The sequence below is a fragment of the Vicia villosa genome, linkage group LG1 (assembly GCF_029867415.1).
Source record: "Vicia villosa cultivar HV-30 ecotype Madison, WI linkage group LG1, Vvil1.0, whole genome shotgun sequence".
Lineage (NCBI taxonomy): Eukaryota > Viridiplantae > Streptophyta > Magnoliopsida > Fabales > Fabaceae > Vicia > Vicia villosa.
Window position 1 is genome coordinate 59,398,309 of NC_081180.1, and position 60,948 is coordinate 59,459,256.

Genomic DNA, 60,948 nt, shown 5'->3' on the forward strand with positions numbered 1-60,948 from the left:
GCTATGTGGAAATCATTTCGCCGCAGGATAACTAAAGGTCTGATTGAATTAGATGCGCAAATCCAAAGATCCGTTTGCGACATAATAAAGTGTCTGATTCGTCCAGAGTCTTCCGGTAGTGCCTAGGTTTTCATGTTTCTGAGTATTGTTTATGCTTGTTGTTTGTCATCTGATGTTTGTTAACTATGTTTGTTTGTTATTGATGTTATTTTCTTTATCTACTCGAAACATGTACTAGCCAAAAAGATTATGCAATAAAAAAGATGTTCATACATAAGATGTTCGTACAAAATATACAAATATACATAAGATGTTCGCACAATGCTGGGTATTCTACTCACAACTATCAGAACGTGAAATAGGGAATGCACATCATCCAGAGTCACTGTCATATCCCCGAATGGAAGATGGAAGGATGATGTCTCCGGGTGCCATCTCTCGACAAATGCTGATAATAGAGGAGCGTCCAGCATCATCAGGGAGCATCCAGCAAAGTCCCACAAATGGAAGTCCCGAACTATCCTCGCCACCTGCTCAGGCATCGGTCTCTCGGGGAAGTTCTTCAACTTCGACCCGTGAGAAATGAGCTTCAGCACTGGACGCTCCTGTAACAAAAAAAATACAATTCAAAAAATACGATTAAAAAATACAATTAAAACACAATAGTACAAATCAAAGTTACATACCTCGCCCAGCCATATCCTATAAGCGACATGGTCAGCATATCCTGTCAAAACGAACCTGTCAGAAGGTCCTCTTGGAAAACCTCCATCAGTGTGTACTGATGACTCCATAAATGCACCTGTGGTGGTGTCCGTATCATACACCACCTGCTCCTTAGCAACCCCATCCTCAACCACAGCCACCTGCTCCTCAACTCTAAGCACCTCCTCATCAGCAACAGGTACCTGCTCCTCAGCAACAGTCGGCTCCCGCACAACAACCACCTTCTCAACCTCAACAACCTCATCCTAATGCACCTGCTCGTTCACATCAATGGATGCTTTACCACCCCGACGGAGAGATGCACGAAACCCCATACCCGCCTGCTCAGTCTTCCGTTTCCAGTTAGAACCGGTCGGAGGAACGCGTCCAGCACGTAAGACTGAGGTATCAGCCTCATCAGCAGTCGCCCGAGCACAAGCATCGGCTCTATCAATGGCCCGACCCTCAACAGTACCATCTCTACCTCTAGTCCTCACTGGAAAAAAAAATAAGAAAATTAGCATTTAAAGAAAAATACTGGAATTTTCAAATTTTCCGGTATGGGAAAAATATCGGAATTTTCAAAATATCCGGTATTTTTAGAATTTTATAAATATACCGAAAATTTTGAAATTTGAGGTACAAAATACTGGAATTTTTAATTCCAGTACAAAATACCGAAAACTTCAGAAATTTTCGGTACAAAAACCCGAAATTTCATAAATCTACCGGAAACTTACTTGTTTTCGCCAAATTTCCAGTACGCTCCTCAAATTTCCGGTATCGCCCTAAAATTTGAAAAATCCAATTTCTCACACAAATTTTAAAAAATATGGTAATGAACTTTTGTTAGACATTTAGGTCATTTCACTCATTTTGGGGGTGACAAGTAAAATTCTCCTCCTCTATATGTAACACATGAATGATAATATCTACTGCGTGAATTATCATTTATCTAGATCCCTATATTTTTCATTAAAAAAAATAAGGGTTTGTGTTAACCATTCACATATGGGAATAATGTTCAATCCATTCACATATGGGAATAATGTTCAATCCAATAAATGATTTTTCACATTTTAAATAACATCTGTTTTGCTCAATCACAATTGTAAATGTTATAAAGTATAATATAGAGTATGAAAGTATAGACAAACATCTGTTTTGCTCAATCACAATTGTAAATGTTATAAAGTATCATATAGAGTATGAAAGTATAGACAAAATGGACTGCCACAAGTAATCATCATATTCATAACAATACTTTTTATTTTAATTTCGGTTAAATCTCTTCTTTTTTTTTTTGATAAAATTATTATTCTCTTCACTCATTTAAAATGCAAATTATTAAGCGTAGAATGCTAATCAATACGATAGTAAGAAGAAAACTCTTAATAAGATTATTATGGATTAATTTTGTATTATAACAAATTTTATTTTTCTTGAATCACTCTTCGAATTATTATCCATGGCACAACTGTTTCACATTAGTTGGCAACCTTCTAATAATAAGAACAGAAGATATTAGACCGAATAGGCACACCAGACTTTCACAATACAGATTAGATTATTCGACCCAAAACTTCCAACGAGTGCTTCATGAAAGGCCTGTGTTACACATATCATCCATAATTATGCATACACCCTCTATCATTTTAAATACTATAAGATCAGAAACGTATTTTTCAATCAAACCAAAATCTTATAGCGAAAACCTAATGTAATATTTCCGAAGACAGTGTCAGTGTTGATGCTTAACCAGCATCTCCGAAGACATTGTCAGTGTTAATGTTTAACCTTCATCTCCTTGGCCATGGACGGTAGCCACCTCTCTCCCCTAATCCTTTTCAATTTCTCAACTCTTTCCTCCTCTCTCTTGGCTGCAGCTTTCGCTGCTGCATCTTTAGCTTCTAGTCTAGCTAATGCCTTCTTGTGTGCATCATTTGCTGCAGCAATTAAATCCTTCCCATCTACAACAATAGACTGAATTCTTCTTCTAAACTGTTTAGGTAGCAAATTGTCATCAACAAAATAGCAAAAAATATGAAATAAAAATGCAGAGACACCTATGGATTAAATATTGGACCTTTTTTGATTTCTCATCAATATCTTCTCCCGGAACTATTCTAGGTCGTTTCCTTGGCGGTTGAGGTTCATCTGCAGCCATGTGGATGATAGCGTAAGCCACGTATGCAAATGAGATTCAGTAATATAACAAGATAAATCACAAAGTTGATAATGTCTCAATCCCTCACACAATATGTTAATTAACTTTAAAGTAAAAAATTATTTTGAATTTCCATTGAACATATAATGTAACATGATTGAATGTGAAAAATAAAAAACAGTCTAGCAATTCGGGAACATATAACGCAACATGAGTGAATGTGAAAAATAAAAATCAGTCTAGCAATTTGGGTTGGACGCCGTATTATGGCAACATGTTGCATCAAATTTAAGGTGTTTGCATTTAGTTCCTCAAACCATTAACATCTGAAAACATATTACGACAAGTAAACCAGTTGTTTACGGCTTAACACCGACGGTTTTTTTTATAAACATGAGCTAATATGACAGCAAACCTCTTTTCATTCCACTAGAAACAGATTTTGAAGAGAATTATCATGTATGGTTGCTCAAAACGGAAACCAATTGTCTCTAATAAAATGTTACTTTTACAGTTTTACATTTATGTCAAAAAAATTTAGGCTTAACTAAATTTTACTTCAAACTTGTAAGAAAAAAAAGTTTCTCGCCATAGATTGTTTGACTTAGAATTCATTTTCAATCACAATCAAAATCATTCCAAATCAATTTTACAAGAACTAGTCCATGTAATAACCTGGACCAACCCATTATCCAGGACAAGTTGGCCAACCAGCAGTATTGTGCTGTACCAGAAAAAAGAGAAATAAGTTATAGCATAAGTCCCCAGAGCATGCTTCTCTGTAGTGACTTATATACAATGATAACCTCTCAGAGTGGTTAACAAAGTAGTCAATAGATCAATCAAATGCAGTACCACATTGCTATATAGCAATGCAAAATAAGTACCAACTTCTGAATTCTGATGAAAACCAACAGTCAACAATCAAACAAAAGATTCCATAGTGCAATAAGAGATGCATGGCATGCTGAACTGGGCTCCACTTCTTAACAACAGGCAAAGGGTGTGTAAGAATAACCACTATTCTAAAAGAAGTAGAAGAAGAAAAGCACTGTTGCTTTTGTTTACAGCGCCATCAGTGGCTTTTGTCCAACACAGCTTTTTTCTTATTGCAGAAAATAATTTATATGCATGTCCAGAAAAATGGTGACTGGTTACCTACTGTCAGCAACACTACAAAAAGCTAACTTAATAAAGAAAAAATAAGAACCAGCATAGTCCAAATCCAAACTATTCAAAATCTAAGTGTATGTTTGCCGTTTGGAAGAGCCAAAAGCAATTCCAGACATAAATCACTTTACATTAAACTCATTTTCAATCAGAATCAATTCACTCAAAATCATTTTTTTTCACCGCACAACCAAACATACGCTAAACAACCTAACCTCTTTATAGCTATATCATTGAATTGAAGCTGTTGTTAAAAAGTCAATTATACACAAAACTCAGTTACCTGCTTGATCAAGAATAATTCCTGGTTTAGAATGTTTAAACAGACGAATGCCGCAATCATTGATAGTAGGATCCTCATCTTGGTCAAGGACAGGAGCTTTCACTATCTCTATAGTATTTTCCAACATTTCATCCAAAAGCTTTTGTGCCTGTCAAGAAACATCCATACCATAAATCATCAAAGCAAAACACCACAAAAAAAAGGACATGATGCTGAATTCTAATGATAAACAACAATTTGAAACAGATAAAAAAAAATCACAAACCTAATCACAAATTCAGTATAATTTTTTTTCCAGAAATGTGGAACTTAATTAGTATAAAATTGAGGAATTTAGAAGGGACCTTTAGTTGGTAATGCTTTAACTTTGGGGTTTTAGGGTTGTGGTCACTATGCTTCTTGGGTTCATTGTTATTGGTGGCGGAAGCCCCATTCATGATGGAAGTGATATAGGAGGAAGTTCCGGCGACGGAATCGATGGCGGCTCTCCATGCGGCGTCACCGTCTTCTTCGCCACTGCTGCTGCAGTAGCCATTGCTGGGTTCCGCCTCTGCCATTGTTTCAAAACAGCATTGCTTCGTTGAGCAAAGATAGATCGAGAAAATTGGGCTTTCTTTGAGCCACTGTTCAATTTAGGCCCAGTTTGTAAAACAACTAGTACGTATTTACTTTCATATTTTTGTTGAGAATTTCTTAATGCACCATATGGTTGAAAAATACCCTATAAAAATTCAAAAATGTCCTTTAGATTCTAGAAATGCATCTCCTGATGTGCTTTATATGCATTCAATTTAGTCGTTTATGAGGCACGCCCCAAATTTAAGAGTAAATTTGTTTCGGAAATATATTTTCCAATCCTGTTAAAATAGAGTTTTGAAGTAATCATTTTATTGTTCAAAAAACGAGTAGCTTGCTTGAAGTGATCATTGCATCATGAGCTCTTCTGATAAAAGCGTCGTTAACATCATGCATCAATATCTTCTGACAAAACTCTATTTCAGCAGGTTTCAGAAATGTATTTTCAGAGAAATTTCGAAAATGCATTTTCGAAATAAATTTAGTTATAAATTTATGGTGTCTAAAAAATGAATGAATTATGTAAGTTTTTGGTGTATTCAGAAATACATATATAAAATTTGGGGCTATTTTTGGAATTTCACGAGGTAAGCTAGAAAACTATAGGGTGTATTAAGAAATAATGTTTGTTAAACTTTTTTTTTACATAAATGAATATGGGTGCAATTGATTCGGTTTGGATTAGGTTTTGGTAAAAAATATTCGAACCGATGATATCTTTATCGGTTTAGTTTGGTTCAATTTTTAATATTTTTAAAAAATGGAACCAAACCAAACTAACTAGTTTGGTTTGGTTTGATTGATCAGCTTTTGGTCAAAAATATTTGAACCAATGATATCATTATCAGGGGGAGAATAGTGAGGAATATGAAGTTTCATGGTTTACTACATTAAGGGGGTGGAAATATGTTATATGGTTTTGTTACTTGTCCTTTAAGCTTTGTTTTTGTTTTATATCATCGAATCTCCTATTCAATTGTGCATTTTTGGATCAAGTTATAGATCTGTATATTTTATCATGCTTAATTCAAATTGTTTATTTTTTAGTATGTATATTTTACTTTAGGTCGCATAGTCGAGTTTTAGGATCAAGGAGCATATCTGATATTAGTTCAAGTCATGACATCGGTGGAATCTCAAAATAACTTTAAAAATTTACAAAAATTGAGATTGTAAGTGTGTGATTTGAATCATATGAAACATAGAAAAATCAGGGACCCTGTGAGTCAAATAACATGTTGTACAAGACTCAAATAACAAGTTGTTCATGATTAGAATCATGAAATGATGATTTTCCACTGTCTTGCCTGAGTCAAATCATAAGTTGTTCTTGACTCAAATCAAATTCTTCATGAATCAAATCACAGGTTTTTCCTTAACTCAAATCATGGGTTGAATCATGGAAATAGGTTCTCATATGTTATAGATCTTGATCCAAACTACTCTTCTATTTGACTCAAATCATTCATGTACTCACGACTTGAATCAAGCAAGATTTTTTCACTCTTTTTTTTCTAAATCTCCATCACCTATAAATCATTCACAATGTTAGAAAACACATACTTTCAATTAGGATTTGTAAACTCACAATTCACGAGTTCTTAAATATTTTCAAAAAGAGTTTTGAATCCTTCTCAAACACTTGCAAACGATTTCTTTCATCTTCTACCTCATTCTTTCTCTGTTGTTGCATGGATCTGAACCTCATCTTTAAAGGTTTGTGATTATTGAGGAGATTTGTTTTTTAATTTATCGTTTCTCTGAAGATTTATGTAAGATTTCAGAGGTTCATAAGGGTGTCTGGTGTTGTGACTGATTCTGACAATTCCAGTGGAAAAAAAAGGAGGTTCTTCTCTTCATGTTGACCTAGTAGTATTGTGTGGAAGCCTATAAACAGTATAGGAGTTCTTCTCAATCTTTGTACGGACCAGCACTCAAGATACTGGTGGAATTGAATAAAGATTTTCGCAGAACAGAAACGTAAGAGCGGGTTATGGGACTAGAAGATTCAAGAAGCAAATTATAGTAAATATTTCGCATAGAGTTCAGCTCATGGATTGTGTACAAGTAAGAGATCCATAAATAAGAATTTTATTTTTCAATGTTTATATAAGATATTACAATTGTACGAACTCTTGTAATTTTATCACAAATATTATTGGAAGACCAACGAATTTTCAACGGGCCACAATTGGATAGGAGATTAGACACAAAATGAGGACAAAAGTGCTCAACCACTATAAATATTGATGTACACCCTTCTCTCTCTCCATCTCTCTCTCTCTCTGTGTCTCTCCCCCACTCTCTCTCTATCTCTCTCTCTCTCTCTCTCTCTCTCTCTCTCTCTCTCTCTCTCTCTCTTGTTGAAATAAGTTTTGTTTTTCAACTAATCCTTGGACTTTTGGTGATAAGAAGTACGTTTGTATGAAGAAATTCTTTGCCTCTAACAGTTGTTAATTGTGCATAACTAAGAAAACAACTCTGACTTTTAAGTAGTAAAAGTTGAATTGCACCAGAAGTCTGAAGACTGACAAAGTCTGAAGATTAGCGTTATCACATCAAGAAAAACCTCACGTAATAGATAATCACTTTGAACTCTGAACAAGCTTCATCCAACTTCATCAAAAGCCTTTGATTCAAAAGGAAAACATCTAGAAGAAAATCTTAAAGAAGCTGCAAATCAAATATGGAATTCGAGCTATCAAGTCAATGCATCTACAAGAATCTATCAATAATGCATATGAGATAGAATCTATCCTTCTATGACTCATATATCTCAAGCACTAAGGAACTCACTTTGATAAAGCTTCAACATATTAGCACTAAGTATGAAGAATATATTTGACCTCTGATCAAGCTTCACTAAACTCTTTTAGAAGCCTCTGACTCATGATATTAGTTGTAATAGGAAGAAGTGTGTAAATATTATTAAAGTACATCATCATGTGACTACAGTACAATATCCTATCATCTCACTGCAAATAAGATAAAGGATTAGAAAGGCAAATGTCAAAGATTATAAAAAGATTGATGTGATTAGTAACAAGAAAGATCATTTAACCAAAAGCAGTCTAAGAATGAGAAAAAGAAGATAAGGAGAAATTTAAAAAATGATGATCAATTGAGATCCTTAAATCTTCATCAAGTATTTTCAAGCGAAGAATGTAAAATAGAAATCACTTGAGAATCGAACGAAAAGCACAACTCAGAAGAATATTTATGCAGAAGCCATCACAATGGAAAAAGCTCTTCAAAGCATATAATCTTTATTTCCTTCCTTTGTGTATTTTCAGTATGTAAATTTTTGTATCTGCTTATCTAAGAAGCTCACTTAAACAAAAATTTGTTCCAGCCAAGTTTGTTTGTTTTCCTTAAGAGACCAGTTGGGTCAAATTTCTTAAGATGTCAATGATGATTTATCGTTGAGGATGTTTTCCTCAAGAGACCACTTGGATCAAATATCTTTAGATGTCATTGATGATTTTTCATTAAGGATATTTTTCTCTAGAGACTAGTTGGGTCAGATTTCCTGAGATATCAATGACAGTTTGTCATTGAGGTTGTAATCAAAAATTTATTTGATAAGTGGATTAAGTCCTTTGTTGATAAAAGAAAAAATCGTCCTAGGATGAATGGATTGGACTAATCTCGTTAACGGTGAACCAGGATAAAATACTTGTGTCTTTTATTATTGTTATTTATTTGTGCATGAGTTGCGTTTGACCGTGGGATATTCAAAAAGATTTAAAACATGGAAATCCAATTTAAACTCAATTTCTTGTGTTTCTTTGAATCTTCAATTGGTATTAGAGCCCGATTATGTTATTGAATTTTTTCAAACACTTAACCATGTCAAAGAAAAGGATCCATTTCTTAAAACACGTTGGAAGTTACTCCTTCACCTACTTTCAACAATAAAAAGACAATGTACTTCTGCCACCTACTTTGTTAGAAGTATTTAGGAGCTACAGCAAATCTGACTAAATGTCTTTTTTTATCATATGTCAAAATGAGTCAAAGAAACCTTAAGGAAGTCACATGCAGCTAGTTAGCCTCTAAAGATTCAAGTCAAATACATTCCCTTGGCGCTTGGAAAAAGGTTGTTCAACCTTAATGTATCTGAGAGTCTCTTCTTCAGAAGGCTTTTGGAATCATTTCCTCCTAGACTCTGGGTTGACAATTATCTATTAGCAGCAAGCTTGGTGTATGGATTTATCATATATCTAGTAGTGACAACATTCAAATTATCCTGTTTTGTTGTATGTATTCTCAGACTCTAAAGCTAGATATTCTGAAGATAGAGACTCTGAAGTCAAGGACTATGGACGCTCTCATCCAGAAGCATCTAACACTCCAGCACATTTGAGGAAGCATAGGAAACATACTCCATATCCTAAAGAAGTAATTTTGGGAGAGAAATTTGAGCCCGTCGGAACTAGATCTTCATTCAGACAAGATAAATAAATTCTTATGAGTCTGGTGTCAGTCATAGAGCCATCTTCTATCAACGAAGCTCTTCTTGACTCTTAGTGGATTCTAGCTATACATGATTGATTGAATTAATTCTCCAGATATGATGTATAGGATCTGGTACCTAAACCAAATGGAATACAATGTGATTGGAACTAAATGGGTTTTCATAAACAAATTGGACGAGCAATGAGATGTGGTAAGAAAAAAATCCAGAGTGGTTGCACAAGGCTATAGTCAGCAAGAAGGAATTGATTATACTTAAACCTTTGCACAAGTGACCAGGTTAGGATCTATTTGTCTTCTTATTTCATTTTTTGTTAACCATAATATCATTTTATAGCAGATGGATTTCAAAAGTGAATTCTTGAATGGTTCCATAATAGAAGAAGTGTACATTCATCAACCTCCTGGTTTTGAAAACCATAAAAACCATGATTTTGTTTGTAAACTCAAGAAATCATTATATGGTCTGAAATAATCTCCTAGAGCATGGTATCAAAGACTAAGCAACTTTCTTCTGAAAAAATGATTTTACTATAGGGATGATTGACACAAATCAATTATGCAAAACATTCAAACATGATATCCCTGTTGTTCAAATATATGTGGATGATATTATTTTTGGTTCTGATAATAATTAATTCCATGTGGGAGGAATTTTCTAAGTCTATGCAGCCAGAGTTTGAGATGAGTCTAATGGGTGAACTTAAGTTCTTTTTCGGAATCCAGATCAACCAGAGCTCAGAAGGAACCTATATTTATCAAACCAAATACACAAAGGAGTAGAGCAGTCAAAATGGGCTAGCCCATATGGGCCGGCCCGCCAGACATGAAAAGTTATAGGGCTTGGGCCTTAAAATTAGAGCCCATATGTTTCAGGGCCTTTTTAGCTCAGCCCTAAAAAGACCGCTACCCATTAGGGCTTGCCTATATGGCCGTGAGTAGCCCATTAAGCCCGTATAATTATAAATTTTAAAAAAATTATTAATATTTATATTATCTTACTCCAAAATAGCATATTGATTTTTCTCACCTCACTAAATTTTATCTCTATTCTATCCAATCTTTCTCTTTTAAATATTATGCATTAATATAATCAATATTTTTTCATCGTATTATAATAGTTTTTCTCTTATAATAAATATTCAAGTATTATTTTATACAATTTAGACATATATTGTATATAGAAACACATTGTAGTATTTATAAGAGATAATATAGTATTTAAAAATGTATTATGTTTAAAATAACATAATTTTTTAATTTTATTTATAATAAATACTATGGAGCTTTTATTTTAATTTTTTAAAATAAAAAAATACATTTAGGGCCGAGTAGCCCAAAGCCCATCTATGGTCGGGCTCGGGTAGTAAATCTCGAGCCCATATTACACAGGGCCTTTTTGGCCCAGCCCTAAAAAGCCCAGGGTCCACCCGTTTAGGGTGGGGTAGCCCATTTTGACAGCTCTTAACACCCTTATAATCCACAAAGAATATTCACAATATAATACAAAATAAAATCTATTTAAAACATACACACAAGGGTGTCACCTTTATATAAACTCCACTGTAACAAGTCCTGCTCCGTAACAACGGTTCTCAAAGGTTTATAATTCAATTACTTCTTAAACACAACAATAATATCATCAATTTACTCGCAGCGGGATTCATAGTTTAAAAATATCATTGAAACTTCATAAACTATCGTTCATGACTTCATTCTTCATGTTTCATAAACCAGCGTCATAATACTTTAAAAGTACTTCATCATGTTAAAACAAGTCAAAATGAACATAATAGTTGCGAAGAAACACACAATCCCAACCTTGATATTGCGTATCAGAGTAAGACTCCTTTTATTCTTAACAAGAGGATAAAAAGGACTCCACGAAGCTATCCTCAAACCTCAGCGAACTACTCATGATTACCTGCGTGTTACCCACGTGGAGGCAACATTCAAACATAAAAGGTGAGTAAATCATAATCATTATAAAAGACATAAGGAATAGATATAGCAGTCATAACAAGGAAATAACAATAATATAACATAATTCTTCAAGAGTCAATCAAATGCATCACTTAATTGATGTATTATGCAATGCCACAAATAATGAAATGCAACTTCATAAGACTCATGCATGTGGTACCAAAACATCATTGATGACTTAGTCATCATTGTTCTTCAAAGATCCCCACCAATAGGATCGACTCTCGCTTGGAATTGTAGCACATCACAAATTGTACTTAATCCACACTATGGGATTAAGGCCATCACTAGATTGTCCCATAATCGTCATTAGATCATTATCCTACAAAATACCACTAGACTATTCGTCCTGACAAATGCCATGAATGCATAATGTGCTACAACACACAAAGATATGACCACGACTAGTCAAAATGCATCATCATTCATCATGTTCATCTTACCTCATCACAACAAAGCATAGTTAACTCAATTCACGATAGAAACCATGTTTTTTAGCATATAATCACCGAGTATCATCATATCATCATAATATACACCCTAGAAATATGAGTCTTATGGTTCATTTTATTTTACTAAGTTATAGATTATTACTCTAGCTTCGCAAAGCTTCAAACGACACGTCAATCGGAGTCCTAAAACTCAACTGATGGCCTTAGAAAAACTTGTCAAAAGTTGGATGTCATTCGGGACTATTCAGGTCAACTCTCCAGTCGATGCATACTGAATTTTTGGTATGCATGCGTCGACGTAGGCCCTATTCAGGTCGACCCATCGTTGTGTTTGTCTTCCTCGGGTGTGCTCAGGTCGACTCTTTAGTCGACTCATACTGAGTCTTTAGCATGCATGCGTCGATGCAAGCCCTGTTCTGGTCGACGCATCGTTTTGTGCATAATTTTTCTGCAGTTTTGTGTGTTCTTCCTTGCTGTGATTTTCTGCACTTGGGCAACCCCTATTCTACTAAAAAAACAACACAATAACATCTCAAAATCATCATTAATTTCATCATGTTTATCTCATTATCAAGACTACCCCAAAACCCCAATAATCCTATAAATATCTAAACCTTAAATCAATTATAATAACAATGATAAAAGTCCTCTTACCTTAATTCGTGGTTGGATTCAATTTCTCCTTGCATTCTACTGAAATCTCTCGGGTTTGTCTTCTTGTTCCTCCGTGCCTTGGCCTCCTCCTCTCTCTCTCTCTCTCTCTCTCTCTCTCTCTCTCTCTCTCTCTCTCTCTCTCTCTCTCTCTCTCATATTTTTAAATTTTGTAGAATATTGCATGATTAGGATGTTCTTTATTGCTTTCTATAAATTGCATGCCAGTAGTATTTCCATTGGTAATGATTTTTATAAAGGTGTATATTTTGTTAGAATTGGTAAATCTATTTCGTCTTGTTATTGATTAAATTGAAAGTTGTGGTTGTATAATCCACTAAATGTTGATATTGTAAAATCACACTTCTCGTGTAATAATTTGTCAATTATTCAATATATTATTAGTTTGTAAATTTGGTTGAATCTAATTATCAATCTAGATTGTGATGTGAGTTGTTTAAGTCTCTAATATCAATTCCAATCTATAAACATAACTGCTCTATTAGCCAAAATCGTTTATCGCTATGCAAAATAAATTTTCTTTTTGAAACTCTGAAAAAGCATTTTCAAATTATTTTTCAAACCGAAATTTTTTGTGAAAGGTATATTCACACATGTAGAACGTTTATTACCCATATTCACACCCAACAAAATATTATTTTGGGTGAAGACAAAATTGTAAACTTATCAAGAGTAGATTTTTCTCTTGAGTAAATAATATTTTTAGAAAGTAGTTATTTTGATTGGAAGCTAAACCATTTAAAAAGCAGTTTGTATTTTGGGATTAGTCTTAGTTTTTGTTTGGTTCGTGAGCTCGGCATCGAAGAAAAACCTCCCTTTTGATTAGTCTTCTCTTATCTCTTTATTTTCCAATTATTTACTTTAAATATCCATTGTATTTTCAACTATTTTTATAAAATGTTAAACTCTGATGTATCAAATGATTTTTTTTTAAATCATTATTTTTCAAATCTCCACAATTCTCCAATCCCTTTTGTGTATAAAGTTATATATCCAATAAAATCAAAATACACACAAATATTAACTAAAACTTCATATCTCTCATCCTTGAGAAACTCGATATTCACCCAGAAAAATCAAACATAAAAGATATTCAAATCAAAGACTACAAATACCTCACCGTAATCTTGTTTAAGAAAGATAAAATCTCAAACCACCCCTTGATACTCTTAGACACGTAGCGCAATTCCATTTATGCTCCCTGGTTTCGGAGATAAATATCAGGAAACACCTTTTTTGCTAAAATTTGTTTTTTCCGGAGCTACGTCTACGGAAGTATTTTAAATTGGTAAACGTTGGGAAAGAAATCATAATAATTTTGTTCAGGGAATCTTCCGTAGCTACATCTACAAAACGTCTTAGAGCCATAGTATTCCGTAGATATAGCTCCGCAAATTTCTGCTATATTTTGAACCAACATGATCACTCCCCCATTGTTGTTTTCTTCTTCAACATTCACCTTCACTAACCTAAAAAACCTACTTCATCAATATCATTTTCACTCCAAAGATTCAAATTTTTGGTGCAACAAATCAAATGGAGAAATAGAAGAGTGAATTTCAAATAAAAATCCATCTTTGTCCATTACATTGCTCACATTAACCATGAATTTTTTTGTAAAAAAAAGGTAACGTTGCTTCCGTAGGTACAGATTCGAAACGTGTTGAAGATGAACACGTTTCGTAGGTACATCTCCAAAAAATGTTTGTGATGTTTCTTTAGAGAAGTTTTGTAATTTCGTGTGATTTTTGTTTATTTACAAATAGGTATGGTGCACCTTGATAATATCTCAAAAGAATTAGTTTCTACATATGATGTTTCTCTGAATGCTCAAGGGGTTGTCGTAAAGACGATAGATGTTGGCGGTGACTTCAATAACAAGCAAGAGTTTGATGATCATGATAGCATGCTCACATGGATTCATAGGAATACAACTAGAATTGGTTTTGGTGAGGTCATAAGAAGATCACATAATCGTTCGGAAAGAAGAAACGCTTCTGTTACAATGTTATGCGAAAGAAGCGGGAAATATCATACTCCTCTAAAGAAGTTTAAAAGAGACGACACAGGTAGTAAAAACTTTGAGCGTCCTTTTAAAATTCGTGGTTATATGTTGGCTACAAAGAAGTGAAAATTTAGTGTTATTTGTGGTTTGCATAACTGTGATTTATATTCAAAGTTACAAGGTCGTCCTAGTGTATGTCGGCTCAAACCGGAAGACAAGGCATGTATTAGTGACATGACCTTGAATCTTGTCTAATCGAAAAATATACTAGCCACATTGAAACAAAAGGAACCCGATAATGTATCAAATATAAGGCAACTGTACAACATCTGGTACCACACTAACAAGGCGATTAGGGGAGATAGAAGTGAGATGCAACAACTGTTGAAATTGTTGGATGATAACAATTTCGTGTCCCGGTACAAAACTTGCGACAATGGAGTTACGATCTGAGATATTTTTTAGAAGTGATACAAGAGATATTTTCGAAGGCCGATTACAACATGAAACTCCACATCAAAGAACAATTGAGGAAGATTGGATATCCCGAAACAACTGACATGAAACCGCCTTCTCAACCAGTAAAGACAAAGGGTGCTCTGAAGAAAATGAAGCCTACACCGAATGAAAACTCGACTACATAGTTTCCTTCTTATTGTGAACATGTTGATAAACTTTTTCCCGACTCATCGACTCCTAAATCTCAAAAAGGTTCAATGAAAGGAGCTCACAATAGCAAACCGCCTTCGTCAACGATTCCACCGAAAATTCCATTCATCGACAAGATGCCGGTTTATATGCACAAATATATCGAGCAGATCGACAATGTTGAGGCGAACAGTAATTGCGGTTACCGGGCCGTTTCTACTTTGCTCGGTAAGGGAGTGGATAGTTATGTGCTTGTTTGTCATTAACTTATACAAGAGTTGAAGACGCATAAAGACTCTTATACACAATTGTATGGCGAGAAAGATAAATTTGAAGCGGTTTACGAATCTCTTGTTCCTTGGTTGAGCGGTCACGCACCGGTATCAAAATGGACGAGATTAACAGAAACGGGGCATCTTATTGCATGTGCATATGATAGGGTGTGCATTGATTTGACGCGCTATGGATTTTCATAAACCTTTTTCCCGCTCTGCACCGCACCACCTAGAAATCTAAATGATCGCATCATGTGTATTGGATGGCTTGCAAAATCAAGTCATTTTGTACAAGTTTACTTGAAACCGGGATTATCCATACCACCTACGTCACCAAAATGGGCGATTCATCATACCGCAAATTTCGAGTCCTGGCCGGATCTTTTTGTTGATAGGATGCATGAATTCGAAAGATTGAACAACATTGAAAATGAATCAAATGCGAAAAATTCCAAGATGGAACCACCAATAGATTTAGCCGGCGACACTTGTTTTGATTTATTTTGAATTTTGGAAGTGTAATATGTAACACCCTTCTAAACCCCGCGGAAATTAACATTAAAATCAGAGTAAAACATGAAGAAGGGTATTACAACGCCAACAAAATAAACAAATATTCATGTCATGCCATAAAGGAACGATAAACCAAAAATTATTCAGGTAGCATGTTAACACAGCGGAATATTCTTAACAACTGAATAATCAAACATCTGGAGTCGGAGACTCATGATCCAACCATAAACCATAAACAAAACAGAAGTTTATCAGCCAATTCTAAAATAACGTTCCCGGTGTTACACGACCAGAGCATGACACAGACCCAACTGACTCTAACGAACTACTTGACGAGCTAATCCTCACCAAGTACACAAGCTACTCCTCAATCTGAAAAATAACAACAGTAAGGGTGAGTTTCATTCGCTTTAACAAATGTTATAGGGATATAAACAATACAACTTCATCCATACATTATTCACCCAAATCAATTATATTCAGATAATATAGTAACATTCGTCAATTACAGTCATTCATACCAAAATACACACAAATTATAACATTGGACAACTTCCATTCATGTTACAATTATACACAACAACCTAATGCAATGCAACTAAATGCATGTGGTACCAAACATGGGATAACCCATCTCACCGATCCACCACCATAAAGATTCGGCTACTTCTCTCACCAATTCCACACAATGGGAATTATCTACCGCTGTCCCACCACCATAAGGGATACAACCCACAATATGATTATGAAATGCATGCATCACATACCGCATGCTAATCATCAATACCAAACAAATGAACAATCATAATCATCAACCGGTGCAATAACAATATAAACCACCACAACCATTAAATCAAGTGTTTTAAATTAAATTCGAGTCACAACTCAAAACACTATTTTATTGCGTAAATCGCTTAATTAGCTTCACTGTGCTCGAAACGGCACATCAAACGGACTAACAGTTAAAAAGTTATACATCGTTAAACTTTTAAAAAGTCCCAAACAGCAACAGCACGCGGCGCCAACTTGGTTCGCGGCGCCAACTGAGAGTTCCAAAAATCCTTGGCTCTCTGCCAAGCTATTCGCGGCGCAAACACCTGTACGCGATGCGAAACGAGAAAAAGTTACGCCTTCGCGGCGCCAACACAGGTACGCGGCGCGACCTGTGCGTATCACAACATCCTGGCATTCTGCCCACCTGTTCGCGGCGCCAACCCTGTGCACGCGGCGCGAACCGGCGATTTCAGAAACCCCAACCTGCAGAAAACAGCATTCTATACATCCCAATGCCCTCAAAATCATACCAGTACAAATTTCAGAAAATAAACCACACATACGACATAATTTGCACATTTACACATACTTCTAATCATGCTTAACATCATTATTCAACACCAATCATCATTCACAACATAAATTGAACCCAAGTTCTATAAACCCCAAAACCCCAAACCCGACATACAATCCAATTCGGAATCCTAACATACAAACTCTATTGAATCATTCATACAACCCATAATAGAGGTTAATGAGAAGAATCCCCCCTTACCTCGATGTCGAATTCTTGGATGCCCTTGCTCCTCACACTTGCTCTTCTCCTAATTTCACGTTCAATCTTCTCTTCTCTTTTTTTGGTTCTCTTTTCACAATATTTCCCTCTTTTCTATTTTATGAAAAATATAACCTTGTTTTAGTAAAAGGCTTTGCAACTGACACACACCCCCCCCCCCCAATTACTACTTGCGACACTGGCCCATTAGCCTCATCAATCCATATTTCTCAAATAATTCAATTAATTCCATTATTTAATAAAAAAAATTAATTAAATTAAATAAAGAATTTTATGGGGTGTTACATAATATACTCACTATTTAACATTGCAATATAATCAGTTTTTAACATTGCAATATGCTCACTTTTCTTATTATTATTATCAATTTTTTTCAATTGCAATATACCCATTTTCCTTATTATTGTGTTCTTCTGCAAAAAATGTAACATCGAAAGTTTTGGAGATGTATCTACGAAAGCTTCTTAAGATGCAGTCCCTGGGTATTTTCCGTAGATATACATAAGAAACAAAAATATATAGGTTCTCTCCGTGGATATAACTACAGAATATTATGTGACAGAAAATGGGTGGTCCATGTTCACCTAGGTTTTCTATAAATTTGGGGTTTATTATGTTTTCTTTCGCAAGTGTATCCTATTCCGACAGCAAAACACTCGGGCGGACGTTCAAACTCAACGATTACACTTTGCTCGATGATATCATTGACGAAATCCACTATCGTCTACCTTACAGAGACAAATGAAAGGTTGTGAAGCTCGAGTATCGTTCATCTTTAGTTGACAACGAAGGGAACATCGTTTACAGTAACTTTGAGCTCAAGAACCGAGAGGATGTTTTGGCGATGTGGCGAACGTATTTCGAGTTTGAAGAGAAAATCCCGCTCGAATTGGTAGCGACGGTACGAAGAACGGTCGAGTAAATCTTAGAGACGTGCAAACATCCACCGGGCTATTGAAATGTAATATTTAATTTTCTGTTGAAATCATCAATGTAATGCCGATTTTAATTTACCAATGTTGTTTTTGTCATTGCAATGTTGATTTTCTGGTTTTGTATTTCTGGGTTTCTTCCGTAAATATACCTACGGACAGATTCTGTATATGCATTTACGGAAAATTTTGACGTTGATTAATAAAAAATGCATCCGGAGATACATCAACATAAACAAGGGGTATTTTTGAAAATGCTGGTGCTTAATAATCCCAAAGAGTGAGATAGTCTATGTTTGGTTGCCCGGTAGAAAGCAACATAATCAATTATGGGTCTGTAAAATCAATTATGGAGTGTTTGGCATTCTCACATAGTCTGCCGCCTGCCGCCACCGTGCTTTTTTTTTCTTTTCAGAATTGATTTTTTATGAAGCTACAATTCCTAGCTTCTTGAAATCAATTCTAGGAATCAATTCTCCATTTCCATCAATTTTCTTTTTTGCCCTTAAATTGAACAATATCCTTAACTCTGACCATCTTTTTTTTAACCCTTTTTGTCATTTACACATCCAAAACTAGGGGTGGAAAAACGGGCCGTGGACCGCCGGGCCGGCCTACGCACCCTTAAAAAAATGGCGGGTTGGGTTGGGATTTTAGGCCGCCGCTTGCCAAAACCCGCCGCCCGCCAAAGCCCGCCACTCCTCCAAAACTTACTCTTTTTTTAGTTAATTCTAGTAATTGTAATTTTTGATGGTTTATTTTATACATTTATTTGTAAATATATGTAATATTTTTTTAAGTAAATTTGTTAAAAAGTTGCTTTTATAAAAAATTGTTTTAAAAAATAAATGAAAAATTTAATTAAAAGGTAAAAAAAGCCTATTGATCTATTAAAATAAATAAATAAAAATAGGCGGGTAAGCCCGCCGCCCGCCAACCCGCCATCTTGGTGGGACGGGCATGATGTTTATGTCCATTTTACTTGGCGGGCATGCCCGCCCCGCTTGTTTTTTGGCGGGCATGAGGCAGGGCGGGCGGCGGGGCGGGCTGGCGGGCCATTATGCCACCCCTATCCAAAACCAATTTTGATAAAAATATTCCAATAACATTTTTCATACAAATCACTTTTGTTTTTAAATATATCCAAACATAAATCACTTTATATTAAACTCAATTTTAACTAAAATCAATTGTACAAAATTAATTCTTTTAAAATTAATTTTTTTCACCGCAGAACCAAACATTCCGTACAAGAAAAAACAACCGGAAACTATACTATATTAACTTACAAACACACCTCTAATATTTAGGGTGGGATAAAAAATTTATTTAAGAAAAACTTCCTTACCGGAAGAAACAACTATAAACTATAGTATATTAACTTACAATTTACAAACTCACCTATCATGAACCTACACACCATTATTCTCAAATTAGGTGTTCATTTGAGTGACACACATTGTTAGAAATAATTGTTAGTTGTGTTGATTACTTTAATAAAATGGTTTTATTTATTAAAATATCTTTATTAATGAAATAGTTAAATAAATTAAGATATTTTAATAAAAATAATATATTATATTTATATACTATAAATAAACAAATATTTCAAACAAAAATAATAATAAAACACAACAACACATAATTTGAGAAGGATGGAGTATTATTTTTCCACTATTTTGTAGTACTACCAAATAGAGTCCTTTGGCAAGAATCATTTGGTCTAAAGACTTTCTCTCCTCTGATCCTCTCTTATGAAAGAACATATTGCAATCATGTATATTCTGTTGCAAACTCGTCAGAATTTGTTTATGGAATAATCGATGGACTAGCATAGCATGGCTTCACCTGCCAATAAGATTATAAAATTTACAACTTTATTAGTTTAATAGCAGAGATTACAATTTACTAGAATGTTATGTTCCTCTCTTTCTGAAGCATTACCAATCCAATGAACTTATGCCATTGAGGGAATTTTTCTGTTCATAGTTGTCTGGCGTGAATACTAGAATATTCCGGCACACCAACACTTCAACTAGCCTCTACCTCTAGCTTTATTATTATGTTTTTTCAGTGTTGCAACCTAGTACTCACGATTACTACTGTTTCCACCAAAAAGACTTACAACAATCTCTATTTTAAATTTTGAATTAAGAGTTAAAAAATGTTGAAGATTCAGAGTTAAATCCTGAAAATAATATAAATATATACTAATAATTTATCATTTAAAATAACTGAGATTAGGTTGATTTTTCTAAGATGCCACGTCACATTGAGAATGAAGGGAATGTATAAATATGTCATCGATGAGGTAAATGTGCTTGTATATGATGCTATCGTCCAAATGAAAACAATCAAGGGTACGTACTATTGTAAGGATGTATTGCAAGTGAGCCATTGACACTTCAACTATATATCCTTTTAAATAAAGAGTAATAAGGCTTTTCATATTCAACAGAATGGGATATGGGGCTCACCTCAGGAAGGAAAAAGAAGAAAGCTGTGAATGCCAATGTCATATCTGATTGAAAGAAATCCAGCTTTTTAAATTTACTGATTGGAAGAAATCTAGAAAAAGAGACTCAACTTTTATATTTGCACTTAAACCCATCAACTATTATTATTTACATATATGTAATTAAGAAATATGTTTGGCATGTTTGATTGATTTGTTCTTTTATATAAATTAAATCAATCTTAATTTCTATTAATTTGGATATTGATTTTATGATCGGGTGCGCATGATACGTTAGAGACATGATAAGATATAAAACATGATAAAGATAAGATATGAAATAGACAGGAAAAACTTATCTTATCATGCGTTTGGTTCACACAAAATCATTTATCACATCTAATGGTCAAAATTTAATCCTCTTATTTCTAATTTACAAAATTCTCCTACTTGATATATATATATATATATATATATATATATATATATATATATATATATATATATATATATATATATATATATATATATATATATATATATATATATATATATATATATATATATATATATATATATTTAATAATAAATTATTTTATGTATTCAAAAGTTGTTATCAACAAATAGAATATTTTGTGTCAAGTATACTAAGTTTTTTAATGTTATGTTGTAAGTTATAGTTTTTCAATCACTCAATATTACAAATATTATTTCCAAAAAATTATTTATAAAATTTTCACTTTAGAATATCATATCACTTATATAAAATTATAAGGTTAAAAATATAAACTATTAATAAAACATCTCCCCTCCCCTCGTGAATCATACATATTTTAACCAAAATCTCTCTCATCCCCTCTCCTCACCTCGTTTGAACCAAACATACATATAATTGAAAAAAATCTTTCCCCTCCTCTTCCCTTCCTTCCATTAAAATTTCTCTTCTCTCTTTCCCCTCATTTGAACCAAACATACCCTTAAAAGTAGCTTTAAGAAAATAAATTAAAGTATCATTTTGATCTAACCAAATTTAATTGTTTTTCATCAATTTCGACACTACGCCAAATTTGTCTTTTAGCAGTGCATCTACAAAACTGCTTTTATGAAAAGCGCTGATATAGGTTGTGCTAAAAACAAAACTAAAAAACAAGGGAAAAAAGCGCTGGTAAAGGGGGGGTACAAGAGCGCTTTTTGAAAGCGCTACTAAAGGGGGGGTTACGAGAGCGCTTTGTTAAAAGCGCTGGTAAAGGGGGGGCACGAGAGCGCTTTTTGAAAGCACTGCTAAAGGGGGGGTTACGAGAGCGCTTTGTTAAAAGCGCTGGTAAAGGGGGGGTTACGAGAGCGCTTTTCTACAAAGCGCTGTCTAAGGCCCTTAAATTAAAATAAAAAATAGAAATGAACCAGATTCAGTATTCTATTTTCACGAAACCAGAACTTCTTCTCCAAACGAAACGAACTCAGAGCCCTACGCCAAACCGCTCGCCGTCGTCGTCTCCGTTCGCTGCTCCGGTGGCCCTCCTTCGTCGCCGTCTCCGTCTCCATCTCTCTCCATTATCTCTATCTGAAGGTTAAGGTTATGGTTATTATAAATTACCAGTAAATTGAAAGCTGCAAAAGTGAGAAGAAGAAAAATCACAGGTATGTTTCTGAATTTGGTTTCTCCTTCTTCTGAGATTCTTTTGTTGAGTATCCGTATTTGCTCCGTGTGAATCCGCCGTGTGTGCTTGTTGAAGCAGTTTCTGTGCGTGAGTGATGGTGAGGATGAGTGTGAGTTGTGAGTGTATGTGTTGGTAGCTTTGATTGCTCGATTGATGCTTACCGGTAACGTTTCGGTAGTTTTTTTTGAATTTGCTTAGGTTTTTGGAGTGTTCATGCTGAAATTTTAGTGTTCATGCTCGAATTATGGTACTTAAATTATCTCTATCCTCAAATTATTATGAGAAAACTAAAAAATAGAAAGAAAATTATTGAATAAAATGACATAAATTATCGAGTTTCAATTGTTTTAGAAAAAAATTGGGTTTATTTTCAAGAACATTCTTTTCAAACAGTAACTTTTAACTATAATTTTATAGGTAAAAATAAACTATTAGATAAGGTATTTTTTCAATAAAGTAGATAGATTTTATTTTGCTAAAGAGCCAAAGTTAAAACAGATATATGACATCCTAGATTTGAATTTGAAACCTCAATGTATTATTTCTTTCTATTTTTTAGTTTTCTCATAAATTAACTGAGAGAGGATTCTAATTGAATTTTGAGAAGTTAATCATTTTCAATTAAGCTGAAACATTATAGTTATTTTTACTAGTGTCGATTGAGTGGTGAAGTTGAGATATCATGTCGAAATATGACAATCGGATCGGATTTTAATAAACCGAGAGCATTTTGAATGGATTTTCTGGAATATATCATTTTACTTGAATTATAATTGTTTTGCCAGTGTTGATAGAGTGGTGAAGTTAATTTACTTTGATATTCTATCATGCTGAGTTATATTTTAATGAACTGAGAAAAACTATAGGATTTTTGCAAGTGTCAACAACATAGTGGGATGAAGTCAAAAAGAGTTTATCATACCATGCCGGATTAATATGATTAATTAAATAGTAGTTATTTATGTTGTTTTTGTGAACTTGAATTGTATTTGTGTTGTTTTCTTTATTGTAGGAGCCCTGCTTGTTGTCGCATATACGGGTTTACAACAAGTATGTGCTCGAGTGGGAAATTGCAGTGGGTTTACGGTACAAGGTTAGTGGCTGATAGTTTGTTAAATTAATTACCACTGCCAATTGATACAATTCTTCTCATGTGTAGTTTATAGCTTAATAAAATTTAATTACTTACTAATTCACTTCTTTCCTTTGAATTAGTAGCGTTTCCCGGCCTAGTTCGACGTACAACGCTCATTCTCTGCGTTTTCTTGAATTCAGTAAAATCCGAGGTAAATTTCTTTCTCAAATTACTTGTATCTGCAACACAAAGTTCCACAAACATATACACTAACTAAGTTCAACACAACACAACACAGCTAGTAATTTTTGACATATTTCTTTGTTTGTGCAAGACTTAAATTTATTACCTCAGCAACTTGAGTCTCTTTCATGTTAATGGTTATATACATATTGAAAAAACTTGTCAATTTTCAAAGCCTCAAGATATGCATCATCTTGTTCTTCTCTCAGCCTAAAATCTGCTCGAATCTTTTCGTCTCGCTTAAATAATATAATACAAGTTGTTTATAATTAGTTATTTATGTGTTTTATTTGAGTTAAAAAACCACATTTTCATATATTAACATTCTAGGTCTAGCACTTTTTTTCTTTTCTTTTAAGCGCTGCTATAGGGGATGCTACGAGAGCGCTTTTGGCGTACCAAAAAGCGTTGTCGTTACCTACGACAGTGCTGGCTTTGGCAACGCTTTTAAGCGCTCTAAAAGCCCAAAAAAAGCGCTCTAAAAGCTGCTGTTTGGCATAGTGCAATTTGTTTATTCTAGATTATTTGAGAAAAAAATTATTAAACCAAACCACACCAATGGTTATTGTTTATTGTCTTGAACTTATTTATATTTCTAGATACAATTTTCCACTAAAGAATACTCAAAGCATTCAATAAAGAGTAGTATTGTTTACATATAAATAGATTATAAATGTACAATAAACTGCACCGATAACTCCTTCTAAATGACAAAACATATTCTCTTTAAAAAATATTCATCGACCTATGAGACAAAACACTTAAATGCATGAATTTTGGAACTCTTTGTGAAAGATTCATTGTTTATGGTGATATGAAGCCAAAAGTGTCAAACACAAATAGTATAAAAATAATTGGTTATCTGAAACATTTTCTCTCGTGTGATCACTTTGATTGAAGCGAATTTGAGTGTTACTTGTTCCACTATAAGGCATTTGGCCCTCAATCTAAAAATGGCGAAACTCTAGTCCATATCACACATGCATGATTTCCTTCTACCTACTCGACACTAGAGCATCTGCTGACCTAAGTGTTGATATTCTTTCTTGGGGGTTGGTCTAGAATTTCACGCGTGCCTCTTTCAACACAAGTACATATACCCGCCTTAATATATAGAAATGACATCTCTAACAAGGTCATGGTGGTATTTGAAGCCTAAAATCTCCTTACAATGAACTTTGTGCTCCCCTAAAGGTATCCACATGCGCCTTACGACAAACAAGGAAAACCACATCAATAGAAAATAATGGACTCATAAGGTGATACCCAAGGATAATGCGGTAATATACTAATGAAATATGTTGGTCTAGCCCATCAATAAGAATTACTAAAAGAAAATATTGAGCATGCGCAACTTACAAGCACCCAAACATTATTTTCTATCTTGTGGTTATCTCAAACTAACTTCCATTTCCTAACACATTTTACTAAAAAAGGCACTCGACAAAACTGTTTGACTTTAGAGGGACGATGTCCTAGCTATTAAAACTGCTAAGGTCAAACATAGGAGTCATACCACATAGACCATCCAAAGTTTTGTTAAAATCAGAGTCTATACTATATATTCCACTTTCTCTTAATATATGATCTTGTAATGTCTGAGAGTTGACCTTGGAAGCCATAAAAGTATATCTATCGAGTACAAACCCAACCCCAAATTTAATAGGTAAAGAAGTCACTCTCCTTGGAAGGTCCCCAAATAAAGAACCTCCACCAACTACAATAAGACACAGGGTCGGCCCAACACATTTGGAGGCCTGAGGCAAATTAACTAAAATCATTTTAATAGTTAATATTAGATTAGTAAAATTATTAGTTTTTTTATTTAAATATTATTTTTCTTTATATTAGTAATAAAAAAGAAGATAAGTTATTATATTTTATACAAACGTAGTGAAAATATTAAAAATCCACAATTTATTAATGTTTTTATAAATTAAACTTTTTTATAAAATTATTATAATTGTGTAAATATATTAACAAATATTAAAAAAATATATTATTTTTTAATCATTTGTTATACTCATTAAAAACTTATAGATAAAGGAATGTAGTGCTCATTTGTTTCCCTTTATTTTCAAATCTCTTATTATTTATTTTGTTTTAGACTTTCCTTTTATTTTTGATATTACACTATTGATTAAAGTAATGATATAAACATTGTAATTAGTAACTAGCCATATTGGAAAACAACCACGTGACTACAAATTGCAATACACTCCTATATAATATTACTGATATAAATATAAAGTAGTAACTAGCCAAAGTAATAATATAGTATATACAGATGCAAATTAAAGTAGCATTTTATTTTAAAAAAATGAGGCCCTAGGCGGTGGCCTTGTTTGCCTATCCCTAGGGTCGGGCCTGATAAGACATTTGACCCTCCTTGGAAGTCACCCTCTTAATATAAATGCAATTCTTTATCAAAATAAGTAGTTTCTTTTTTCAAGTGAATCGGTTGGCACATCCTCAAGCCAAAAAAAGTTTAGCGATACCCATGGAGGATCGAAGTAAAAGAATCACACTTTGTGGATACCCTAGATTTGGAGGAAGGTGCATGAACTCAAAATACCTAACAACTTTCTGCATGGAAAACCACTCGATAAAATCTTTATTAAGACTAATAACCCTTCTAAGCAATTTCACACAATACCGACCTCCCAATGTTTGAAGGGAACAACCCCCAACTATGATTACTTCCTTCATATAAAAGTAAAAATATTTCATACTTAGGAGTGTTGAATTCAATACTTAATCATGGATTCGTCTCTCATATGATATCAAGGGTTAGCCACCTCCTGAGAATCCCCTATGACAATCTCATCATCAAGATACCAATCATGAAGAAGGAAAAGCTTTCAATTGTGTTTGATCTTATGAATAAGAAGGTGTAAGACAAGAGCAAAAAGGAGATGCTCCAACGGGTCTCCTTATTACACTCCCCAAGGTATAACTTGTCACCTAACCATAAAGAAACTCAAACCATATAGAAATAGATGGCCCGACACCAATTGATACCCCGACCCAAATTGAAAGTCATTAAAATATTTTGAAACACTTTATAAACTTAATTCTCTTTCCCCTGATCATTTTTTATCTCCACTCCTTTTTTTTATTTCATCTATTTATCTCACTCTTCCCACCATTTTTCTTTCTCTCTTTCCTTGTAACCGCTTACTGTCTCGCTCTTTCCCATGCAATATGGAGAGATTCATGATGGAAAAATGACTTCAAGCACAAGGGGGGGTGAATTGTGTTATTTAAAATTTGTGATTACTTTTATATTTTTCTCTATTAAGATCGTGTTAATAACTTCTTTAAGAGTAAATGGCACTTGAAATGAAGTAAATGGTAAATAGAAGAAAAATAATATAGAGCAAGGGTTAGAGATATTGCACCAGAAAGTTATCCGAGTTTGGCTGAACGTTGGTGTAGTCTTGTCCATAAGAGGTCTTCTTGATATTTTGACTTGAAAATTCTAGTAACAGAGGATCGATGTCGTATCGGATGTTATGACATCCACTACTGAAAAGATTATTAAATTAAGCAGTAAGTAAACAATAACAGTAAGGAACACAAGGAATTGTTTACCCAGTTCGGTGTACAACAACACCAACTCTGTGGGCTACCAAGCCAGGGAGGAAATCAACTATAAGCAATATTAATTCAGAGCTAAACTACCAGTTTACACCCCTCACTTAAAACTACCCAATGCAATTTCAATCTAATACTAGACCTGAGTTCCTACTCACTCCCCCTCAATCACAGCAGTGATAACAACCAAACAAACACAAATAAATTCAACTTGAAGACACACTTCAAACAAATCTTGATCTTGCTTAAAAGCTTCAATCAAGAGACACATCACTCGTGCTTAAAAGCTTAGAGTGACACAATAAGTTACAACTCAAAACACCATACTCCAATACAATTATCACAGTGACAATTAGTTGGCTCACAGTAGAACACTAAGAACAATAAACCCTAATGCACAGAATGCAGCATACTAAATTCTTCACGTAAACATCTCTGCCTCTTTAAGTAGGATTACCAATCTTCTTATAGGCAGAAAATGGGCCTTGGGCCTAACAAACACAAATTAGGGTTAACCAAGTTAACCTAATTTCCACATAATCAGGGTGTTAACACATATGTTGTAGACGAGACCTTCTACTGTTATCCACTCAGCACTAAATAGATAGTTTCCTAAAATATAGCCTGAGATAAATAAGGAAACATAACAGAAAATATAACAGCCACTGCTGTCTAATACTGATGACACAACATCCAACATGACATCCAACTAGATCATGTATTAGCTTAAACATTTAAATTCTGCAGAACACTACAAAAAGCATGTCATGACACCAGTCAAGACATCGGAACACACATGGATGTTTTACCATAAAATGAAGCCAATCATTAACATCTACATGACTATAAACTTTTGAGCTTTTACATGTTATGCCCACAAACCTTAATACAATCTGATCTTGAAATTTTTACAAGCTTATCCCCAACCAATGATAGATATTACCCCCATTCTAAGCTAATGAACCTTTTAAAGATTTATGACTTATCTCAATAACAAAAACAAAGCTTTTTACGACATAGCTCAAGAAACCAACCACGTAGATTTTATGAATTGTTTATCTCATGAACAGAACTCGGTCTCTCAAGAGTATCACACTCTTTAGAATTAAATAACAAACATAACCACTTATAATCTTTTCCTCGCAAAAAAATTTTCACTCAAAAGCACTAAGGCAACATTAGGTGAAGAGAAATATTTATAGAAAGAGGAAGAGAAATAGATAGATAAATTCCAAAGAAAATGTAAATCATTGGAAAGTGGCGTGAAATTAAGAGGAGACTAGCCTCCTTTATATAAGAGTTGTAAGACCATAAAAATAAATAATTCATGGGTCAAATAAATAAGCCAATCAATTGGCATAATGCTCCAATCGATTGTCCAAGTCATCTTTAAACGATTACCATGCCCTAATAGGAAATATTGGATATAGAGCTGTTGCAGGCCAATAAGGTGTTGTCCTAATTGGTTTTTTTGTCAATTATCCCTTCTCCAATCGATTGTCTTAATGCCCCAATCGATTGGTTGGCTCGAAAAAGTTGTTCCTATCGATTGGCACAAGTTATCAATTGATTAGTTAAAAATATCTTTGAACAACTTCTTAATCACTTGGCTTGGCTTAGAATTTTTTTTAAAGATAAATACTTTTTTAAGAAATATTTTGTAAGGTATGTGTGTGTGTGTGTGTGTGTGTGTGTGTGTGTGTGTGAGAGAGAGAGAGAGAGAGAGAGAGAGAGAGAGTCGCTTTATTATTTAAGAGTTATTCGTTACTTTTGCAAAACCCAGGCCACTCAGACAGACTAACAAGACCTGATGAACTTTCAATTTTTTTATCTGAGGCTTCAAGATTTTTTGTTGGATTGCTTTTGATCATACAATAACTTTAATATTGAGTCTCTTGTTGATGAGGCGTGAGATGTTTCTCTGATTAGGTCACCATTATCAAGGTTAAAAGCTACTGCCACCGACTTTAATTATTATTGTCGTCTTGAAAACTTCATATGGGTCTTTAGAGAAACTTTCAGCTTTATACTTGTAAGTACATAGATCTACATTCTCCCCCTTTTTGATGATTAAAACGCATCTCTCGGGGAGTTGGTAAAAGAAAAAACATATTTATGTTTGAAGTGATTAAACTCCCCCTCAATTAAGCAGAAAGTATATTTTACTTCCCCCTGAGTGTATACTTCACCCCCTTGGTCAAAATAAAAAAGGTGTATAAAAGCCATGCAATGCCAAAAGTAAAAGATGGAAACATAAGCACATAGATCAACATTAGCACATAGGCATTTTAGTTCATGCATGATTTGTTTATGAAAAATAAGTTTTCTTTAGGAAGAGGTTTAGTAAAAATATCTGCAAGTTATTTAGATGAAGTTACAAATTCAAGTACGTAATCCCCTTTTTTAACATGATCCTTAGTAAAATGGTATCTAACTTCAATATGTTTAGCTCGAGAGTGAAGTATCATGTTTTTTTAGGTTTATGGCACTCATATTTTTGCATCTAATTAGGATAGCTCCAAGATTGACGTCATAGTCACTGAATTGTTTCATCCAAATAATTTGAGTGCAACAACTACTCATAACAACATATTCTGCCTCAAATGTGGATAGCATTACACTTGCTTGTTTCTTTCTATGCCATGAGACAAGCAAGTTCCCAATCTAACACCCAGCAAAATCGAAGTCAGAGTACCGAACTAAGTCATAATCCTCCCCTTAGGGTACCATAAACCTATTTGTTGTGTTCCAAATAGATATTTCATGGTGCATTTGGGCCTAATGAGATATGATTCTTTTAGGGATGCTTAACAGCATGCACACATGTCGATAACAAACATTATATCATGATGTGATGCAATTAAATAGAGAAGAGAACCTATCATACCCCGATACCTACTTTCTTCTACTGGTTTTCCATCGTCGTCCTTGTCACGATTGCATGAGGTTGACATTGGGGTTGCTATTATCTTGGACTTCTCCATGTCGAGTCTCTTTAATAGTTCTTTATAATATTTAGCTTGATTTATAAAGGTTCCTTAATTAGTTTGATGAATTTGAAGTCTTAGGAAATATTTGAGCTCCCCCATAATTAATATTTCAAATTCATTCTGCACCATTTTAGAAAATTCTCTGCACAAGGATTTTTTAGTAGCATCAAAGATGATATTTGAGCTCCCTCATCATTGACATTTCGAATTCATTCTACATCATTTTATAAAATTCAAGCTAGGTTTTCTTGATAAAAAGAGTTCTATCAGTTTATCCTATATGGAACCTGTTTTCAAGCAATAATTAACTTAAGCGGTCATACCAAGTTCTATGGGCTTGTTTCAGTCTATATATTGCCTTATTAAGCTTGAAAACATGATCTAGAAAGGTTGAGTTGATAAAAGATGGAGGATGATCAACAAATACCTCCTATTGGATGTAACCATTTAGAAAAATGCTTTTTACACCCATTTGAAATAATTTGAAATTTATGATGTAAGAGAAATCTAATAACATCCTTATGGCTTCTAATCTAGCTACAAGAGCATATATTTCATCAAAATATAGTCCTTTATGTTTAACGTATCCTTTCGCAATGAGTCTATATTTATTTCTTAAGGAATTTCCATCTTCATCCAACTTGTTGCAAAAGACCTATCGGGTACCAATTACTAGATTAGCTGAGGCTTTGGGAACAAGTTCCCAAATGTTATTTTGCTCAAATTGATTTCACTCCTCTTGCATGGCAAGAGACAACTTTAGTCTAATATAGCTTCGTTGATTCCGATTGGTTCAATTTATGAAACAAAAGCCACATAATTACATACCTTGATATGGCAGTGTTGAGATGCAACTCCCTTAGAAATATCTCCATTAACATTCTGAATGGGATGGTCCTTAATAGTCTTCCATTGATTCTCTTAATTTGACTTATTGAATATTTCTATTAGGACTTTGGACTTCATTTTGTCTTTGATTTTTTACTTTCACTTGATTTTCATCTTCCAATGGTGTTCTTTAAGGTATACCTACAAAATTAGCGACCTCTATTTCTAGTTTCTACCAACTAGGCTTTAGTTCACCAAAAGTAATATGTATGAGTTCTTCCATAGTCATGGTATTTTTGAAAACAAGTTTTAAAAGGATTTTCATCAAGATTCTTTATAGACCTTGCATGTAGAGGAATTAAACAAGCTCTATTACCATTGTTACACAACTTACTTAATATTAAGTAACTTTTGCAATAAAACTTTAATTAATAAAAACAACTAAAGGGTAAGATTAGGAATCTTACCAAAAATCAAAGAGTCGATGATTTTTTCTTGTTGTTATTATGCAAAGAGATTTAATCCCTCTTGTTGGTATTCATCGGTACATTTTGGTTTATCTCCAAAGCAATTCGCCCCGTTAGGCCTTGTGCTGGAGGGTTTGAGTGAATTCCAGTTTCTCTTTCTAAAGCACCCCCCCCCCTTTTGGGCCTCATGCTTGAGGGGTTGTGTGCATTTCAATCTCTCTCTCTCTCTAAAGCACTTTGCCCCTTTGGACCATATACTTGAGGAGCTATGTGCATTCCAGTCTCTCCCCTGAAACACTTCTCTCCCTTTATACATCATACTTAAAGAGATGTGTACATTCTAGTCTTTTTTAGAGTCAGGTGCAAACTCAAATATGGATTAATTGGGTCGGATATGAAACCCGAGCATATATTGTTCCCAACACAAATGGGCCAAAGCAAACATGCCCATATATGAGGTTCCCAAAGCAAATATGCCGATACTTACTTTCTTCTACTGGTTTTCCATCTTCGTCCTTGTCAAGATTGCATGAGGTTGACATTGGGGTTGTTATTATCTTGGGCTTCTTCGTGTCGAGTCTCTTTAATAGTTCTTTATAATATTTAGCTTGATTTATGAAGGTTCCTTCACTACTTTGATTGATTTGAAGTCTTAGGAAATATTTGACCTCCCCCATGATTAATATTTCAAATTCATTCCACACCATTTTAGAAAATTCCCTGCACGAGGATTTGTTAGTATCATCAGAGATGATATTTGAGGTCCCTCATCATTGACATTTCGAATTCATTCCACATCATTTTAGAAAATTCAAGCTAGGTTTTCTTGACGAAAAGAGTTTTATCAGTTTATCCTATATGGAACCTGTTTTCAAGCAATAATTTACTTAAGCGGTCATACCAAGTTCTAGGGACTTGTTTCAGTCTATATAGTGCCTTATTAAGCTTGAAAACATGATCTAGAAAGGTTGGGTTGATAAAAGCTGGAGAATGATCAACAAATATCTCCTCTTGGACGTAACCATTTAGAAAAATGTTTTTTACACCCATTTGAAATAATTTGAAATTTATGATGCTAGAGAAAGCTAATAACATCCTTATGGCTTCTAATCTAGCTACAAGAGCATATTTTTCATCAAAATATATTCCTTTATGTTTATTGTATCCTTTTGCAACGAGTCTATATTTATTTCTTAAGGAATTTTCATCTTCATCTAACTTGTTGCAAAAGACCCATCGGGTACCAATTACTATATTAGCCAAAGCTTTAGGAACAAGTTTCCAAATGTTATTTCATTCAAATTAATTTAACTCCTCTTGCATAGCAATAGACCAATGTTCGTCTAATATAACTTCGTCTAAAACACTTCTCTCCCTTTAAACATCATACTTGAGGAGCAGTGTGCATTCTAGTCTTTTTTAGAGTCAGGTGCAAACCCGAACATGGAATAATTGGGTCGGATATGAAACCCGAGCGTAAATTGTTCCCAACACAAATGGGCCAAAGCAAACATGCCCATATATGGTAGACACATCCAATTGATAACATATTCACTTCAGTAAGTGGGTGTAGCTTTAAGAGGATATTAGTTATCATAAATGGCCTATCTCTCAGGTAAAAAAAAATTAGAGATTTAATGCTCATTCATTGTTATTTGCTAAATAGAGAGACAAATACTATAATGAAAAATGAATTAACCATAAGAAACTACAAATCTAAAAGACCTTATTAAAAGTGGCAATCCTACACATTTAAAACATATTTTTTATACCATTCACATCCAGATAAAACACTCATTAAATTTCAAGTTTGTGTATTCTAAGTGTACAAATTTAAAAAATACTAAAATGTACATAATTTTTTATGTAAAAAAAAAAAAGAAAAAAATAGTTGGGTAGAAATTTGGCAGAGTTTGGAAAGCGATTAGGAGGCAGAGAACGTGAGTGGGTTATGTTGGTTGTGCTACTGCTGCTGCTATGAAATGATGATAGTGGGTTTGTTTGATGATGATGACTCACGCCGGCAGCTTTTTTACTCTCTCAATTGCCACGCCTGCTCCCACTCACTCATCTTACTAATTCACTATTTCTTTTTAGTAGTATTATTTCTCTCTTAAAAAAAGCTAATCCACTAACATCTCTTCTTTTTTATTTCTCATCTTTTTGTCAGACAATTCTATTCTAAACACCACCTAGCTAGGACATGCTTCCTATTTATTTGACCAGAATAAGTAATTACTCTTCTCTTTCAAGTTTTTACAATAAGCCCTCTCCCAATAAAATAATACTATAACCTAGAAAAGAAAACTCCACTGCCATATTATTCCCCCATATCATCGATTACACAAAAAGGAATGGGAATTAAATTATTCAATGAGCATGTCAAATATGCAATGAATATGAATATTATTTTAAACTTTGAGTGAAAGGGTTAAATATTGATCTTCAAAACATATTATAAATACTATCAATTAAAACTTTTTTTTTTCTAATTGATGGATACGTACATCTACAAAATTGTAAAATGTCACAATGTGACATATCTTGTAAAAATGGTATAAGAATGTCACATCACATTTTATAATGTCAAATGTGACATTTTATGTTAAAATGTTATGTCATATCCTTTAAATATAATAGAAATTAACAGAAATTTTTATTAAAAACAACATTTCATAATTTTTATAATGTATTATCAATTTTAAAAATATAAAAAATTATTTTAATGGATACTTACAATTTAGTAAGTAGTTTGTTTATTTATTCTTAAAATTTTACTAAAAATTCAAAAGGAGAAAGAATAAAGAATTTTAATTTCCCCTAAAATATCTAATCTAGAGAATAAGAAATTTATTTATTTATTTTAAATAAAAATTAAAATTAAAAACTCACGTACCAATATCTTATATGATCTCTTTTTCATATAAAAATATGTTGTCCTCTTTAATCTAATGTTTCTTATTTTGTATTTTATTATAAGTTGTTTTTCAATATAAATTAATCATTAATATTATGTATTAAATATATTTAAAATATTTATTATTTTATTTTCATTAATTTTTATATTTATCTTACTGAGACAATTTTATAAAATTTTAATTTTTGTTTCTCATACAATTATAATTATTTATTTTTTGAATACTATTAATCAAAATCATGAGTATCTGAATCCTTTCTTACACCTACATATTATTTTCTTAATATTTATTAAAAATAAACCTATTCTTATAAGGTAAAAAGAATGTATCCAAATTGAATAGCTTGAAATCATACGTATAGTGCTCCCAACTCCCACAGTTAAAAACACATCACTAGGGCCATCCATTGCTTGTGCTGAGAAACAACAACTATATTGGTTTTGGTGTATCTATCTATTTGGTTAAATGGATACATTGTTTAGGCTAGTCAATTTTCAACAACAACAACAACATCATCAATATCAACCCGATCCTACTTCCCTCAACTCCACCACCACCTTAACAACATCTAGCAGCTCTAGATCCTCAAGACAAACCACAACAACAACCACAAACTATCATTATTACCAACATCAAGAAGAAGACGAAGAATGCTTCAACAACTTCTATTACATGGATCATAACAATACCAATGATGAAGACTTATCTTCCTCTTCTTCTAAACAACACTACTACAATTATCCTTATGATCAACAACAAACTCACCCTCATCATCATCATGTATCCACTACTACAATCACTACTTCTTCTCCAAACACAAACTTTAATACTATTAACACCCCCACCACCACTGATATTAACTGCTCATTCTCACCCACTCAAGAATATTTCAACTTCGACTTCTCCTCCGGTAACTCATGGTCGCAAAACATTCTCCTTGAAACCGCACGTGCCATTTCCGACAACGACACAAACCGAATCCAACAACTCATGTGGATGCTCAACGAGCTTAGTTCACCTTACGGCGATACAGATCAAAAACTCTCAGCATATTTCCTCCAAGCTTTGTTCAGCCGCATGAACGATGCAGGTGACAGAACCTACAAAACCTTAACATTCGCGTCTGAGAAAACATGTTCCTTCGACTCAACGAGGAAGATGTTGTTGAAGTTCCAAGAAGTTAGTCCATGGACTACGTTTGGACACGTGGCGTCCAATGGTGCTATCTTGGAAGCATTAGAAGGTAACCCTAAACTTCACATAATTGATATCAGCAACACGTATTGCACTCAATGGCCAACGCTTCTCGAAGCGTTGGCCACTCGCTCCGACGATACACCGCACCTCCGTTTAACCACGGTAGTCACAGCCGTCAGTGGTGGCTCCGTTCAGAAAGTCATGAAGGAAATCGGAGCAAGGATGGAGAAATTCGCGAGGCTCATGGGAGTTCCGTTTAAGTTCAAAATCATTTTCAGTGATCTAAGGGAGTTGAATTTAAGAGAGTTGGATATTAAAGAGGATGAAGCTTTGGCTATAAATTGTGTTAACTCTTTGCATTCAATTTCCGGCGCCGGGAACCACCGTGATAGTTTGATTAATTTTCTTCGTGGACTAGAGCCTAGGGTTATGACGGTGGTGGAAGAGGAAGCTGATTTAGAACATTGTTTTGGCTCAGATTTCGTGGAAGGTTTTGGAGAGAGTTTGAGATGGTTTAGGGTTTTTTTCGAAGCACTTGAAGAGAGTTTTTCGAGAACCAGTTGTGAGAGGTTGATGCTTGAAAGAGAAGCAGGGAGAGGAATTGTTGATTTGGTTGCTTGTGATGCTTTTGAGTCAGTGGAGAGACGCGAAACGGCGGCGCGGTGGAGGAGGCGTTTGCAACGTGGAGGGTTTACTACGGCGGCATTCAGCGAAGAGGTTTGTGATGATGTGAGAGCGTTGTTGAGGAGGTATAGAGAAGGGTGGTCCTTGACACCGTGCTCCGCTGCTGATGACGGAATATTTTTGTCGTGGAAGGATAAGCCGGTGGTGTGGGCCAGTGTATGGAGGCCTTGACTGACGTACGGTGGCTGTGACGTCGTGGGTGACTCGCACGTGTTTTATGTTTTTTTGGCACGTGCGTTTGGGATTAATTAGTTGAGAGATAATTTTCTGTGTTATATTATATATACTATGGGTTCCTTTTTCTTTTTTCGAAATATATAAGTTTGGTAATTAATTTAGGGAAGCATAATAGGAATGATTAAAAGGATTTGCTTGTATTAAAAAGGAATTTAACGACGTAAAATTTTTTTTGTGACATTTCATGATTTATTTTTATTTGCAAAGGAATAGGGTTTGTATGGTCTTTGATATTTAATTTGTACTATGAAATACTAAATATATAAAGTAATTTTTCGTCTAAATTTATTCTTGTCGTGAATAATAGTTTTGAGTTAAATTTTTATATATTATATTTAGATCTCAAGAAATCAAAATCATTAAATTTTAAAAAATGTATGATTAAAATTGTCCCATTAAATCAGCTTATTAGGGTCTGTTTGGTAAAAATAGCGGTTGACTGGGTTGATGACTGATAGTTTATAGCTTATGACTGATGGTTGAGACTGATAATTGATAAACTAATTAAATTCTTTGGTAAAATTAGCGGTTCAAATAACATATAAATATAAAATGACATAAAAGATATTTGATACATAATTATTTAATTTAAAATTAAAATAAATTATAAAAGATAAAATGATTATGCAAAAAAATAAGGATAAAAAAGGAAGAAAAAATGATAAGCTATAAGCCATAAGCTAAAACGCTATTTGAAATAGCGTCTGTAAAATAAACTATAAGCTAGTAAAATTAACTATAAACTAGTGGTTAAAAGACCGTTATCAAACAGGTCTAAATTGTCATATAAGCTTATAAGCTATAAGACATAAGACATAAACTCAAAATTATGTCTTAACAAACATAGCCTTAGATAGTTGAGCAAATAGTGGAGATTAAAATTGTAAAGGAGACATGAGACAAATTCAATAAGGCATATAGTGGAAACGAAAACTTCAACAAATATTGCAAATGAGCGAAAGTGAATCAGTTGTAGAATTCTTTTTAAGACCGGTGTTAATAACAATCCAAATGAAGGTGTGCATTACTTCGAAAACTCCCTTTTACTTTGGTTAAAAAGGGGGTTTATCCCGATTTAATAGGCGAGGTAACAGAGGACGTCATGAAAACTTGTCACTTTTTTCCTCGGTTATAGATCCATCGACGAAAAATTTGTATTAGGCATGAGTTCGATCCCATACAATAGCAATATCGTATTTTATAGAAAACATAAGTTTTCCTTTTAGTGATAAAATCTACCATATAAGAACGTAAGATGTTCTGGAAAAGCCAATTATACCTTTTTGACTCCAAGAACTTCTTTTTTTAATTTTCAAGGTTAAATCAGTCTAAACAAATTACCTTTATTAATTGATTTCTCTCTACTTAATGCAACTTTTGAACTGAAAAGTCAAACGGAAAAGATGAATAATATTAATGCATTAAATTATAATTCCCCCATATTCTCTCTTTTTCATCCTCACCCTTTCTCTCTCAATTTCGCTCTTCCTCTCCATTTGCCGCTCACTGTTCCTCATTCTCTCCATTTTGCCGAAAAACATGCTCACCGTTCCTCCTTTGCTCGATGAATCGGTTCCACCGTATGTATTTTGCCACCAATGTCGCTATTTTCATCAAGGTATGTTCAATGTTGAAGATTTATGGTTTTAGGGTTTATATGTTTTGTTGATCGGGGATTTTCTTACGGTGTTGATTTTTTGAACTGTGTTTTTTTAGGCTGAAGATGATAAACCTGGTTATATTGTAAGGATTGTCGAGTTCTTCGAATATGAAGACAAAGATCTATTTTACCGCTTAATGGTTTTACAGAGCCGGGGATATTGTAAGATTTTGTTAATGATTTTTTTGTGTGACTGTTTATATTTGATGGGTCATGTTTGATTTTGGAGATTTGAATGCGTGTTGTAGGTTATTGAGATTCATTTAGAGCTTATTGAAAAGAAGAGGGTCTTTATATCTTGATGTAAGTGTTGTTTTGTAGCATTTGGTTTGTGTAGATTGTAATTTTAAGGTTCAACGGTTTTATATGTTTGAGAATTTAATAATAATCATTGAATTTATATTTAATGGTTGAGATTAAAAAATATTTTTAAAATTATATTAATGACTTTTCTTTCCTCTTAATGGCACATAATTTGAAAACAATAATTTAATCTCAACATTTCCTTTTTAAATCTGTTGGGTCTTATTCATTCTCATATAACTTACTCATTTTTAATATATATATATATATATATATATATATATATATATATATATATATATATATATATATATATATATATATATATATATATATATATATATATATATGAGGATGGATATTAAGTTATTAACACTTACTCAACATCTTGACCATTAACTCTCTCTGTCTCTCTCTCATTCATATTTAATAAAAAATTCATTCCTAAATAATAATAATGCTTTGTCCCTTCACTCGTACACTTTTAATAAATTAATCTTTTAAAATGTTTTGTTGCAATAAGTTAGTCTTTTCATTTTGTAAATTTTTTTATAGAAGAAAAACACTTACTTCACTTCATTAATAATAAGAGAAAGAATACAGATTGGTACATCGGTAAAAACCTGAAAACTAGCAAACGATGTGGCCGCCTGAACTAAGACCAGAGCAACTTCATTAGCTTGTCTTTTAATGAACTTAACATGAGAGTTCCTAAACAAAGATGCTAGTATGCGTTTACATTCTAAAGTAATAGCACCACAATCTGTATTGTTTGGAAGGATCCTATTCACATTACCCACAACACTTTTAGCATCCAATTCAAAATCCACATTATCATAATCAAGCTCATGCACCCATTTGATAGAATAAAAGATCCCCATAGCTTCCCCTACGGCAACTTCAAAAAAAGGGGAAAACCACTATGTTCTGGATGCGATAAAAGAACCTTTTTCGTCTCTAATACATGCACCAATACCCACTTTGTTGTTAGAAAAGGAGGCATCAATGTTACATTTGAGACGACCAAACACCGGCTTGCTCCAAGTCATATCAACAAAAGTATTAGTTGGGGATTTAAAAGAGTTCCTTGTCGTCTGGGCATTTCTCCAACCGAATAATAGATTCATAGCTTGATTACATATGTTGTCTTTGGATTCTTCAGTTTGATTCCATAACAGATTATTTTTGCACTTCCATTGACTCCATAAGATTGTAGAGAATGCGGCTTGTTCCTCTTGGTTGGCAACGTGTAAAAAGGAGAGCACAATCGAAGCTACGGGAACTTGGAAATTCTGCATAGGATTTAATTTCGACCATAACCCCACACTTTCCCAACAGCCCGAGCTTTTAGAACAATGGAAGAAAATATGATGATAGCTCTCTTCCTCCAAACCACAAATACCACAGGTATTCGGGCAATCTATACCTTTATTTCTAAGTCGGGCTCTGGTGGGGATAGAGTTTCTACAAAGCTGCCATATAAATCCCAATTCTCATCCGCTATGAGGTGAGAGGTATCTATAACTTCGTTGATACAATAACGGTACGCACTCCTCATGGAGTAATTACGATTTCTGTCAAACTTCCAAATCATTCTATCCATGTGGACCGCTTTGAATAATAGATTATTAAATACTTTCTTCACAGCAGCCCTCCCTACTAAAGGTAGAATCAGATCGGGAGACCATGACTTAGAATTAGAACTCATTAAGTCTGCAACTTTCAGCCTAGTAATAATTGGGTTGTTTAGCCACGGATTAATCAAAGAAGTGTCGTCATGTAACCAATTCCGACCCCAGACAAGAATATTTTCTCCCGACCCAATGCTCCACTTATAACCTCCTCGAATCATAAATTTAGCACTCCATAAACTTCTCCAAAACGTAGCTTGGGTTATGCCCAATGCCTGAATCCATAAAACCGCAGTTGGGAAAATATCTCGCTTTAAACAGTTTAGTAACAAGGTTATTAGGATTTGTCATAAGGTTGCAAGCCTGTTTACCTAACATTGCATAGTTGAAAGCACTGAGATTTCTAAAACCCATACCGCCGTCTCTCTTAGATATAGACAATTTATCTCAAGACATCCAATTAAAACCTTTGCCCCTATTCTGGTTATGGCCCCACCAAAAACAATTCATCATTCTCTCAATCCTGTCACTTATAGATGAAGGTATTAAAAAGTACTCATAATATACGGAGGAGTAGCTTATGACACGGACTTGATGAGGGTTTCTCTATCTGCTTGAGAAAGGCTTCTGCTGCTCCAGGAGTTTATCTTTTTCCAAACTCTATCTTTGATATACTTGAAAGTTTCTTTCCTGCTTCTACCAATCATAGAAGGAACACCGAGATAATTACCCGTCCCTAACACTTGTCGAACCCCTAATGTAACACCCTTCTAAAAACCCCCACGAAAAATATAATAAATATCAGAGTAATTATACAACAAGGATGTTACAATTAATAAAATAAATAAAATACCAAGTCGTTTGTCATGCTTTATTAGAATTAAACCAAATATCAAAACATGTGTTTAGCACAGCGGAAACTCATTTTAACAATTTTAAGAAACATATCTAAACAAATCAACAATACATAATCCATAACCAATAATGGCAACGATGTATATCAAGTAACTCTAAGACTATCGACCCCCAGTGTTACAAGATCAGAGCATGACCGACACGACTCCACATAACCGGATAAACTCTACGAGTCATCCTCACCGATCGTTTAAACCGCTACTTCAATCTGAAATCATAAAAGTAAGGGTGAGACTACATCATAAGTAAATAGCATTATAAATCATCAGATATAGAATTTCATAAGCAATTATCCACCCTACTTAGCATATTCAGATTTATCAATTCATACCAATCACAAGCACAAGTCAAAAGTATGCACCAATAACACCACACAATCATAACACCGGATTTCATCCTGACATGTCACAATTTATACAAAGACCATGCAGACTCTTATGCATGTGGTACCAAAATTCGTGAATCACATTCACAGGACTTCTCTCTTTGATACTGCCCTTTAGTCGCTCACACCCCATATGGGCACACGACTACTGCCTTATCGCTCACACCCCACATGGGCACACGATGACTGCCTGCTAATCTCCGCACAATGGGAATTAGCCGTCAAGGATCCGTTCATCAACGAGTCCAATGCAAATGATTTATGAATGAATGCACACATGTCACATACTTATATCATCATCAATCCGATGCTTAACATTGCTTTATCACATCTTACCAATAACGTCACAACAAGTATGTACATGTATCATGCATCATTCAAAACAAATCAATCTTCATCATTCATCAAAGCACATGATAACAACATTTACCATGAATAACATCCATCTGCATCATCATTTATCAAAACACATGATAACCATATTTACCACGAACAACATCCATTTGCATAACAAGCAGAAGCAATCACATTATAATAACACATATCATTGCACATATACAATCATGCAAACAACAATTCATTGCACCTCATCAACTATGCAAAACAAGAATAAACCACTTTTGAAGAAAACGATACTTTTCAAAATGAAATCAAGTTATTGTTGTTTTCTTTACTTTATATCGTAGAGTATTTAATTTAAGAAACAACGTCCAAAACGGCGTCTAAAACGGACTTACGGTTTGAAAATTAGAAGCTTTTAAAGTTAGAGTAGTTTTCAAAACATGCTGCTGGAATTTGTACTGGAACCCGGTTCGTCCCACATGGGAACCGGTTCCTGGACCCAAAATTGCTGTTTTTAACGCTCTAACACAGTGGAACCCGGTTCCTCCCACATGGGAACTGGTTCCCACGAATCCAGTAGCTGAAAAACATGATTTTTAAGACTTTTATGCATCCCAACCACATACCAACTCATACCATTACGAAATTGATCATCAATAACATCAAAATACTCCAATTACATGATTCTAATACACAAACAACAAACCATAACACCCTGTAACAATACTACATCATCAATTGCAAGCAATTCATCAAATCATACATGTTAGTGTTGGAATTTCACAAAACCTAACATCCCAAATAGAGACTCTAATTCCTTAATTCAATCCTATCATCATCAAAATCATAATACTATATAATTATAGTAATCACCCCTTACCTCAGAGTCGAATCTTTGAAGGTCTTCTTCTCCTTTGGCTCTTCTCTCTTTCACGTACTCTTCAGTTCTCAGACTTCTGTCCCTTTTGCCTCTAACCTTCTCTTTTCCCAATTTCCTTTATTTTCATCATTTCACTATTTTAAAAAAAAAAGGATAATTAGTTAGTAAGGCCTCTCCATTGGCACCTCCCTTTTTACTAACTACGTCATGGCCCAATAACAATAATTCCCGTAATTCTTCCAAAAATCCAATTTTAATTACTGAATAATTAAATAATTTCCGAATAATTAATTTAACTTGATTAAATTAATTCATGAAATTACGGGGTGTTACAACTCTCCCCCACTAAAAGAGTTTTCGTCCTCGAAAACATACTCCAAGTGAAAAGTTCCGGATAAGAGTCCTTCATCTGACTCTCCCGTTCCCCGTTAACACCTTCTTAGTCGAGTCTAAAAATTCATCTGACATAACCAACATAAGCATGCCTCATGCATTCCATCTCAGCTCTTACGTCGCATTTTACCATTCAAAATATACCACTCGCTATATCTCCAAAAGGTTAACAACGATAGAACATTGAGGTACAACCCATACAATACACTCAATCACTAAATAATATAATTACACAACCATGGTATGACCACCCCGATTAACACTGCAGTAAGGCATTCCATCTACCAAACGTACCAACCTTAGACACACCTTTCCATATGAGCGATAAAACAATACTTACACTTTTCACCAATTGCTTCCTTCAAGAAACTCGATAATAACATTCCTATACCATTGAATTTCAACTATCTGACTCCTCTCAAGTCATACCAGAAATTATCCAACACGTTATATTCCGCTTTTGCTGCACTATTTTGATTACTCATTACAATCGTCATTACCAATTAGATTTCTCAGTCTTACCCAATTCCAACTCTCTTTACTCATTCGTTCAAGAATCCTTCTTTTTCATACATGGTACTAATCTACCACCTAGCAATACTTACTCACACTTAAAACAAAGTCCTGATTTACTTCCTCTATTTAAACATTCCAACCATCAGAATGAGTACACACAAGTAATTATAATCACACTCATCCTCCTTAATATACCATTGCTTATAAAATAGCTCAAACTGAAGCCCCCTCTTCTCCAAGAATTAAATCAACTTCGTTCTTCATAGAGTATAATTCCTCATTATATATGGAAATCTACAATAATACCTTACAACAGTACAAAATTATTATAGCATCATATAGTATACACTCATCGCCTTAACTTCGCTGAATACATACTCGTTAACTAAGTACATCCATAATAACATACTCATCATCTCGGCAATTATTCAAAAGAGTTCTAATTCCCTAGCACGACATCCTTACATCCACTAGATTCTAAATCTATCATATATATCAATTCATGTTCTCTACGTAGGCTCCCGGCATATTAATTCCTCACTGCCCACGAGTAGTACTCGCACACTACTCCACATCACACTTTCGCTGCGCGACTCTGATTACCCGTCTTAAATCATCATCCAATATATTGCACTTTTTCGTATTCACTTCTTCATAAGTTCACACAACATAGTGAGTTATTATTCTCACGGCTTAGTATTCATCACATCTTATACCATTAAGGTAACAAACAAGCTCATCCTATCTATATGATTCCGTCTACTATCAACAAGAGATTAAGGGTGATCAAGTCCTCAATTTGTCAATAGATAGCTGACAACCATATTTAAGCATAAACCGTCGTTACTACATAATAGTGTCCTTTTCCGAGTTTGCACTCAAACTCATTAACATCGTCATAGTCCAATAGTTCACTCTGAGTCGTTACAACTCGCACACTTCCCTCTCAGTGGATCTTGTCAGTGAGATACGAACATCCAAACATTTTACATAATCTGCTTCATGGTCACTTAGCATCACACACCTGTTAAGTACTCCCAACTTCATAATCACTAATATACTCGTACCTTTCTAATCATCTCGTTCTGAATCAAAATCCTCATCTAGCAAAAGACCGCGATAACATTCATAACTCGTGGTTTCACTCTAAATCCCATGACATCTTTTGCGTCCAAGTATCATTCCACTCGGAATCTCAACAATTCTTCCTCACACCAATAGGTGTAAGAAATCCTCTACAATTCTTCTTCTATACATGTTGTTGCTTTGGCATCATAAATACGACTTCAACTGTACTAAAACTTATTTCACCTTTTCTACTAATTCACTCCTCACTAAAATCCATCGGTACTCAAATCATCTTTATTACCGAACATCTCTTCAACTTATTCCTCGACAACATATTCTACTCAATTTTGTTTCAAACAATCACGGTAGTAGGCATTCCTATTCAACAAGTTTCACGCTTCCTAAACCAACTTCAGAATATCTCCTCATAGGATCAAAAGTTATGGGTTTTTAAAGTAAAACAATTCTCCAAAAACACACAGTAGAACCCGGTTCCTCCCACACAGGAACCGGTTCCTGGCTGCTTCCCATGACTCGTCTCTGATTTTTACTATGGGGAACCGGGTTGTCTCTATCTGGGAACCGGTTCCCAACAACCCAAAATTCCCACGCCTCTGTTTTTATAATGGGAACACATTTCAAACAAGTTTTAAACATCAAATAACAACATATATCATGGTTATTAAGTTAGCTTCGCAATGCCCCAAACGGCACTTAAATCAGACACTCGGATCTCAAGATATGAATTTTCCAATCATTGTCCGAAATTGCAACACTGACGCCATGCAACAACACTTTAAATGATATTTCCAAAACTCCTCAAATGGTACATTTAATTCCTAAAATTGCTTCTCAACAAACCTTTTAATCATTCCTTCAATCCGCCGTACCAACAAACAAGTCTAGTTCTAAGAGCACGCGTAACCGCAACTTCACCTCTTTCCAACATCATCCTGTCACAATTAAATATGCTATAGCTGCTGCAACCATTTTTATAACAAAGTTTGTCTTGTTAGCTTTCCGCCGCTTCAAACGGAACTCAAATCGGATGTCCAGAACTCCAGTAATGAATTTTCGAAGTTCTGCAGCTATTCAGCAATTTTCCTGCGTTTTGCTTACGAAAATCTCACTCCAAACTCATTCTCTTCAACTCGATCACATTCCAAACAACCCCTTATCATATCTCTTCACTTCCATACATTCTTATAACTTGAGCAACACATCCCATTTCCGTAGTGCGATTTCTGAAATGTTACGACAACAATCCTCTTTGCAAACTTGCAACTGAACCTCTTCTGAGACGCACGGCTACTCAACTGACAACTTCGCAACCCATCAGCAAAGCTGATACATTACAACTTCTTAATTTCCCTCTCCTACAAATAATCATCAACTACCTCTAATCATTTTCCTTCCAGATGTTCCAACTTAACTACCAGTCAAGTCCTAATTTCAAGTCACCTTCGATTCGGAAAACAACAACTCCAACAACGCTTGCACGGTTGCCAACAACAGCCTACTGAATCGATCGTCTTACAACTGAAACATAACCGAGAAGCGAAGCTTCTCCCCCACTTGTTTCAAACCAACTTCCGCAACAAACAACCAAGTACCGACAGTGATTCACACACATGTCGCGTACCAAGGGATAATATGCCGACAGTATTCAACTGTCGTGCAACTCAACTGACTCTACAATTGGCCGGACGGACCGACCTGCTCTGATACCACTATTGTAACACCCTTCTAAAAACCCCCACGAAAAATATAATAAATATCAGAGTAATTATACAACAAGGATGTTACAATTAATAAAATAAATAAAATACCAAGTCGTTTGTCATGCTTTATTAGAATTAAACCAAATATCAAAACATGTGTTTAGCACAACGGAAACTCATTTTAACAATTTTAAGAAACATATCTAAACAAATCAACAATACATAATCCATAACCAATAATGGCAACGATGTATATCAAGTAACTCTAAGACTATCGACCCCCAGTGTTACAAGATCAGAGCATGACCGACACGACTCCACATAACCGGATAAACTCTGCGAGTCATCCTCACCGATCGCTTAAACCGCTACTTCAATCTGAAATCATCAAAGTAAGGGTGAGACTACATCATAAGTAAATATCATTATAAATCATCAGATATAGAATTTCATAAGCAATTATCCACCCTACTTAGCATATTCAGATTTATCAATTCATACCAATCACAAGCACAAGTCAAAAGTATGCACCAATAACACCACACAATCATAACACCGGATTTCATCCTGACATGTCACAATTTATACAAAGACCATGCAGACTCTTATGCATGTGGTACCAAAATTCGTGAATCACATTCACAGGACTTCTCTCTTTGATACTGCCCTTTAGTCGCTCACACCCCACATGGGCACACGACTACTGCCTCATCGCTCACACCCCACATGGGCACACGATGACTGCCTGCTAATCTTCGCACAATGGGAATTAGCCGTCAAGGATCCGTTCATCAACGAGTCCAATGCAAATGATTTATGAATGAATGCACACATGTCACATACTTATATCATCATCAATCCGATGCTTAACATCGCTTTATCACATCTTACCAATAACGTCACAACAAGTATGTACATGTATCATGCATCATTCAAAACAAATCAATCTTCATCATTCATCAAAACACATGATAACAACATTTACCATGAATAACATCCATCTGCATCATCATTTATCAAAACACATGATAACCATATTTACCACGAACAACATCTATTTGTATAACAAGCAGAAGCAATCACATTATAATAACACACATCATTGCACATATACAATCATGCAAACAACAATTCATTGCACCTCATCAACTATGCAAAACAAGAATAAACCACTTTTGAAGAAAATGATACTTTTCAAAATGAAATCAAGTTATTGTTGTTTTCTTTACTTTATATCGTAGAGTATTTAATTTAAGAAACAACGTCCAAAACGGCGTCTAAAACGGACTTACGGTTTGAAAATTAGAAGCTTTTAAAGTTAGAGTAGTTTTCAAAACATGCTGCTGGAATTTGTACTGGAACCCGGTTCGTCCCACATGGGAACCGGTTCCTGGACCCAAAAATGCTGTTTTTAACGCTCTAACACAGTGGAACCCGGTTCCTCCCACATGGGAACCGGTTCCCACGAACCCAGTAGCTGAAAAACATGATTTTTAAGACTTTTATGCATCCCAACCACATACCAACTCATACCATTACGAAATTGATCATCAATAACATCAAAATACTCCAATTACATGATTCTAATACACAAACAACAAACCATAACACCCTGTAACAATACTACATCATCAATTGCAAGCAATTCATCAAATCATACATGTCAGTGTTGGAATTTCACAAAACCTAACATCCCAAATAGAGACTCTAATTCCTTAATTCAATCCTATCATCATCAAAATCATAATACTATATAATTAGAGTAATCACCCCTTACCTCAGAGTCGAATCTTCGAAGGTCTTCTTCTCCTTTGGCTCTTCTCTCTTTCACGTACTCTTCAGTTCTCAGACTTCTGTCCCTTTTGCCTCTAACCTTCTCTTTTCCCAATTTCCTTTATTTTCATCATTTCACTATTTTAAAAAAAAAAAGGATAATTAGTTAGTAAGGCCTCTCCATTGGCACCTCCCTTTTTACTAACTACGTCATGGCCCAATAACAATAATTCCCGTAATTCTTCCAAAAATCCAATTTTAATTACTGAATAATTAAATAATTTCCGAATAATTAATTTAACTTGATTAAATTAATTCATGAAATTACGGGGTGTTACACCTAAAGTATCAACCAACATATTTCTAATATCCGTAGAAACGTCCCTACTGCAGAATAATTCAGATTTTTACAAGTTGATAGATTGTCCCGAAGCCTCTTCATAAGTGACAAGGATAGTCTTGATTTCTATAGCTTCCTTTTGAGCAGCTTTGAAGAACAAAAAGCAATCATCTGCAAATAGTAAATGGGATATAATCAGAGCATTTTTACAAATTTTGGATCCGTGAATATCTCCTCTTGCTTCCGCCTTCTTGATCAGAGTGGTAAGACCTTCAGAACAAATGATAAACATGTACGAGGATAGGGGATCCCCTTGCCTCAAAACTCTTCCCAAGATAATTAGCCCGACCTTATTGCCATTTAAATTTACCGAGTAATCAACTGTTTCTACAGAGAGCATAATCCATTTAACTCATCTTTGGCTGAAGCCCATGGTAGTGAGAATCTCCCTTAAATAAATCCAGTCGATCATGTCATAAGCTTTACTAATGTCAAGTTTTAAAGCAATGTCGCCAGTATTACCTTTAGTCTTAGCCTTCATATGATGAACCACTTCAATTGCCGCCATGGCGTTGTCTAGAATGGATCTTCCAGGTACAAAGGCTGACAGGTTTTCAGAAATGCACTTATGCAGCACTCTTTTCAACCGGTTTGCGAGGACTTTGGTAATAATCTTGTACACCACATTACATAAAGCTATCGATCTCTAGTCTTTTAAGATGTTTGCACTTCTTCTTTAGGAATAAGAGTAATATTTGTCTTATTTAGGTTTGGAGGAAAAACGCTGAACTCTAACCACGAAACTGCAGCATTAACAATTTTCGATCCACACGTATCCCAAAAATATTGATAAAATCCTGAATTGTAATCGTGCCCAGGACTTTTGTCGGCTTGCATAGAAAATATAGCTTCACGAAATTTCTCGATGATAAACAGGGCTGTCAGCATACGGTTATCGTTTTCGGTTAAAGATGAGTTAATAGCCTTCAGAACTTTTTCACGAAAATTTGGCTGCATCTGAAAAAGATCAGTAAAATAATTGTGTGCTATAGTGCACACGTCCTCTGTCGACGTTTTAATTTCCCCTGTCTATTTCAATAATCTTTTAAACATATTTGTAACTAAAAAAATGTGTTTATTTATTATTTATAATTTGATGCGAAAATATTTTATTTAATTCATCCTATGCATGTAAAATTTAAGTAATATAAGTGATCTGCCTGTCTTAAAACCTTTTTATATTAAAAAAAACACAATATTTTAAGGTTAGATAATAAATAAAAAACTAAACGCAATTTCAATCACATGGTATAAGGAACAAAATATCAATTTATTTTTGGTAACTTAATAGGTTTAAAAATTAACGATATCCATACCAAAATGAGTAATATGTTATGAAAAAGTATGCACTGAGATGGTGTAAATTTTACACTATCAGGCGTGTATTTAGTTACGTCTGACATGATCGAATATTATCATTTTATTGGATAATACTGTAAAACTAGTTTACACTGACAGTGCAATACCTTTTATCTCTAATAGAGCTTAATAGATTCTAAAATAACTTTACATTGTCGTCCAATAATAAACCAACAATATGTCAAGTCATCTAAATTATTTTAAAATATAAGAATAATTTGACTGAATATACGATATTGATTAGTTGGCAGTGTAAAATTAGTGCATATAATAATAATAATAATAATAATAATAATAATAATAATAATAATAATAATAATAATAACAATAATAATAATAATAATAATAATAATAATAATAATAATAATAATAATAATAATAATAATAATAATAATAATAACAACACTAGAAGTTCTTTAAGTGATTTATTGTAATATGTTGGTCCCTTAAGTTTTTTTTTTGTAACGACTTTGTTCTTTAAGTTTTTTTTGTTGAATTAAGGGTAATTGTGCACACATTTATTAACTTAAAGGATCAAGTTGTTACAGAAAAAATTTAAAAGACTAACTTATTACAATAAAATAACTTAAAGGATCTCTGATATAATAATAATAATAATAATAATAATAATAATAATAATAATAATAATAATAATAATAATAATAATAATAATAATAATAATAATAGTATTAGTAAATTATACCCCCTTCTTTGAAGAGATCCTTATATTACACTAACCTTACCTCTTGAGTTAAAACATACATAATCCTTATCTCTTATGCAAAATATATTACACTCACCTTTTTAGAGATATAGTAATATTAAACTATCATTCCTTCTTGTATTAAAATACACATTATTTTCCCCTCTTATGCAACATATATTACATCTCTCTTCTTTGAGAGATACTCATATTACATTATCTTCCTCTCTTATGTTTTTTTTTTCTTTTTTGGTCTAGGATGTTACGTTTCAAACTCACTCACATACAATCAGATGCTACTTAAAGGTGAATAAATTATACACTTACATCTCATCTTCAAAAAACATATTAGAAAAAATGACACTCTTTTCCCCTAAATGATGAATAAATTACATTATTTCTTCTTCTCAGTAGCTCGTCTTTCTCTTGTTTGTGAAACTCAACCAAGTTGCTAAAGGTTTTAGGGTCCTCGATTCCAATACTTTTGGCGAATGTGGACCCCAGTTGAAATCCCAGACTTCACAAGTACTTCCTTATCTCATCGTTGACATCCTTGACTAATATCTCTTATATGTTTAACTTCTCGATGTAGGTTCATATTAGCTTGTCTTTCTCTTGTTTGATGAATCATAGGCTTTCTACTAACTTGAGTCTCCTTGTCGACACGGTGAAGTGCACAAAAGACATCTTGTTCTAGTTCCAATACTTTCAACGAATTTGGACCTCGTGAATTTCTTGTTTTTCATACACTTTATGAGGTTGAGAAGACAACTCATATTAGTGGAAAATCTAAGACCCATCAGACAAGGGGAAGGCGAGTCACTACGATCCTACATCTAAAAGTTCAATGGAGAAGTGATACTAGTCATGGGTGTTGAAGCAAAGTGAAAAAATGTCAATTAAGTCTAAGACACCAACAAGGGTCCAAATTCATCGAAAGTATTGAAATAAGGGCTTGTAAAATCGATAATAACCTATTGGAAAGAGCCGAAAAGTTCATATAATACACGGTAAAGTTGACCACATGTAAGGCCGTTTATAACAAAGGGTTTGAGAAGGAAGAAACAAGCAGAAGGGGGACGAAGAAACCAAACAAGAAAACAAAAATAGGGGTAAAACCAACAAATATTCATTGACCCACTAAGAGGCCAAGGTAGCACTGTCTTCCAATACAGAGATTACATGTCATTGAACGTATCAAGAGAGTGTATCTTGCAAGAATGGATCAACACAAAATTTAGAGAACAACAAGTTAAAACACCAAACCACTATGAGAACGTTCGTGAGTGGACAAATCTCGATATTATCATTTCAATGTCCATAAAACCGAAGAATGCTACAACTATATAATGTGGTCAAGATTTAATCAAGAAGGGAAACTTGTCCAGATTTCCCTCCAAGACAAAATTAGATTTATTGAAATGAGGCTTGAAGAAGAAAGCCTGCAAATGAGAAGGATGAAAAGTCCAAGTGGCAAAAAAAGTAGAGACATTTGGACATGGAAAAGAAAATAAATCACCGGTTCCATACACCGTCACAGGGAGGAGTTTCAATCAATTAGAAGGACTGGTCATCTTAATGAATATTGATAAAAAAAACACAACATGGGAGAAACTCCCTATCAACATCAAAACAGACCTAGATGGTGTAGATGAGACAAATATTAGAAGTGACCAACCATGCTGGCCATGACTGGGTAGTTTCAAGAGAGTTCTCTCATAAAAGTTTTAATATATTAAATTAGAATAAAATTCTTAACAAGAGATTGAATAGTAGCTTATAAAAGAATGATTAAAATATAGATTTTAATTTAAGGATGAGGGATAATGTAATTTATTCATCTTTTAGGGGAGGAGAGTGTCTTTTTTCTAATATATTTTGTCGAAGAATCAATGTAAATGTATAATTTGTTCACCTCTAATGGGCATACAATTGCATTAGTGAGTTCAAACATGTGACATCCTATCTTAAAAATAGACTATTATACTGAAGAAAAAAATAAGTGGAGAAGAAAATGTAAGATGAACACCTCTCTCAAAAAAGATAAATGTAATATGAGGAGAGAAAAATATGTATTTTAACATTAGATGTGATAATAGTATAATATAAGTATCTATCCGTAGAAGAATACAATATATTTTACATAAGAGAATAAAATTTTAACACAAAAGAGGAGATTAGTGTAATATAAATATATCTAAAGATGGAAGTGTAATTTATTCTAACTATAAGTCTATAACAATCTTTTAAAGATATTTGGGCCTCACGAATCTTAGTACGGCCACCGTGTGAGTTTGTGAATGTGGGGAATCCACAAAAAACGCGTTAGTGGCCAGCACGTTACATGTTTGAAATTGAAACCAAGAAAAAGCAACACTCTTCTTTTTCCTTTCCTTTCTTTTCTTTTCCATTCTTCCCATCCTCTCAACTCCAAAAGCCTACCATCTTTTATATTTATATATCCCATAATGATTTTATGTTTCTCTCTTCATGCCCCCACCATAGCCCCAACGTTTCATTCAAGCAACAATTTCACATATATACATTGGAAAAGCCAAACAATTTCAAGTACATAAACAATTTTTAAAAAAAATGATTAATAGTGGGTTCATCTTTTAATGGGTTACATATCTAAAATATTGATGTTATTTGCCTCCTCTAACATAACACATCAACTCTCCACTTTTGCACCTTTTCCAACCTTTTATTTGAAAAAAATATATAATTGCTTTTCTTTAAAGTGATTTTGATGCATGCTGGCCCATACCTTCTTCTACATATGTAAGCTTTAGTTTTCTTTTTCAATAAAATTGACAATGACTAGCTTATGCCTTTATGTTTCCATGGGACCATATTCATGTAAAAAAAGCTTACTCGATGTGTTTAATTTTCCAACTCATAAGTACTTCAGGGTTTTGTCTCTCTGTCTATATTTTCCATTTTCAAACATAATCCTCGGTTCATATTCCGACAATAGTAGAATAAATTTCATTTTGTTAATTTAATGATAAAAGTTTGAGCAATACTTTTACATGGTTTTTTTGGGGGGAAGAGGTTGTGGTACCTGGTGGGTGTTGCAATTTTTGGTCTAACAATTGAAATTGAAAGTAAATTGATATGTGATATCTACTCGTTTTGGACATGTCGTTGTTACTTTGTAACTGTCATTGATGAGGAGAACCCACGCCAGATCAAGGGCCATTATTACTTGGATAACAACCCACTAGCTACCTAAACTAGGCCCACTATCAAGCCTTCCTTCAATCAGCTAAGCAAATATCAGTTTAACAAGTTTTGGCCCAAATTTCCTTTCTAAAATGAAGACAATTTCTCATTCCACCCCATGTCCAAAAGAAAGACCATTTGAATTTGAAATTGTTCTTCGAAAATTATAAATGTATTTCCGGTTCATATCATATATTTTACAAAAACGGGTCAGATGTGGTTTTACCCTTCAAAATATAAAAACAAAATTGAAAATATGCTTTTGGTTCTGTGTCGGTATTATATTTCCAATTATACTCATGCTTGTCTGAAGAATTAGCTGGGAAATAACAAGGGTGATTTGATTACGGGTTGGGATTCTTTGAACCAGATGATACTAAACCAGCATAACGAGATACAAACAATATTTGGTCGCAGTATCTCGGTGTTGGAACACAGATTTAAAGACAAAACTCTATATTCTCAGTTGGTCGGTAATATCTCTAGGACAACTATAAATTATATTTTTCACGAAGCCAAACGAGTTTCTAATGTCGGTTCCGACAACTCGAAGTGTGGTTGTACAATTGTGAAAACATATGATCCCCTTGTGCTTGTGTCATATATAAGAAGATGAAAGTTGATTGCCCGATACGTATGGACGAGGTCTCTAGTCATTGTAAGAGACTCAATTTTGGAGATGACGATAAATCAAGTGTTTCCATCTTGACTGAATGGGAAGCGATACAAGAAATATTTTTTAAAGTTGATGACGCCACCAAACTCCACATCAAAGAGCAATTGAGGAAGATTGTGATCCCAGAGACCGCGGACTTGAAACCACCATCTCAACCGGTAAAAACTAAAGGGGCACCTAATAAGGTGAAATCGACACCGATCGACAGTTCAACTACGAGGAGTCCTTCATATTTTGAATATGTTGACAAAGTTTTTCCCAATTCACCTACTCCAAAATCTCAGAAAAATGCTTTCAAAGGTGCCCGTATTAGCATACCACTTCCTACACCGACTCTACCCAAAATACCATTCATTAATCACATGCCGGTTTTTATGCACAAGTACATTGAACGGATCGTCAATGTCGGGGTGACATCGATAAAGGGGAAGAGGATTACCATATTGCCTGGCATACCCTGATCAACGAGTTAAGGGGCAATAGAGATTTATACACACGTGTGTCCGGGAGTAAACAGAAAGTTGAAGATATATAACGCTCTTGTACCTTGCTTGAGTGGATTTGCACCAGAGGATAAATGGATGCGCTTCCCTGATGTGGGTCATCTAATAGCAAGTGTGTATGAAAGGGTGTGTATTAATCTTACAAGAAACAGTTTCTCGAAGACTTTTTCCCTCTGCGCACTGCTCCATCACCAAATCCCAATGATCCTATTTGTAGTAACCTGCTTTAAAATTTACGTTTTAACACGTCGCCACCCACTACTTGTTTTATCCTAATGAAAGGAGAGAGTAAGTGGGAAACCCTTAAAATAAGAGATCTGGATAAGTAGGTAAATTAGGCAAAGGGAAGGTGTTAGGCACCCTTTGCCTCCCTTGTACTCAAGGGGACCCATTTAGTCTTTAGGTTTTAAAAATGAGGTCTTTGGGTTTTTTATTATTGTTGTTCGTCAAGATCAACAATTTTGTTGTTGTTCGGCTAGAAAGACGATTTTGTTGTTGTTCGTCAAGAACAACGATTTTTGATGTTCTTCATCAAGAACAACAACTTTGGGAGAGTGATTTGGGAATTGCTCTAATATCATATTAGATGCCAAAAGGGAAACAATAAAAAAAATTACTATTATGAACAAACAAATAAAAATTAAAAAAAAATGGAGGAGGCCTCATATCGAAGGTCTAATCATCGGTCAAAAAGAAAGGTAAAACCAAAGGATTTTTAAAAACAAGGCATTGATAAATAAAAGGGGGAGGCCTCGTATTTTAATCATTGGTCAAAAAAGAGTAAAAAGTTTGAAAAAAGGTTTGAAAATAAAAAGTGTGTGAAAAATTTGATAATGTGAAATTCTTAGAAAATTGTTGGTCCGAAAAATAAGGTGAAGAAAGCCCTATTTATAGAACCAAAAATTAGGTTAACAATCCCAAAAAGGAAATTACCCAAAAATCACAGGCCCAAAATTATCTTAGTAACCAAGATTAAGAATCTGGACATACTTGTGTCTAGGTGCAAAAAAGATTAAAATACCCTAAGTGCACCAAGTGAGATTCAAACCCGTGACCTCATGCATGCAACCTTTGCTTCCTTACCAACTGTGCTATCTTATTTATTCGAAATAGAAAGTCGGTTGAAAGTATATGAAGGTTATGTGATATTTCATTAAAAATACAAATAATTTTAAATAAACTATTTTATATTTTTAAGTAAGCGGAACGAATTAATATCCAAACCACGTGTTTAATAAAAACTCAAAATAACCCAAAGACGTTTATAAAACCCAATTTTGAAAATCATTTGGGGTATGACAGTATCATATGTGTTGGGTGAGTTTCAAATATGTGGCATTGTGTTTAAATGTATCTAAAACTGGGATGTCCTATACCACCTACATCACCGGAGTTGGTGATTCATTTCTCAATCCCATTCGAGACCTGACTGGACCAATTCATTGAATGGATGTAAGAATACAACAAGTTGAAAAAAATATAGAAAAGTCAAAAGGGGTGCCACCGGTGGATTTGGTCGGCGACAATTTTTTCGGCTCATTTAAGTAGTTAGGTATCATTTTATTGTAAATGTCATTTTGTTCATATACTACATTGTGGAAATATATTCATTTTTGTAGTTTGACCAAAATACAATATTTGAATACATGAGGTTTTTTGAATGAGTTGTTGTTTCTGTTATGTTTCTGGTTTTTCACTCCCAAGGGGGTAGCCGGAAATATATTTCTGATTCCAATTTATATAAAACTGGAAGTGAAATTCCTGTTTCAACTCTGACACAAGGATAAGATTTGTATGGTTTATGTTTGCCTCCAACTACTATAAGTAACCTCACTTGTCATATTATTTCATACCTTAACACCAAAAACCAGATATGAACATCATAATGAACATCAAATGGCATGTTGGAGTTGTCCACTTTACCGATGCTACACCATCACGAAAATTTAAGTTCACCAAGTTCACCCCAATTTAAGATGTGCATGAAATATTACAGGAACTTGTACCTTATGGCAACAATCGCAAAGTTGTGAAGATCGAGTATTGGTCACCATCTGTTGACAAAGATGGGAAGCTTGTGTTCATCAACCGTGAGATGAAGAACGGCGCTGATATACGGGCTATGGGGAATACTTTTACTAGTTTTAAGGAGAAAGTTCTGATCGAGCTAGATGCGACTATTTCAAGATCGGTCGATGATATTGTCATGATGTTGCAACGTCCACGTGGACGTTGATTTATAATGTTTGATTTATGTTAAAATCCTTAATGTATTTCCTATGTTTATGTTATTAATTGTATTTTGAGTTTTTGATACTAGTGTTATTCAATGATGTTTTTCTGGTTTCAGTGTAGCACAAAATCAGAATTACTTCTCCGGGTCAAACCCAGAAATTAAATTTCGGTTCCAATGTATAGTTTATCAAATTTTGATGCACAATAAAAACATACTTCCGATTTTTAGGGGCATTTGAGGAATTTCGCGTGGTACGTAAGAAAAGCATGGGGTGGAATAAGAAACTCCCCCAAAATGAATGGATGAGTCTAACAGAGAGTTTTAAAATGAAAGGATGAGCCAAACCAAGAGAAAAACAATTTGAGTTGAAATAAAAAAAAAGTTTAAATCTTTGTAATTTTTTTGTTTGGTTTTGGTGATTGCAAATATTTTTTATTTTGTTTATGGTTGTATTTGTTAGGGGTGTATACAGGTGGTGTTGGACAGAGTTGACATAATTTGGTACTCAATTGGTTCAGATTTAGAGATTGCTCATTGCATCCTTATTATTCCTCTCACACCCTTTTGAAAACTCGAAAATATCCCTTTTATAGCATCGGAGTTTGAAATCCGTACGACAACAACAAAACAAACTTTTTCATTAAAATCGTGCCTAATGCAAGCTAAAAATATATTCGGATTTTAATATCCTTGCACACCATAATTAAAGAAATCTAAACTATGTAATAACAATTTGAATTTTGGATGACCCGAGCCGAATACAACTGAAGAATTGTCACGAGCGTGCTCGATTATTCTACTCAAGGGGAATCTAGCGACTCAGCTGTACAGAATTGCTCATGACTTCATTCTGACTGATGACATTTGTTTCACACCGTATGGTGAGCATTGTTAGATATGACCTTTGGAAGTGATATGTTGGTACTCTGGATGGTGATCTTATAGGTCTCGACATATGTACTTGTAAGAACAAGCATACACTCACAAATGAGTTTTTGATTCATGGCAAACATCACAAGCAACCAAATACAAAAGCATAAATGAATGACTCAAGACAATGGAAGATTATGAAGCTCAAATCACTCAGAAAATGGTATTGCATCTATTAGGTCGACCAAGCAAAGCCCTAGGTCGACTCAAAACCAGAGCAAACTCAGCAAAACTGACAAGGTCACTGTTAGGTCAACCTACCCACACTCCCAGGTCGACCTAAACTGAAGGGATTTACACATGTCACTGTTAGGTTGACCTACCCACACTCCTAGGTCGACCTAAACTGAAGAAAAGTCACAAAAATGCATTTCAACTGACTTTAGGTCGACCTAAACCTTCAACAGGTCGACCTAACTGGAAACAACTGACTTTAGGTCGACCTAAACCTTCAACAGGTCAACCTAACTGACTTTAGGTCGACCTAAACCTTCAGCAGGTCAACCTAACAGATTTTAGGCCAACCTAACAGGTCAACCTAACTGTGACAATTTCAACTCTGCTTCTGTTAGGTCGACCTAAGCACTAAAGTAGGTCAACCTATTTGCTGAAAACTTCCCAAATTATGTGTTTTCTCTGCTCCAACATACCAGCAACTATATATATATATATATATATATATATATATATATATATATATCATTCCATGTTAATTATTCAAAAACACCAACAACTGAAAGATACACAAAGGCTTCTCATCTTCGTTCTTCATCATCTCCAACACAATTACACATAATCATTCTTGCGTTGAGGGTTAGTGATCGAGTTCGATAACGTCCATGGAACGGAATTGAAGATTCCTAGTGGGTGAAGATTTGTGGGGTTTTTGGTGAATAAAATCCGCGGGTTTTGTCCTCCAAGATAGGTATTTCTTGGGGGTTTTTATCAAGAGGTTTCATCGAGGATCAAGCTGAGTGTGAAGATTGAGGAACTAGGGTTCAAGCAATTCAAGACACTGCAGAAAGGATCAAAGTGAAGCTCTTGGAACACCTTGATCTGGCTCAAGATTAAGGGGGAAGAAAATTCAAAGGATCGACAAATTTGGTTTATTGTTTATCGCTTTGTTATTTTCTTTGTATAAACTGCTTTCAACATTAATGGAAGATTTCCCAATTTCAATTTGGAATTGGGGGCAGACGTAGTCGTAGCGAGGACGATCGACGAACTGCCTAAACAAATATCGTGTTCTTGTCGCTTTTATCTTTTCATTTACGTTCTGTTCATATTTGGCCATAATTGCAAAATTGATTAACGATTCAAGTGTTAAAATTGTGAATTAAGGTTCTGCATAAACATCACAATTCACCACATCTTGAATCATCATCAATTTGAACATTATCACCAAGTGTTTGTCTTTTTGCTTATTCCATTATTACTGCATTGCAAACCAAAGTTTGTCAATTTAGAAGTTAATTGATTTTCAGCTGTGAAACGTATTGATTCGATAACATATCACTTAATCGTTAATCTCAATTATCTTGTGGTTTTGTCACATATACGACCCTTGCAATAACGGTCCGGAATAGACGCAAGTCGATTCAGAACCGCTTTCGCTTTAGTTCGAAATAATTCCGAAAAACTCTGTGAGATCTATTCACCCCCCCTCTAGATCCTCAGGCCAGCGTCTAACAAGTGGTATCAGAGCTCTGGTTTATTCCGTGCTACGTGAAACACTTATTGGAAAGATGGCTTCTGGACCTAAAGGGGCTCACAATAGAGCTCCAGTTTTCAACGGTGAAAACTATGGCTATTGGAAGGATTGTATGTGTGTTCACATCAATGCAATTGATAGGAACATCTGGACAGCTATTGTCAATGGTCCCTTTATGATCACCATGACAAATGCAGCTGGTGCAGTTGTTCCAAAACCAGAAAATACTTGGGATGCTGAAGATGAAAAGAGATATGGATACGATTGGAAAGCGAGAAACATTCTAATCTCAGCTCTAGGAGTTGATGAATACTATCGCGTTTCCCATTGTAGATCCGCTAAAGCTATGTGGGACACATTGCAAGTTGCCCACGAGGGAACGGATGATGTCAAACTAGCTAGAATCAATACGTTAACTCAAGAATTCGAACTCTTCCACATGGAAGATGGTGAATCCATCGAAAACATGCAGAAGAGATTCGTTCACTTGAAAAATCGTTTAAATTCTCTTGATAGACCTGTTTCCAATGCAGTTGCTACTAACAAAATCTTAAGATGTTTGAACAGGGAATGGCAACTCAAGGTTACAGCAATAAAGGAAGCAAATGATCTAAACACCTTAGACATTACCACTCTCTTTGGTAAACTAGAGGAACATGAACAACACCTTAAATGCCTTGACATGCATGAGAAAAGGGCAAAGAAAGAGAAGAACATGGAGAAAGAGGTAGAGAAGAAGTCAATAGCTCTAAAAGCTTCAAGCTCCAAGACCTCAAGACAAGAGCTAGAGGATAGTGATACTAGTGATGAGGAAGACTCCGATGATGAGGAAATGAGACTGT

The 60,948-nt window shown here is 34.4% G+C and overlaps 2 protein-coding genes across 2 annotated transcripts; one reads left to right on the plus strand and one right to left on the minus strand.

Annotated features, from left to right (window-relative positions):
• Positions 1-2,253: 2,253 nt before the first annotated feature.
• On the minus strand, positions 2,254-4,910 carry LOC131607225 (uncharacterized). Its single transcript, XM_058879248.1, has 4 exons — positions 4,670-4,910; positions 4,326-4,473; positions 2,792-2,862; positions 2,254-2,706 (listed from the first exon to the last, which is right to left on the minus strand). The coding sequence occupies exons 1-4, from the start codon at positions 4,880-4,882 to the stop codon at positions 2,491-2,493; spliced, it is 648 nt and encodes a 215-aa protein (XP_058735231.1). The 5' UTR covers positions 4,883-4,910; the 3' UTR covers positions 2,254-2,490.
• Positions 4,911-35,014: 30,104 nt separating this feature from the next.
• On the plus strand, positions 35,015-36,987 carry LOC131607235 (protein SHORT-ROOT-like). Its single transcript, XM_058879257.1, has one exon. It carries the CDS (start codon positions 35,124-35,126, stop codon positions 36,708-36,710), a length of 1,587 nt encoding a protein of 528 aa, XP_058735240.1. The 5' UTR covers positions 35,015-35,123; the 3' UTR covers positions 36,711-36,987.
• Positions 36,988-60,948: the final 23,961 nt, after the last annotated feature.

Bases quoted from the DNA above. Each gene is read 5' to 3' on its own strand.
- LOC131607225 (XM_058879248.1), bottom strand. From the start codon at position 4,882: ATGGCAGAGGCGGAACCCAGCAATGGCTACTGCAGCAGCAGTGGCGAA. The intron at 4,474-4,669 runs GTCCCTTCTAAA...GTTTCTTGACAG, and splicing joins TAAAGCATTACCAACTAAAG to GCACAAAAGCTTTTGGATGA. The intron at 2,863-4,325 runs GTAACTGAGTTT...ACATGGCTGCAG, and splicing joins AATTATTCTTGATCAAGCAG to ATGAACCTCAACCGCCAAGG.
- LOC131607235 (XM_058879257.1), top strand. From the start codon at position 35,124: ATGGATACATTGTTTAGGCTAGTCAATTTTCAACAACAACAACAACAT.